Below are 72089 nucleotides of genomic sequence, written 5' to 3'. Positions count from 1 at the left end.
CCATGAACAGTCCACACATAATAATTTTTCATAAACCCCTTTTTATACAGATGAACAGTAACAATATCAGGACCCAAATACTTAACACAGTTACATTTTACACAAGGGCACCTAATCGCCCCTTCAATAAGAAAATCATCAAGTGTCTTTGCCTTAGCAATAAAGCTATCAACCCCTTCTATAAATTCATCCCGCAACCCCATACGATTCGAATGATTCCTATTATACATCCATCTACGATGACCAAATTCTATCTACACATAGAAGAGATTTAGAAGTTGAAATATTTATGTTATTTACACTAACTAATAAATTTTATTATATTCTTCAAAGGTTACTTATCTAAATAGTTTACTTATATATTTTAGTGTAATCTTATATTTATCCATCTTATTTAGTTATCTAAAAAGAGTTTTTGCATTTATCCAAATTCATTAGTAAACTAAAAGGCAACAACAAACGTTAAACATTATATTCAAGAAACTTTAAACTTAATTCAATTTCAAACTAATGAATTTATTATATTTAATAAACTTTAATCTTACAATCATTTCATATGTTTACTTCGCTATTGTTAAAATCATACTGGCTACATCACATTTTATAATTTTACCCACGAGCTTCATTTTTATCAAACAAAAGAAATACTCATAATTAACAAATATTTAAATTATTTCAACGTATAAAAATTAAGGCCTTTAATTTAAATAACATAATTATTTAATATAACAAGTAAAAGGAATTTAAATATTTGGGATCTATAATAACAATTATATAAAAAATTGACTAATCTCTAAGAATAATTTACCAACTAATTTCTAATAATTCAACTAATTTTCATAGCAATCAAGCTATAGAAATATTCCCAAAATATTACAACTAACCTTGCTATAGAGAAATCTACAGCAGGACGAGGTGAATTGATGGTGGACGCTACAACCCAAAGTTTGTAGAGATGTTGGCTGCTACAAAAAAATTAGTTAGGATTCCGCCATAGGTCCGCCGCAAGCAGGAGAGAGAAGAAGAGGTGAGGATGAGAGAAAGAGTTATACCGTTGAGAGAGGAGATGGTGGAAGTGTGGAGATGATAAAATTTTCCGATGGGCCGGAGGTGGGAGGCGGAGGAAAAATGAAAAAGAAGAAAGAGAGGAAGAGAATGGGGGGGGGGGGGTAGGTAAAATTGATTTTCGACCGATTCAGTCAGAAAAATAATATATAATTTTAAATAAGGTTTCGATCGATTTGGTCGGTAAAAGTACTGACAGGTCAGGCTTTGAAATCCACAATAATTTTCGACTAAATCGGTCAGAATATTAAAATTTTTTTTTTTTATTTTTTCCGATTGTGTCAGTCGAAAAAAGTAAAGCTAGTCAAACTCTGGAATTTTGACTTTTACTGAACGACTGAATCAGTTAAAAATTTAATTCCCACAATTTTGCGCCAAAATTAGCGACCAATATCATCGGAATGAGGTCGAAATATTTTAAGCAAAAAATAAATTAATTTTTTTCGTATTTCCGACTGAAACGATCGTAAATTTCCGACCTCTTTTATTAGTTGGAATTGAGACATTTTCTAGTAGTGAGTCTATTTATATGGCTTATATGACTTATATCACTTAACTTATATGACAATCCTTGAGGTATTTAAATCACTTAAAACATATACAATTCTTGATCCTGAAGTACCACATCCTAAGTACAATTTGTACACGTATGTATATTGCTATAACTACAAGCATGATAATGTGCTAGCGAGAATCTTTAGCTCTATGGAGATATTGAAAGGGCTATTTCGCGATATTATATGAAGACATTACATATCTATCAAGAGTGATGATTTTAAGGTGTAACATATTCATTCATGTTAATATGGTTGATTTAGACAAGAGTGGGTTGCTCTAGTGGTGAGCACCCTCCACTTTCAACAAAGAGGTTGTGAGTTCGAGTCACCCCAAGAGCATGGTGGGGAGTTCTTAGAGGGAGGGAACCGAGGGTCTATCGGAAACAGCCTCTCTACCCCAGGGTAGAGGTAAGGTCTGCGTACACACTACCCTTCCCAAACCCAACTAGTGGAATTATACTGGGTTGTTGTTGTGTTGTTGTTAATATGGTTGATTTGCTTATCAAATCTCTACCAACGATCTTTTGAAGATGGTGCAGAAGATTGGAATGCGAAAGCTTAAAGATGTGAATTGATTGTCTCATCAGGGGTTAATACACGTTGTACTCTTTTTTTCTTACAAGGTTTTGTCCCACTACGTATTCCTTGCAAGGTTTTTAACAAGGAAACCAAAAGGCGTATTGTTAGATATGTGTACTCTTTTTACTTCACTATAACTTTTTTTCACTAGATTTTATTTTAGTTAAGATTTTAATGAGATACATTATCTGTTGAATAGACATTCAAGGAGAAGTGTTATAAATAGTATTGTATTTAAGGTGAATGTCTATCTTTTAGAGTATCCCAAACCAATAAGAATCTCTTTCTCTACTTTTCTCTGCAATACTCTTTTTTTTCTTTTATTATTTTATAACATAAATAAATTAATATAGGAATGTTTTACATAGTTTAAATAAGAAAATATTTAATAATCAAATTTTTAGTTAATTTTAAATTCTTAAATATTAGAAAAATAATTAACTTATAATTTTGTCCAATGTGAAATCTATTTTTAAAAGGGTAAAAAAATGCGAACATCATTTCGCTAAGGGGGTTCGTGCTTTTAATATAGTATAGATAAATATAAATATAGATATAGATATAAATATTGATAGCTAGATGAGCATTAAAAGGGTATAATTCTGTTTTAAGTGTTTTTTAAATTATTATTATTTTCTGGTCGTGTAGGCATTGATTTTGATGGAAATTGATTGGACTAGAGCACCTACATTGTGAAAATATGTGGCAACCTCCTGCTAAATTGACTGCTGAACTTTCAAAAAGATCACACGCCACCCTTCCTCCTCCGTCTTAAATCTTAATTCTTTCTAGTTGGGATGTCAGTTTTTAGTGGCACAAGTGCATTGCATTTCTTTCAATTTTTATATCTTTCTTTCTTTTTAGATTAAAGGTTAAAAATAGAAAAGAAAAGAAAACTAAAGATTACCTACCTCCTTTTTAATTATTTCAGTGCTACCACAAGAAGTTCACAATCAAAATTACACAGCCAAAGTTCCCTTCAAGTGTTTATAAGTTCTCTGCTCTGAACCTCTGCGATATGATCTAAATTTTGATAATTCAATACCATGGGTTCAGGTTTTTGTTTGAAAACACTTATAGGACGAAAGAGGAACAAAGGACGTAAAACCAAACAGCTCAAGGTACATTTCTCTCTATTACGCCTCGATACTAAACAATTGCATTTATAAAACCGAAAAATAAAAAAGAATATATATTTGAATTGAGCAAATGTGGCAACAGAATATCCTGAATCAAACTATTTCTCTTTGTCCCATTTGGTTGAATCATAGATATGAAAATAAGCCTTTTGTCTCATTGACATATTATTAATAATCTTTAAGCCCTTTTATTATAATTTGATTTTAGGCCATCAATTTTATTGAGTCACGTTTTGAACAAATATGAGGATAAGTTTGCATAATAAGAGTTAAGAGCTATCTAACAATTGCAGGGTAGCAATGCATCAGATGAGCCAAAGGGAGAAAATTCTAATGGTAAAGACACCAATGCTCATTATTCCAATGGAAATTCTTCAAAAACGATTGCTCGCAAGACTTATAAGTTCACTGAGTGTACTGCCGCCACCAAAATTCAGACCGCGTTCAGAGCTCATTTGGTAACTACTACTATCTCAAGTGATAAATGTATACTATATAAAAGACGTATACGCATCTTGTATTTATTGATTTGATATAAATACTTTAATCTTCTATTAGGTCCCAATTTCCTAGTCCTAACTATATGTTATAATGCAATGTGTAGGCAAGAAAAGCTCTACGTCGGGTAAGAGGCGCTGTGAGATTTCAAGGTGTAATTGAGGGTCTAAGTGTAAATAACCAAATAGTAGGGACTTTGAAACAAATACACTGTTGGAGCAAAATACAATCAGAGATCAGAGCTCGGCGACTCAGTATGGTAACTCAAGGCCGCGATAAGCAGAAGAAAATTCAAAATCAGCAAAAACTTGACGCTAAGCTTCATGAGCTTGAGGTATCTACCTTGCCATTCATCATTTCTTTCTCACTTTGTCTTGGCACAATGATAGTAAGTCTCCGGCACGGAGCCAAAATGATGAGTTTATGAGTTCTGAATTCTAAAAAAGATACCTTATTGGGTTATAAATAAATTATTTATGCATCTTAAGTGAATTTTTTTTTGCTACAAATACATGATCTAGATCATAGCTACTTGATTATGTTAAACTCATACGTGGAACACTAGCTCCACCCCGATAAGACTTGTCATTGTGTAACTACGTCAGTCACAATTTTAAGTTATGGAAATAATTTTTCCTAAAAATGTGAGGTGAGACCATATACAATAGACCTAATATGGTCCGTAAATTTAGTAAACGGAGCTACCTTTTCTCACTCGTGCCTCTACTCATTAATGTGATAGTATTGTAGCCATTGAAATTATTTTTTGGAATCAATAAGTTTCATTGATGTGTTTGTATAGTACTAGCTTTCTTGAAGATTGGTAAATTGTGAGTGTTTTTCGAGTGTTTTTTTTTTCTTAAAGAGTTTTTGCGTGAAGAACAGCTTCTACTTAACGATTTCTTCAGCGTCAATTTTTTTGGTTCCCCAAACTTTTTGCAAAAAAAATGTTTCAAATATTAAACTTAAAACATTTCCAAAAATTAATTTCACTTTTGGGGAAAAAATTGCACAAACAAACGCTAATTATTCTATTGTCCCATTTAAAGCCCGAAAAGACATAGTAGTAGTACAACCACGAACAAAATAAAAACATCCCTACAATAATTGACGTGGTTGCACAATGCCTATGAGCTATATCAATCACTGACCTTAAATTATGTTGGCTGCTTCTTATAAAGCTTACATGGTCTCCCTTGGATTTTTCTGGGGTAGTTCTTTTCCTTTTGTTTTTTTATTTAAAATTTTATAATATGATTATTGTTAACTATGGAGATACTTTTAAACGTATTTAGCTTTTGAAAAGGCACTATATCCCCAAGGATCTTTCTATTTATTTATTTTTTGAATAGACTGATACATGTGAAGATATTGTAATAAAGGGTGAAGTAAGATACAAATTAAAATCTTCATAAGTTTCAATATCATGTTAAATTATGTTGCGCTTAGTGAGATGGTACCACCTTATAAAGTGAAACATTTACTATAACAAAAGCATAAAGAGTTTTTTTTTCCTCTTTTGAATATTGATATAAAACAGGATAAACATAATTATTGCAGTATAAATATGAGTTAAAACTGTCGTGATTATGCTTTTCTTAAGCCGATGATCTATAAAAAATAATTTATCTACCTGCACAAGGTATGGATATGTTGTTGTTATAGTATGAGTTAAAAGATTTCTCTCACATCAGAAAAATAAAATCTCATGAAAACTAAGGCGAAGAGGTGGAGGGGTTATGGACGTGTATCTACGGTAAAAGAATTTGTTATGGAAGTTGGAACATGTCGGGATTTTTTTTCCAATTTAACAACTCATTATCTGAAATTCATTAGTCTGACTAATTCGAATTCCCGCCGAATAGGTCCAGTAAGAGAGTAATGTTCTACATACCAAAAGGTTCTTTATTTGAAAAGCTTAAATCCAAGATCTTTGGTTAACGAGTGAGATAGTCACTTAACTTTTGCTTTGATTAACAGGTGGAATGGAGCAGTGGTGCTGAAACAATGGAAGAAATAATCCAGAAGTTACAACAAAGAGAAGAAGCTGCCATTAAAAGGGAGAGGGCAATGGCTTATGCTTTTTCTCATCAGGCAAGTTAGCTATGACAATTGATTGCTCGTCTCTGTATGTAGATATAGGTTAATTTGTCTGAATCACATTATATTTTGTGTGCGCATAGTATATTTTTCTTTTATCGTCAGTCAGGATCCACTTTTTAAACTCCCGCATTATATCTGGTTAATTCGATCCTAACACTATGCATGTTTCAGTGGAGAGCCAATTCAAATCGATATTTTGGACAAGCATATTATGATCTCGGCAAGGATAGTTGGGGTTGGAGTTGGATGGAGCGTTGGATCGCAATTCGACCATGGGAAACCAGAGTTCAAATTTCCGAAAATTCAAAAATCTCTCACACTCACCAAATTGCCAAGATAACTAAAACTACAAATTTGGGACCTATGAAACTAGTTGTCTCAGTTAAAAATCCATCCATTTCAAATGGAAGAAAGTTGTCCATCTCTGTTCCTGAGAATCAAGCTTCCCAAGAAGCTGACATTTGATTGGCCAACTCAACTTATACTTAAAAATATTCTTTTTGGTAGTATTATGTACCAAATCAACCTATGATATCCCTATCAGTATGTTGTCAAATTGACATTTTTATTTCTTTGGCTTTGTTTATTTTTGTGTTATTGTGGAGTTGTGGTTTGAAGTTTTTTTGTTTAAAATATAAGAAACAAGTGGTGTCAATGATGCACTTGGTGATGGAAACTTTTTGTTTTATGTTTTTCATATTTGATTTAATGTATTATAATCTTTTTTTTATGTAATGCACGAACGGTAACCGCAGAATGTCAAGGCAACTATGAAAATATAGCTTTCTTTGTATTATTTTAGTTCTTAGGATTTCTTCATTAAAGAAACATAACCACAGTAAGCTCCAATTGATGACTCCATTATACTGTTTCTCAATTGTCAATTTTGATACCAACAAATAAATGACATCCCATGCATTTCCACCACAATAACAATCATTATTCTCGTAACAACCGAAGAGGTGTGAATTGTGATCGGGTAGTCAGAATCTCTCTACCCTTAATCAAAAGTTACAAATTCGAGCGTTAGAAAGAATCTTTTGATAATGAGCACTTTACTCTCCTTAGTGGGCTTATCGGATGGAAATTTAAATTAGTCAGGCCAGTAAATTTTTACTAAGTCTAAGCATAATATGTATATGTCCGAATTTGAAAATCGAATCAACAAAGTTTTCAATTATTAAAAAAAATAAAATCTAAGCATCATTGTTGCCTTTTGAATAGTAACTTATCAATCATAAAGAAGCGATAGCAACTATTATGCAATGGTCGCTTTCTTGATGGAGGCCATGAGTTTTAAGTGATTTAATTTTTGTTGTAAAAATGAGTAAACAGACAAACAAACAAAAAGAAGAGGCATGATATCCAGCTAGACAGATTTTTATGACAGTAATGAGCTGTGCAGGGTAAGGGGGCCCCTAATTCATTGCCCAAGTACCATACTTTGGTGGTATCTGCCTCTGTATTTTTTCTATTATTTAGCTTATGTTTCATCTTTTGTAGAAATTGATGATTTGGGTCCCTTCACTGTTGAACTCTAGCTAACCCCACTTAGTTTTACCTTCCACGGTGGTATTTCTTGCCAACATATGTAGAATAACTTTGTCCCACAAAGTCTTAAGCAAATAGGAAGAAACTATTAAGTATTATTTTCATCTCTGTTTATATTTTGTGACCTATCAGTTAGGGGTTCGAGTCATGGAACCGGCCACTAATACTTACATTATGATAGATTGTCTACATCTCACCCTTTGGGATGCGGCCATTCCTGCGTGAACGCAAGATGCCTTTGTGCACCGAGCTGCCCTTTTTGTCCACCAAGACTTAAGCAGATAGGGAAAAAACTATCAAGTATTTGTTTCATCTTCTCTATTGAGATTTTTTGTCTCTGCAGAGATATGGACTTGATCTCTTGGATTTTTTGTCCACTACACTGACGACTAGGCCACACCTTTAGTTCTACTTTCCTATATTGATTTACTACAAGTCTACAACTTTGTTTCCACGTGTAGTGGTTGACCCCTCAGTCTGGTAACTACTATTGGAGAATTGGAAGAACATGCTGCTTCAGTATGGTAACTACTATTGGAGAATTGGAAGAACATGTTGCTTCAGTATGGTAACTACTATTGGAGAATTGGAAGAACATGTTGCTATGACTAAAAAAAGGCAGCCTGATGCACGAAACATCTCGCGTTTACGTAGTGTCCGGGAAATGGCCACACATGTTGCTATGACTAGTGATTCTAAATAAGCCCCTCTATTTCCATGAGAAATGAGTTGACCCTCTAAATATCAGTTAGTAAAACCTTTCAAAGACTTGAGGTTCTGGTTAAGTTGGCTGTCTAAGAAAAAGATATACCCTTTCAAGTGTTCTCTTGCAACATAGATCTTTATCAAGAATGCTAAAATGGCTTAAAATAAGTTATTTGAAGAAGCAATCTAAAACACAAGCTAGCTATTAGATGCCCCTCTTAAACCACCCTTAATTACTTTAACTGTTCACAGAAAATGACTTCACTTTTGATGCTCCCAAAACTCCATGCAGTGATAGGGATGTTAAAACATCAAGTACTTTTCAATTCCTTCTACAGACTTAAGAAAGTCATTGAAACATGAACTGTTGTAGTAGAATGTAGTAGAACAATAATCAATCAAAAGAAATCTCTCTCCTTCATCCACTTGAAAAATTGACCTTTTTCCTCTACATATCCGAAAGCATCTAATTCGCATTTCAAAAACTTGAAAGGGCACAATCAACTCAAGACCAAAGCGATCAAGTTTTCAAGAAAATGCAAAGGCCACCATCACATTTAGGAATGCCTTAATCCTAACAGAAAATTACTAGTTCTAGCTTGACAATCTCTAATTCATCAACTGAAGTTAATAAGCCAACAAACAACAACTTGATAAGTCTGGAAAACAGAAATAGAGCAATCCTAAACTAGCAGTTGAGCTGAAAAACACACTTATACATGAACAAGTCTAGAACACAAACCAACTAAGATCGAACATTACACCGAGATTAAAAACCTGAAACTTGCTCAGGATTCTTCTTCCGCGGGTGCATTGCCACTGAATCAGACTCGACGATGAACCATTGCCCTTCCATTGCCATTTCCATTTGAAGTATAGTACCTGCCTGTTCCTGCAAATTAATTAAGCTCAATGTAACAGTATTTCTAGAAATTTTGTAGAATACATATGGAATTTGAAATGAGACTTAAAGAGTTGAATGTTGAGGTGATTCACCTGTCAGGCAATCAGAGGGAGAGCATTTGTCGAGCTAACTCAATGGCGAGAATCAGAGGAAGCAGAGGATGGCTTGTCGGAAATGCCATCGTGCTCCTCAATTTCACCTTGGATTCGTGCAGGAATGCGAAAGCCAGAGAATCCGCCTAATTCTGAGGCAAATCCAATACCAGATATTGATGCTGAATACATAGGTAGCATAGCTTGATGGTGATGAATTGGATCAGCCGTGGCAATAGCAATCGCTGATGGATCTATCCATGCACGAATCGAAGGTGAGTAACTGGACTGAAGGGGTCCCCTCTGAGAAAAAAACTGATTTTGGCCGAACAACTGTTGTAGCAGTGGAGGGGCAGGAGGCGAGTTAAACAAGTACCCGCCTGCAGCTCCTGCAACTGCCCCGCCACAAAGAGCGATGCCGGTGGAGTCCCCACCGGCACGTGCAGCAGCCGGTCTCTGTTCTACTGGCTGCTGCTGATGCTCAGACACAGACCAACCTGAAGCATCAAACCCAAATGGGGTACTTCCGGTAAAGAAATTTGATGCTTGAAAATGAGTTTGTTCTTCTTCTGTGTGATTTCTGGGGTTATTATGGTGCTGAGCTTGCTGCTGAAGCAAAATAGGATCTTGAAAAGATTGTAATGAGAGCCTCAAATCTTGACTGTGGCTACTGGTTCTTGACAGTAAATTGTGTTCTTGAAAGCTTTGGAACTGCATAGCTGAAGAAGAAGTGCTTTCATTTGAACAACCCACAGGGAAAAAAGACTTAATAGTGTCAGCAATGGTATCGGAATCCAAAGATTGAGGCAAAAAGCTTGCATTTGCATTGTCACCACTTGAGTTACCACTATTGGTTTGGTGTAAAACTCTAGCCTCACTTTCATTCCCCAGCATTATCATTGCCCTTTTACTTGAAGACCCACCAATACTAACATTAACATCATTTTGTTGGGTGTCAAAGTTCTCTTTTTGCTTCTTCTTTTCTTGATCAAAATTAGTACTATTTGCTATAGGACCAGTGGTTGGTTTCCAGGGTGGCAATTCTTCTAACTCATCAATGGCAGCTTGAGCCTTTTTAATGAGCCAATCAACAGCTTTACTAGGACGGTCATAGCCAAGTCGATCTTGAACATCATAGAACTGAATAGCAGTATGAGCAGAGAGGCGTACACGGCGGTCCCTTGGGCCTTTAGCTGTGCAGACTTTGCTGTGTCTGTCTTTTCTCCCTATAGACCTTATTATATGCCCACCTTGAACTTCAACAATCTCTCCACCTGAATTCCTTAAGCCAAATTTTGATGATGTTCCCATTTTTTCTCCCACTTTTGCATGTTCAAGATTTTGCTTTTGGGTTGAGGAAGAAGAAGAAATATAAGACCTTTTCTTGGGTTGCTTTGGATTTTGTGTTTGTTGGGGTTGTTGTTGAGTATTGTCTAAGTTTTGATAGAGAAAATGATTATGGTGTAACGAAAATAGTTCATGGGGTTGTTGAAAATGGTTGTGCAAGTGATGATTTGCATGAAGAACTTGTTCTTGATATTGGTGTTTTTCTTCTTCTTCCTCTTCTTGTTCTTGTTCTTCTACATTTTGGTTGTGAAAATGGTGATACTGATTCTTCCTCTGAGGATCCAGACTCAGAACCTTGTTGTTGTGCTTTTGATGTTCCAGCTTTTGATGTTGAAATCTTTTTTGTGTTACTATTTCTGATTCTTCTTCTGTAGTAAAATCTGATACTGTTGTTGTTGTTGCCTCTCCCAAAAGGCACTGCAGCCATCCAACTTTGCAAATTCCATTACCAGAAAAACAAAACTAGCTATAACAGCTTTTGACATACAGCTTCTTTAGTTTTCTTTTTTAGCCTAACCCATTCTCTTTTTTACAGCTTCTTTAGTTTTCTTTCTTTAACACACAGCTTTTGATGTCAAAGACTGCAGCTTTCTATGAAATTTTTGTAAGACTGTAATATGTACTTAGCTATAACAGCACAACTATAATGAGAACCCAAAGGTTTTGCTACTCACTTAAAACAAAAACAAACCCGACAGTAATCAATCAAGAGGGGCTAAGAGACAGAGATAGAGACAGAGTGAGTGAATAAAGAGGGGGGCCTATATGCTGTAAGGGATCTTGAGACCTTGATATTTTTTTTTCTTCCTTATACACATCATATTTCTCGATAATTATTAGCCCGATTAATTTAATTTTACATTGTATAATTATAAGGGATCGTTTGATAGAGTGTATAAGAATAATGTTGAATAAGGTGTATTAGTAATGGAGAGATTATTAATGCATGATTTAGTAATCAGGGGGGAGCTAAGATTTAAAGCTTATGAGTTTGGGATTCTAGTTCATTTAAGTTACTGAGTTTTTAGTTAATAATTTGTACATATCCAATAAATTTCTTAAGATAAATACAAAGTTTGGACTTTGGACCAAAGCTACTGGGTTCGGCCGAACCCGTATCCCGCGTTCTAGCTCCGCCCATGTTAGTAATGTAAGCATTAGTTATGCGGAGATTATTTCTTATCCACCATTTGGTATAATGTATTAAATTTAAGATGCATTGCATAATTTTTAAGAAAATGAGTTATTTACAAAAATGCTCTCAATATTCTTTAGCTTTAAGGGACTTGAAGGACAATTTTATCTTTAGTCATGTTAATGCATGCAATAATAGCCTTGGTATTGCTAATACCATGGTTTGTTATATACTCTATCCGTTTCAATTTAGATGAGCTAGTTTGACTCGGTACAAAATTTAAGAGAAAATAGGGAGACTTTTTGAAACTTATGATCTTAAATGCTTTGTGGAGCTATGGCATTTGTGGGATTATAAAAGTTACTCATTAAAGGTAAAATGAAAAGTTTAAAGTCGAATTATTTCCAATTATAAAAATGTGTCATTCTTTTTGGAACGAACTAATAAGGAAAGTGTGTCATCTAAATTGAAACAAATGGAGTATTAGCTATACATAGGATAATACTAAATAAATCGTTTAAGTAATACCTGCATTAGTAATACTTAAGTTGAAAAAATATACCAAATATGAAATTAATAATATAAAAAATTAATACACGTATTATTTTCTCTAATGCATCGTACCAAATAACCCCTAGAGTTTCGATAAAAAAGAAAATATTTCATATTAATAAGAATTTCTTCTTTCTCAAATATCGACCATTTCACCGCTTGGGAAGTAAGAGCCTATGATGCCACTGCTGAGAGAGTGGCAGTGTTTGGTCAGAAACAAAGATTAAAGGCCTTTGTGACCTCATCATCACTGTCATATCTCTGTCTATCTTTATGCTGCAGCTGCTGTTTTTTTACTTTTGTACAGCCCACAAAGCACAATTCACAAATCCAAAGACTCTTTCACCTTTTTCCGTTCAACCACAACTAACCTAGTTCAATTTTCACTATTAATTTTCTCCTTTTTTGTTTAAGCATTCGTTATTAACAACTAACTTACTGGTTGGATTAATTTGGATTAACGCCAAATAGGTCTACTGAAGGATAAAACACTTCCTATCAAGAAATTTTACGTTCCCTACCTCAAACTCGAAACATTTGATTAAAAGGTACATGACTGTATACGGTAAAAACTGAGTTTGCCCTTCGTGTGACTAATCAAGATTGGAGCATGATGGACCGAGGTTCATCATTATAATATCGAGCTATGATGTGAAGTTGGAAGGTCGAGCTCGAGACCCAAAGACCGATCATTACCGAGATCGAGTCAAGATCGAGCTCGAGACCTAGAGACCGATCAATATCGAGACCGAGCCAAAGAATAAAAAAGCCGTTATAACCGCATTTGGGGAGAGAATTTTGACAGAAATCACGGCTTGAATAAAGAAAAAACTTATTAATTAATCTATCATGAGATTTTCACTGTGTATTTTTAATTATATCCAAAGTAGGATTCCCTCACTATATTAAGAGTGATTATCATCTGTAAAGGAGGAGATTAATTCATTCACATTCAGATTCACTGAGATTTACATAACATCTAGCAAATATTATCCTTTTTCGGCTTTGATATTGATTCATCTTGTTTACTTATCAATCACTCTCTATTCAATTTGGGTTTGTATTCATTTCCATCTATAACTAATTTAAATATCCATTTATATATTTTTCCAGATTTGAATCAATTTATATCACGTATCCTTAGAACTACGTACAAATTCAACTCTATCCGTTTTTCGATTAAACAGTCTGGCACCCACCGCGGGGATAAGGATAATAGTGGTTATTTGGTACGAATCTCTGCAAAACACATTATTTTACACTTGCTCTTGGGAGTGTCTTTGATTTCAGGTTTAAAACGACGAACTCTCAATTAATGGCCCTGCCTATCGACAACGAAACTGGCCTTCAAGATGAGAATAATAAACTGACGCCTGGGAATGAAAGACCACTCATTGATCCCGTTGGAACTCGGACCGTAGATCCAATTGACGTTAATTCGCATGTGGCCATTGAGGCGAACCAACGTTCCGACCCCAAAAATAACATTCATGGTGGAACTCGTTCTGCATTTCGAAACACCCAAAATGTTGGAGAAGACGGGATCAGTTTGCATATGATTTTCGAAATATTGCAAACTCAACAGATAGCGATAGCTCAGTTGCAGAGTCAAACCCAGACACCGAGCATGCCCGAGCTCGGTCCACCCCGAGAAGTCACCCACAAAACGGGGCAAGTTGTAGTAAGATCAAATGAACAAGAATCGGGGACTAATCCCAAAATTATTAGGATGCTCGAGGAACTGACAAAACGAATTGAGTCAGGAGAAAAGAGGATTGAAGCAAACGACAAAAAAGTAGAAATTTATAACTCTAGGGTTGATCAAATCCCGGGGGCACCATCAATATTGAAGGGCTTGAATTCCAAAAAATTCGTACAAAAACCCTTCCCCCCTCCCCCGATTGTTAGAGAGAAGCAATTTCGAACTCAGGATTACATACCTAAAGGAACCTTGTCTTTTAGTGACGAAGACGCGGAAGGAATCATGCAACCCCATAACGATGCGCTGGTAATATCTGTACTTATGAATAAAAATCAACTTAAGCGTGTGTTAATTGATCCAGGTAGTTCGACCAATATCATTCGATCAAGGGTCGTAGAGCAACTCGGTCTATAGGACTAGGTCGTGCCCGCAACCCTGGCGCTAAACGGATTCAATATGGCATGTGAAACTACTAAGGTCGAAATAATTTTTCCAATAAACGTGGCCGGGATCATCCAAGAAACGAAGTTTTACATGATCTAGGGCGACATGAAGTATAACGCCCTGTTCGGGAGGCCATGGATCCACAACATGAGAGTCGTACCCTCGACCCTTCACCAGGTTCTAAAATTCCCAACACCATAGGGAATCAAAACGGTCTACGGGGAATAACCGGCCGCAAAGGAAATATTTGTTGTCGATGAAGTAATTCCGATATCATCACTATCATCGACAAAGGGATCAATTTCGAAGGAGAAATGGGATACCAAATAGCAATCACAAACGTCAGCCTCGACCCAACTAGAGAAGCAGAAGACTGACGAAGATGATGATTATGGGATCCCTCGATCCTTCATGGTCCCCGATCAATGATCGAAAAGCTAGAGCAAATCACACTAATCGAACATCTACCCGAGCGAAAGGTATACCTGGGCACGGGGTTAAATCCCGAGCTCAGAAAAAAGTTTATTCAATTTCTTACAGCGAATATGGTCTGTTTCGCTTGGTCCCATCTTGACATGACAGGGATCCTACCGGAAATAACCACTCATAGACTAAGCTTGGATCCGAAATTCCATACGGTAAAGCAAAAAAGAAGGCCCCAGTCCGAGTTCAAATATGCCTTCATCAAAGACGAGGTAACCAAACTTCTTAAAATAAGATCCATTCGAGAAGTAAAATATCCCGAATGGCTAGCAAACATGGTGGTAGTCCCTAAGAAGGGAAACAAACTTAGAATGTGTATAGATTATAAAGACCTGAATAAAGCATGTCCTAAGGATTCTTTTCCTTTGCCTAATATCGATCGTATGATCGATGCCACGGCCGACCACGAGACTCTCAGTTTTCTCGATGCCTACTCAGGGTATAACCAGATACAGATGAACCCGGAGGACCAGGAAAAGACCTCGTTTATCACTAAGTACGGTACCTACTGTTATAATATAATGCCATTCGGTCTAAAAAATGCTGGTGCAACTTATCAACGCCTAGTAAACCAAATATTTGAAAAACAAATAGGAAAATCAATGGAAGTTTATATTGATGACATGTTAGTTAAGTCCCTGCGAGTAGAGGACCATTTATAGCATTTGCAGGAAACTTTTGATATACTGAGGAAGTACAATATGAAGCTCAACCCCGAAAAATGTGCATTCGAGGTTGGCTCGGGCAAGTTTCTTGGTTTCATGGTGTACAATCGGGGAATTGAGATCAACCCCGATAAAATCAAAGCTATCGAGGATATTACGAGAGTGGGTAATGTGAAGGCCGTGTAGAGGCTAACAGGACGGATAGCTGCCCTATGAGGATTCATTTCGAGATCCTCAAATAGAAGCCATCGATTTTTCTCGCTACTTAAGAAGAAAAGCAACTTTGCATGGACTCCGGAATGCCAGCAGGTTTTGGAGGAACTAAAACGGTATTTATCGAGCTCACCATTGCTTCATACCCCGAAAGTGGACGAACAACTTTACTTGTACTTAGCTGTCTCGCAGATAGCGGTAAGTGGAGTCCTAGTTCAAGAAGAACGAGGTACGCAATTCTCTATGTATTATGTCAGTCGGACCTTAGGCGAGGCCGAAACTAGATATCCACACTTAGAAAAATTAGCGCTTGCTTTAATAAGCGCCTTTAGGAAACTAAACCCATATTTCCAGTGTCATCTGATATATATTGTAATAACTCATCCTCTTCGAAATATTCTGCACAAACCCGAGCTTTCATATCGACTGGCCAAATTGGCCATAGAAATCAGTGGGTACGATATTGAGTATTGACCCCGAACCTCCATCAAATCTCAAATCTTGGCGGACTTCGTGGCTGACTTTACACTAGCCTTCGTACCCGAGATTGAAAAAGAACTACTGATAAAATCGGGTACCTCTTCGGGTGTCTGGACCCTCTTTACAGAAGGTGCCTCAAATGCGAAGGGGTCCGGACTAGGCATCGTACTAAAATCACCCACAGGTAATGTAGTTAGACAGTCTATCAGAAATACAAAATTGTCTAACAATGAGGCCGAGTATGAGGCTATAATTACAGGCCTTGAACTATCTAGAAGCTTGGGAGTAGAAGTCGTAGAGGCTAAGTGTGATTCCCTCCTCGTGGTAAACCAAGTTAACAGGACTTTTAAAGTTCGAGAAGATTGAATGGAGAGGTACTTAGATAAACTACAGGTAACTCTACATCGATTTAAGGAATGGACCTTATAACATATACCCTGAGAACAGAACAACGAGGCCGATGCTCTTGCAAACTTAGGTTCATCGGTCGAAGATGGCGAACTCAACTCGGGGACTGTCGTACAACTCATGAGATCGGTAATCGAAAAAGGCTCATGCCGAGATAAACTCCACAAGTTTAACCTGGGATTGGAGAAATAAATACATAGAATACTTTAAGAACGGGAAGCTTCCATCAGATCCAAAGGAATCGAGAGCTCTGCGCACAAAGGCAGCACGGTTCACCTTGTCCGAAGACGGAACACTGTTTAGAAGGACGTTCGATGGACCATTGACAATATGTTTGGGACCGGAAGATACCGATTACATACTACGGGAAATTCACGAGGGCACTTGTGGAAATCATTCCGGTGCCGATTCGCTGGTCCACAAAGTAATCAGAGCAAGGTACTATTGGACCGATATGGGTAAGGATGTAAGGGAGTTCGTTCGAAAATTCGACAAATGCCAAAGGCATGCACCCATGATTCATCAACCCGAGGAACTACTCCACTCAGTCCTATCTCCATGGCCTTTTATGAATTGAGGAATGGACATCGTTGGCCCCCTCCATCAGCCCCAGGAAAGGCTTAGTTTATTTTGTTTATGACTGATTATTTCTCTAAATGGGTTGAAACACAAGCTTTCGAGAAAGTCAGAGAAAAGGAAGTGATAGACTTCATTTGGGACCACATCATATGTCGATTCGGGATGCCATCCGAGATTGTATGTGATAATGGAAAACAATTCATCGACAGCAAAGTAACTAAATTTCTCGAGGATCACGAGATCAAAAGGATCCTATCAATACCTTATCATCCGAGTGGGAACGGACAAGCTGAATCAATCAACAAAACCATCATCCAAAATCTTAACAAGAGATTGACCGACGCCAAAGGAAAATGGAGAGAAATACTACCCGAGGTCCTATGGGCATACCGCACAACATCAAAATCCAGTACCGGAGCGACACCATTCTCGTTGGTTTATGGCGCCGAAGCTCTTATCCTGGTCGAGGTCAGAGAACTTAGCATCAAGATTTGATATGCAACAGAGGAGTCGAATAACGAGATCATGAATACGAGACTAGAATTGTTGGACGAAAGACGTGAAGCCGCTCTCGTCCGATTGGCCGCCCAAAAACAGCGGATCGAAAGGTACTACAATCAAAGAACCAATCTTCGATATTTTAACTTCGGGGACTTGGTGCTAAGGAAAGTCACCCTCATCACTTGAAATACGAATGAAGGGAAATTGGGTCCGAACTGGGAAGGACCGTATCAAGTTCTCGAAATCGCCAGAAGAGGATCCTATAAGATCGGTATGATAAACAGAAAACAACTACCGAGCAATTGGAACATATCACACCTAAAACGATACTATTGCTAAGGTACGACCTTCCCATGTTCATTTGTACTTTGAAACTAACCCTTGCAGGTGTTCGAGCAGAAAAAGGGATGGACTCTTCAACACGAAGCCTTTAGGTCTAAAAGTACACGTTGCACTATTTTTCCCTTAGACCGGTTTTGTCCCAAATGGGTTTTCTGGCGAGGTTTTTAATGAGAAAACTATTGATCGTGCTAACTTAGAACAATTCAACAATATCCGAGGCCTCTTTACAATCAACCTCGAATACTAGGGGGCATTGGCCTCTGATATCAAGTTCGGGCAAGATCGTTACTTCATGGCAACAAGATCCAGATAGGAAAAATTTATAAGGACCAAATGGTCAAACGAACAATGCCCGCATAGTTTGCTCGAGCCCTGACACAAACCATGTACTCATGTATAATGACCTATAAAGAGAAATTTCCTCTTTACCGATATCTTATACCTCAAAAAGGTTCTCCTACTTCATATTCCCGATCTATTGTGCGAACAAGCTTAAGAGCCGACCATGACCGGAGTTTGAATGATTACCCCCATAAATCGGGGACTGCCGTCTGAAAATCAACGAGATCGAATTATATAAAGCCTGAGGGCTACCTAAATTCAAGTTTGAGAAATCATTCTCACTCGACTACAAAGCCCAAGGGCTAGCTTGATTCAAGTTCGAACTATTACCCCGAATCGGGGACTACGTATAAAGCCTAAGGGCCAAGCTGCTTCGAGTTCGAGCAAATTCTCACTCGACTACAAAGCCCAAGGGCTACCTTGAGTCAAGTTCGAACTATTACCCCCAATCGGGGACTACATATAAAGTCTAAGGGCTACGTTGCTTCGAGTTCGAGAAAATTCTCACTCGACTACAAAGCCCAAGGGCTACCCTAATTCAAGTTCTAACTATTACCCTGAATCGGGGACTACATATAAAGCCTAAGGGCTATGCTGCTTCGAATTCGAGAAAATTCTCACTCGACTACAAAGCCCAAGGGCTACCCTGATTCAAGTTTGAACTATTACCCCGAATCGGGGACTACGTATAAAACCTAAGGGCTATGTTGCTTTGAGTTCGAGCAAATTCTCACTCGACTACAAAGCCCAAGGGCTACCCTAATTCAAGTTCTAACTATTACCCTGAATCGGGGACTACGTATAAAGCCTAAGGGCTACGCTGCTTCGAATTCGAGCAAATTCTCACTCGACTACAAAGCCCAAGGGATACCCTGATTCAAGTTCGAACTATTACCCCGAATCGGGGACTACGTATAAAGCCTAAGGGCTACGTTGCTTCGAGTTCGAGCAAATTCTCACTCGATTACAAAGCCCAAAGGCTACCTTGAGTCAAGTTCGAACTATTACCTCGAATCGGGGACTACGTATAAAGCCTAAGGGCTACCTAATTCGAGTGTGAGAAATCATTCTCACTCGACTGTAAAGCCTAATGGCTACCTTAATTCGAGTGCGAGAAATCATTCTCACTCGATTATAAAGCCTAAAGGCTACCTTAATTCGAGTTCGAGAAACCATTCTCACTCGGCTGTAAAGCCTAAGGGCTACCTTAATTCGAGTTTGAGAAATCATTCTCACTCGACTATAAAAGCCTAAGGGCTACCTTAACTCGAGTTCGAGCAAATCATTCTCACTCGAGGACTACGTATCAAGCCTAAGGGCTACTTTGCTTCAAGTTTGAGCAAATCATTTCACTTGACATCTATTTATCAAGCCTAAGAGCTACCTCAGTTCGAGTTCGAACATTCACTCGGGGACTACCTATAAGAAACAGTCGAGTGCAGTACTTACTATCGGTCGTGACTATCTCAATCTTGGACCTTCAAATAATTATTCCATGCTAAGGCACTTTTGAACTTTGTATAAATTAACAAAAAAGGCGAAATATTCAGAAGCCATAGAAGGAAGAAAGTTTTATATATATGTATCAAAAATCATTTACAAGGGCACCATGGCCCGATCAAGTTTCTCTACAAAAGACCAAAACGGTCTTAAAAGAAAACACGAAAAATACTAAAGGACTTAGTCCTCTATAGGAGCATCATCTTCGCCCTCGAGGCCTACTTCGCTTTTAGATCCGCTCATACTCCCGGTATCATCATCATCGGGAAAGGCCAACACTCTGGCTTTGGCTTCAAGCTCCTTAGAATTCTCGATCTCGTCTGTAAGATCGAAGCCACGAGCATGGATTTCCTCTAGAGTCTCCCTCTAAGACTGGCATTTAGCATGCTCGGCAACCCAGTTTGCTCGAGCCTGAGCAGCCTTGGCAACCTCCTTTGCTCGAACCTGAGCAGCTTCAGCATCAGACCGGTAGACGGCCACCATTGCATCAGCATTAGCAGTGGATATCTCGACCTCCGATTTGGCCGCTGCAAGTTCTATGGCCAATCTCTCTCGATCATAAGTTGTTGAGCCCAACCGAGACTGAAACTTCTCGATTTTCTTGGCTTGCACCAAGGCCTTCTCTTTCAAACTTCGGAGTTGGGTCTCAGCCGAGGCCAGTTAAGCTCGGGCGGCCTCCTTCTCTGAGGCAAGGCGATCCATGTTCTTTTTCTATTCCTCGGCCTCTGCTCTCACTGCGTCCACTTCAACACAAAGCTGCCTGATCACATTAAGCTTTTGCTGGACCTGTGAGACCGAATTGTTAGACATCACGCCCGAGTCACTCTCATTAACTTCAAAGATTCTTTTTACATGCTCGGACAAATCAGCTTGTTCTCTCCGCTCACTGAGAATCTTGAAGGCATCTCTCTCCTCAGTAAGCCCTCGGATTTCAGCTTCGTACCGGCTCAGCTCCCCTCGGGATCGTAGAAACACCTCGTAATAAATCTTAGAGGCCTACAAAAATAAAAAGAAGGGATTATTCAAGAAAAGAAAACACAAGTATTAACAAAGAGAAAATAAACTTACCCGATTCAGGGCCTGTTGAGATTCGTTGAAAATACAAAAAACTCCCACCTTGACCGAGCTCTTCTTCGGAGCCTCCGTGTCACCAAGACCGGTGACATCTTCTACCCCGATAAAATAACCACGGAAAGGGTCTTCCTCTTCATGGGCTCTTTCCCCGTGATAGGCCTCCACGGCCTGAGCGTCGCATATCATTGACTGGGAAAATGAAGGAAACGAGGAATCCCCGATCTCTATTGCCCTGAGTAGATCTTTTGGGGAGCCGCCTCCGTCTTAGGGTGCCTCAAGCCTGGTTTCTGCACCGGCTTTCACCACCTCTTCGACAATCTCTTCACCCCGAGGTAAAGCATCTTCAGTTCTCTTCGGCTCAAGAACTTGGATCGGAGTCCCCTCCTTGACCTCATCGAGCCTAGACGGAGCAATATCAACTCCCACTAATTCCAAAGCTTTCTGAATATCGGTGCCAACTCGTACACGGGCCACCAGCCCAGAACCACCTTCTTCTTCTTCTTCTTCTTCTTCTGCATCCTTTAGTCTTTGGCCTGACTCCATAGTCAGTGGGATTATGTTTCCCTTGGATTTACGGGCCACTCTCTTCTTGGGTTTTTGACCCTCGGGGTTCAAGGACCTTTTTCTCTTAATCTCCATCGCCGGTCTTGAGAGAGGCGGTAAAACCTCTTCATCTCCGGACGAGGGTCTCATAACCGCATCCTTTTTGAGACCTACAAAAGGAGAAAGTAAATAAACTCATACTTGAGAAAAAATTCTTGAACGATAGGCAAATCGGAAAGCCAAGAAAAAGGCTTATCACGAGTATGAGCCTCCCACCTACCCTTTGACAAATTGCGCCACGCGCGCTCAGCGTATGACGATGTCAAAACCAGGCTCCTGACCCAGTTCTCGAGGTGGGGAATCGCACCCGACATCCAAGCAACGACTACGTTAAGAAAAAAACTAATAAGAAAAATGAAGAAGTAAAAATAACAAAAACTAAAAACGGGGTCATACTTACGTTTCATATTCCATTTCTCGGAAAAAAGGCATACTCTCAGCCGGGATTAGGTCCGAGGTCTTCACCCGAACAAACCGACCCATCCAACCTCGATCTTTATCTTCATCTATACTCGAAGCAAACGCCTTGGTGTCTCGACGTTGAAGCTTTATCAGCCTACCTCGATAAAGTCGAGGGCTATATAATCTTACGAGGTGGTCGAGGGTGAAGGGAAGCCCGTCGATTTTGCTCACAAAAAATGAAGCAGTATCAAAATCCTCCAGAATGAAGGATGAATTTGACCGAGGGTCACCTGGTATTTCTTGCAAAAATCGACGATGACTGAATCGAGGGGACCCAGCGTGAAAGGATAAGTGTAAACACTCAGGTACCCTTCCACGTGGGTAGTGATCGCCTCCTCCGGTGTCGGTATCACAACCTCTTTATTTTCCCAATTGCAGTCCTTTTTCACCAGATCAAGAAGACTTTTTGGTATCGAGCATATATATCTCGATACCGGCTCGCATCGACCAGCAACCGATGAGTATTTCTTAACCTTAAAGTCGGAATTAATAACGCACCCCCCGAGAAGCAGCCTCTTTCTGCGGAACGGTTCCATCACTGTTTTCTCGCCGGCCGACCGAGATGAGAAAGCAGTCTCTTTCTGCGGAACGATTTTGGATATTTTGGCCATTTAGTTTTTGTGAATGAAGAAGAATGGAGATGGAAGTATTTGGTGTTTTATGAAGAACATGCAAAGAAATTTGGAAACCTGGAAATAGGGAGCTTTGGAGAAGGCAAAAAACTATGAAGATAGGAATGAAAAGATTTGAAAGTAAAAGTTTGGAATGATGAAGAAAGGAGCTATTTATAGATTTTATAGTGACGGTTCAAAATTGGCAGTGGCCGACCATCGACTGACGCATATTTAATACCTTGGTAACTTGACCGACGGGACGTTTGTCACATACGTCACAATCAGGCTCGTCGCAGACGTCAATGTTAATCTAGTCGAAGGTTGAAAAATCATATCGTTTCTCGCCACCTTCTTTCCAAGAAACGAGGGGACTATCTGTATACGGTCAAAACCCAGTTTTTCCTTCATGTGACTAATCAAGATTGGAGCATGATGGACTGAGGTTCGTCATTATAATATCGAGCTATGATGTGAAATTGGAAAGTCGAGCTTGAGACCCAGAGACCGATCATTACCGAGATCGAGTCAAGATCGATCTCGAGACCCAGAGACCGATTAATACCGAGACCGGCCAAGATTGAGACCGAGCCAAAGAACAAAAAAGCCGTTATAACCGCATTTGGGGAGAGAATCTCGGCAGAAATCATGGTTTGAATCAAGAAAAAACTTATTAATTAATCTATCATGGGATCCCCACTATGTATTTTTAATTATATCCAAAGTAGGATTCACTCACTATATTAAGAGTGGTTATCATCTGTAAAGGAGGAGATTGATTCATTCACATTCAGATTCACTGAGATTTACATAACATCTAGCAAATATTATCTTTTTTGGGATTTGATATTGATTCATCTTGTTTTTCTTATCAATCACCTTCTATTCAATTTGGGTTTGTATTCATTACCATCTATAACTAATTTAAATATCCATTTATATATATTTTCAAATTTGAATCATTTATATCACGTATCCTTAGAACTACGTACAAATTTAACTATATCCGTTTTTCGATTAAACAATGACATTTCACGACACTAGTCGGATCGAGGTTCTTTCGTTCTTTCTTTCTCCTACTAATATCACTCTTGTCCCACTTGATGTTGGCTGTCCAAAGAATTGTCTGGTTTAGTATGTGTTTGATTACGAGCTGAAGATGGTATGCTTTAAAATCTTTCTTTGTTGAAAATGACCCCTTAAAAATTTGTGATTTTTTTTCTATATTACATTCTTTTCTTTTCCCTCCTTTATTGCTTCAGTTAAAAGAAACAAATAACATCCTTCAAATTTCCGCATCCAATTGTTGTCATGACATCTCTTCATCCCGTCTTTTTCTTTATGCCATTCTTTCTATCGTCAAAGATCCGCTATAAAGCCTCTAGAAAAAGGGAAAAAAAAAAAAAAAAAACCTACCTCAGAAAATTGTTAAAAATGAGAAAAGTTAACCATTAGTCCGAGTTGATTATGTGCCAGCTCAAGTCACTTGTTGAGCTTTTGCCTTCCACAATTGAGACGGAGAATTCAAATCCATCAGTAGTATAGCATTTCGTATACTCCGAGTCGAGGGAGTTTGGTTGTACCTTACGATATAGGGTAAATACGGTCTCAAGAATTAGGTAATTTAAGAAGCGACATGTGTCAAGGATGTGCGGTCAGCAGTAACTCAACTATGGTGACACCCAATATAAACCTATGGCCGAATAAAAAATAATTCAAGATATGACCGTTATAGAAACTAATTACAAAGACCCCAAGATTCCTTCGGCCTTTATTAGGTTTTATTACCTTTTAATTACCTTTTCTTATAGCATTAATATTGATAATTAAGAGGGCATAATTTGTAATCATGCACCCCATAACTTTAGTATAAATAGAGGCTTTTATTCTATTGTAAGACATGAGTAAATAGCAAAAGCAAAAGACTAATATTCTTTCTCTCATGCTTTTAAGCTTTATTCAAGTATGCTCGAGATTGTCCAATTATTATTGATCCCCATGGGAATATTATGAAGCTCAGACTTGTCTCTTCTTTAATTGTCTTTATTTTATTTTCATTATCCTTAATTATCTTATTAATCAGATCAACTTAATCCACGTGTATATAAAGCACGTTACAAATTTAACTGTATCATTTTACGTGGGTAAACAGTTTGGCGCCCCACTGTGGGGCTTAGAAAATTATGATATTATTTTGATATGTTCATCTTTTACTAATATGCTTTGAAGCTTTTCTGTTGCAAGCATAAAATAGTTATGGCATCTGATGTTAGGCCAAAATGCTATACTTTTAGCACATTACTCGCCCTATATTTTGTTGGTTTAGTGAGTTATTGTGCGACAATTGCATTAAATTGTGTTATTTATGTGTAGGAGCATCAGAATGAATCATCAAATGAAAGTTGCACAAAACGTGGACAAAAAATGCAAGAAAAGAGCCAAAAACATCAAGTACCCAGACCGTGCTACAGACCAGGCTTTGCGAGGTCTATAACTAGGTTGACCGTGCGATAGACTAAGCTTCGCGAGGTCTATAGTTAGGTCGACCGCGCTATAGACCAGGCTTCGCGAGGTCTATAGCCAGGTCGACCGCGCTACAGACCAGGCTTTGCGAGGTCTAAGCCTTGTCGACCGCGCTATAGACCAGGCTTCGCGAGGTCTATAGCACGGTAATTAAAAGTCACGGGTTAAAAGACCCAAACCCGAATTTGAACTGGGGGATTGACATAAATACTCCCCAAACAAATTATTCTAGGGTTGGGCATAATTTTGGAGAAGAAAAAGGCTGTCGAGCACATGAGGAGCCAATTTTAGGGTAGATTCAACCAAATGGGGCGTTTTTGGAGATGAGATTTTGACCTAACGAGGCTAGAACACACCAGGAGCAAGGCAGAGATTTCTTCTATGAGTTTTTCACTTCCTTCTTCCTATTTTCATGATTGGTTATGAATTCTAGTATTGTAGTTTTGCATACTATTATGAATAGCTAATTTGTTATCTAGAGTTTTGATAGAACCTTTTGTAGGATAAAATCATATTATGTTTTTATTTAATTGAGCTTTTGATTTTTTTCTACTTGTTCAACTATATTTTTATTGTTGTTAATTGAAGAGCTCTCAATTAACTAGGCCTATTTAGTATGTATATTGCTCGAGAGAGAGTATACATTTAGGTAGTTGTTGAACAACACCACTACTAACGTAGTTGAGAGATCGATACAGAGGGTTTAAAGGTGGATTAGAGATAACGAAACATTGGTGAGATTGTAGAAAGCGGTGAATTAGTGCCAACTAATGTAGTTTGAGAGAATATGTCTAGTAAATTATGGTAGTTGCTCGAGAGAGAGATACGACACCCAAAGTACTCACGATCGGTAGAGAATACTTAGGCAAAATTATAGAAGGCGCAGCGAAAAGGATTCCGACAATTGAGAAAATTATAACTGTAGACCTCCTTAGTCTTGTCTCAAATTTTATCCTTGTTAGTTGATAATTTTATTTCTTTATAATAGTTATTTGTTAATAAGTTAGAAATAAACATTATAATATTTATAACTAAAAAATTGTTTGGACTTGTGTTTCTTAGAAATATTGAACAACTATAGCTAAGCCTTAGTTCTCTGTAGGATTCGACTCCGTACTTGTAAACCGAATTATATTTGCAATGACCGTTTAGTCCTTTCTATAAGGCATAGTTGGGTGTGATCAATATCCAATGATGTTAACAACTCGCTCAATGTTGGAACAAACAACAAAGACGAGCCCATGGATAATATCCATGATGGAAATCAATAGGATGGTTCAACCAGTGAAACCCGTTTTTGTGGGAATGAGTCAACTCCTAATTGGGTAGAAAGAAATACTCAGCGAGCAAGGAGTCCTACTCCTAATGATATGGATAATGAACTCGTTGCCGATGCTATTAAAGTTTTGAGAGCGCAACAAAGGGAGATCATGAATCATCTCTCAAGACAGAATCAGTTATTGACTGAACTTCAACAAACAATATCGGGGGCTTCAAATAATCTAAATGGTAGAGTTCGAGTTCCTCCTGGTTTGCCAATAAGTCAGACGGTCCCGAGAACCGGAAATGTTGCTTCAAGAGGAGAGTTTAGATCAAACTACAACCAAGCGGGTAGAGCACACAATGGATTTGGAAATAAGAACAACATAGATTGCCTTTTCAAAGCCGAACTCGTGAGGTGTATGAGAGAAATAAATTCTCAAGTGGATCAAAATGCTGAAGAATTCCATGCCCGGATGGATCAGATCCAGGGGATACCTCCGGTCCTAAAGGGTCCGGATTCGAAAAAAGAATTTCTAGTTATTGTTCAAATCGAGTGCAGCTCCAGAGTTGATTCTAAAAGGATTAAAAATGCCGGATATTCCAAAATATGATGGAACATCGGAATAAACTGGAACACATCACAACCTATACCACATTTGTGAAGGGAAATGATTTGATTCCATAGGAGATCAGATCAGTTTTGCTAAAGAAATTTGGTGAAATCCTAACGAAAGGGGATTTAAAATGGTATTCACTTTTACATGAACATTCAATTGATTCTTTTGAAATGCTTGAAAATTATTTCATTAAAGCTCATGCTAGAGCGAGGAAAGTTCAAGCTAGGAAAACAGTTATTTTCAGTATCACTCAAGAGGCTCAGAGTTGCTACGAGAGTTCGTGATCCGATTCCAAAAGAAGAGAGTATTGTTACCGGCAGTACCAGATGAATGGGTAGCAGAAGCATTTACCAAGGGTCTTAATCCCTTAAGATCCAACGCCTCAAGGAAGTTGAAGCAGAGTGTTGGAATTTCAAGCAACAACTTGGGCAGATGTTCATAAGAACTACGAGTCAAAGATTCATGTAGAAGATGACCAGGTAATTACATCGACATCTTCTACAACCTGGAATTAAGCTCAATTGAACTTTGATCGAAAGCATTATAGACACCGGTTTGAACCATACTGGTTAGAGTCACGAACTGACAGGAGGCAGGAACATTCCCGTAGCAAGTTGCCAAAAGTAACTAGTAATGTCTACAAATGCTAGGGACTGTTGCATCAGAGCAGCAGAAATCGCAACAATAAGTAGCGGAAGCACTTGAAGATGGCGTCGGAACTGTCTGTACAGGATACCAGAGATAACCCGAACTAGTTCCGAAATAAATAAAAGGACTGGGGACTGCCAGATAAAGGATTGAGGACTACCAGATCAGCCCTGAAAAAAAAAATAGAAGGAATCAAAATCAAAAACCGTCTAGATCCAATAAATGTCAACCCGACTGCAATTATTCTGCAAGGTATTTTTGTTCATTTCCTGTAAACTGTCGTATATGCAAACTTGTAAACATTTGTGTATGTCCAAGCAATGGAATGAAGTAAAACTTGCACCTTCTAAAATATTCTCATATATGTCTGAATAACAAAATCATTCTTAAATTTGCTCACACTTAAAAGCAAATAAAGATAACAAATTCGAACAATTGTGCCAAGATGAACATGAGACGTCCTCTTCATAAGCACCGTAAACATTAGGGCCCTCTTTTATGAAGCCATCCAATCAAATGACTAAAGGTCAGATGTCTTGTTTCCTGATCGTAAAGTTAACCGGAAGCATTAAATTCTCGAATTTTATCAAAATCAGAAGTACAAAGATCCTGATCATTCATATCCCCAGTCTCTAAAGCTGTGAGGTTATAAATGTTTTGGGTGCAACTAAAAACCCAAGAGTCAAAACTCCAAAAAAACAATCCGGGTACAACTAAAAATTTAAGAGTCGACATTCAAAGATTAAAAGTTTTGAATGAACACTAAAAATTCGAGATCAAGCTTTTTGTGATGATAGTACTTCTTCAGCACCAATCGATCAATGACGAAAGAAAAAAAAAGTAGCAAAGTTATCATCTGAATCCCTAAGTTCTGCATTCTTTTTCTCTTCGCCCGTTTTTTGTCCCAAATGATTTTTTGCAGCAAGGTTTTTGATGAGACTGTGGCGGGGGTGAAAAGGATAAACTCTTTCACTTCCCGGTCACATCACAGTGAGTAACTGAAAAGCGGGGGGACTATCTGTATACGGTAAAAATCGATCTCAAGAGTTGAGTGAACTAAGAAGCGACACATGTCAAGGATGACTAGCAAGCAATGACTCAACCATGGTGACCCTGTGGCCGGATAAGAGACAATTCAAGATATGACCATTATAGAAATATTATAGAGATCCCAAAATTCCTCTAGCCTTTATTAGCCTTTATTACCTTTTAGTTACCTTTTATTATAGCATTAATATCTATAATTAAGGGAGCATAATTTGTAATCATGCACCCTATAGCTCTAGTATAAGTAGAGGCTTTCATTCTATTGTAAGACATGAGAAAATACTAAGAACAAAAAAGTAATATTCTTTCTCTCATTCTTTTAAGCTTTATACAAGTGTGCTCGAGATTTTTCAATTATTAATAATCCCGGTGGGAACATTCCGAAGCTCAGGCTTGTCTATTCTTTAATTGTCATTATTTTATTTTTTTTATCTTTAATTATCTTATTAATAAGATCAACTTAATCCATGTGTTTATAAACCATATTACAAATTTAATTGTACCGTTTTACGGGTAAACACTTACTATTATTGCAGTATATTCTCCCCACAAGGCTACCAGTAATTTATTTGATTATTCTCGTGAAAGGTAAGTGAAGATTATAATTTCTTTTGATCACAATTTGAATAGAAGAAAATGATTTCACAAAGATTTCATATGTTTTTAACCGAATTTTTGTGGAAAAAAAGAATATATGTATTCCTCTAAATGAGTTATGATTGTAGTAATAGTAACAAGAGAACCGTAAATGATTTAGGTTTGTGCTGACATGCGCTCTCACTTCATTCAGAAATGTCCTTGCGTATCAGCACTGAATTGTGACATTCAAAATCATTATAATCTAAAATAGTTTGGTATGCTCTTTGACCGACTTAAGAAGATAGATTCTCTATATGACGACTGACGAGGATGGTTAAAGAAAATAATACACCCTCATTTTCGTTTTAATAGAATAATACACTTCTAAGTTTAGAAATAATTAACTTAACATTTTTATTTTACCACATAAATATTATATCATATTTAATATCACAAGTTTTAAGAGTTTCATAGGTACAGAAATATTATAACATATTTGAGAATATAAATTTTACATATTTTTATTTTTTTCTTAAATGCCGTGTTGACTCGGACTATGTCACATATTATAGCGAAGGGATATCCCATATTGGAGCGAAGTGAAGATTTTTATACTTGCACAATTAACTTTTTTTAAAAATAAAGTAAAAAGATGGTTTAATTCGTTAAATGATAGCATCATTCTTTTTTTGGAATGGAGTAATTCGTATATATATATATATATATATATATCAACATTATCTCATGTATAATGTCACAAATTTAAAAAATTTATAGTTACATAAATGTTATAACATGTTCAAGATTACAATTTTTTAATTTCTAAAAGTCCTTCAAAATAAAATATCATCGCAATCATTGGAGTTTGGAAATATCTCTCTCTTTCTATGCCTGAGAGACGAGGAAACAACCCAAAGAAAATGATAGCAATAATGTTAATTTTTTGTGCCTGAATTTTTATCAATTTAGGGGCTCATGAAATAAAAATAATAACTTAGATCCAGAAAGGGCATTCTTTCCTTCTACTGATTAGGTTTTTCTTTCCTCGTCTCCTTGTGGAGCTGAACTTGTAACTATTTAACATATAACTTCAATCTCTTGACATTTGCTATGCTTGTGTTTACCCCAAAAATGAGTAACAATTAAATTTGTACGCGATTTAAAGGATACGTGGTTTAATTCAATACGAATAATTAAGAATAACAGATAGATGAATTAAAGACAAAATAAACGATCAAACCAATTGTAATATGATGACCAAGCCTGATCTTAGATTGAATAGTGAAATTCATCCTCGATCGGACTCTCGGTAGAAGCTCGGTCGTGATTAAAGAATAGAACAAACTAGTAATGCCTTGAACGGTAGCTAGAAGAGAAAAATAAACTTTTATTCCTTTGATTTGCGTGTTATCATGTCTGAGACTAAAAGAAAAACTTTTCCCTTATATAGTAGGAGAATTTCAGCCCTATTATAAGTCTAAAAAAGGTAAAAAATCTTCTCTTTCCGGTAATTGTTGATCCATAACTGATAATGAACGGGGTTCGCGCTGTAATATCCGGTTGACGGCGAATATTACGGCCCATGTCCGTCATGCATACATGTTCACCACGTCTCCCGAGGTCCTGAAATTATACTCGATCGGGGGCGCGTTGCTTTATTGTGTCTGATCTTAGATACATCGTTAATTCCTCCCAGGTCTCGATATGAGGGGTTTCTGGCCTCGATTACAATCTTGTCGATCCGTGCTTTCCCTTCGTTCTCTCATCGGGGAATCGGGTGTCACGTCCCGACCTCGGGGAGTGCGACCGGTGCTCAACCGAGATACCCCAGTTAAGCAAGCCTGCTAGATGCCTTCTACCCAACCTTGCCCATTAACAATATAAGAACCAGTACAAGTGATAGACATGAGAAGAGTCAAGTGTTCTACAATCTTTTCCATTACTAAAGGGTATTCATTTATGATTTCCAAAATATTATAAGTTTATAGATAGAATGAAAAACATGTTTGCCCAAATACCAACACTTACTAGTTTAATTCTTAACACCATACACCACCCACAACCTGTCTAGTTTAATTCGGATATGTGTCAGCCACCGGTTGACCGTCCTCGAATGTGAAACGTCACACACTAATTACTCATTTCCTCTATAAAACTCTGACCCCTTTTTCACTTTTCGATTTCAGAGCTGTTTGGTTTACCCTCGAATTCTCCACTTAACTCTATACCCTTCAAATCTTCATACATTGCTTTCCAGATCTTCATATCTTCATCTTCAAACCTTCAAATCAGATTTCCATATCTTCATCCCCTATCTTCAAATATTCATCCCTAACTTTAAACCTTCATAATTTCACATAAGATAAAAGCTCTTTTTATCATCAGAAACAACCTGATTTTTGACCTCTTGCATTGCATTACCATAACAAAAAGAAAAAAGAATTTTTCTTCAAATGTTCATATTTTGGTGATAGAGGATATATACCTCCACCACTTCGTAAACAACACTGAAGTACCTCGGTTCACCCTCGACCATCTGCTTCATCTATACAGTCCCTGAATCTTCCGAGGGGGGATTATCAAGCTTGTTTGTCGAGCAAGTAAAGCTCTATTCTCGAGCATAGATAAAGATCGAGATCGAGGTTGGCAGGGGAGGTTCGTTTGGGTGAAAACCGAAGACCACATCCCCCCCGAATTTCTACCGTTCCCTGAAAAGTGGAACTCATCCCATAAGTCTTCCCCTTCTTGAGTGCTTGCTATTTCATTTTGTTATTTTTTTAATTGCATGCGTCTACCATTGTGCAGCGGTCGCCCAAGTTCCCAATCCAATCCCCCATTTCAAGAAGTGGATCGAGGCAATTTGCAAACAAATGTCTTACTTCGAGCGCGAATGGCGCAAGCTCTTAAGGGGCAAGTGGGAGGCCCGTTCCCATGATGAGTCTTCTGCCCGAATAATTACATTTATAAACCTAACTTTTATATTTGCTAAGTCTTTTCCCTTTCATAGGTTTGCCCAAGATCATCGAGCTTTGGCCATTGGATGAGGATGGGGCCCTATCCTCGTTTGCTAAACCGTCCGCTTCGGGACAACCCGGAGCTACCACAAAGGATAAGAAAAAGAAAAATAGGAAATCCTCTGGCTCTCTAGACGCCGAGGTGAAGAAGAAGAAGGTTGTTGTTCAGGTCGGGAAAAGCAACAAAAAGAACAATGGAGCCAGGGTACGTGACCCCAATTCCCTCTTTCGGCTCAGGGATTACGTGAGGATGACGATCTTGAGTTCATCGCTCATGGGTCGACCATCAACGAGGGAGATCAGGAGATGACCGGGAAAGGTGGCTGAGAGGTCGATCCCCCACTAGCTCGGGTACCAGAAGGAGAATCAGAGGCCATAGCCTCCTGAGAAGCCGCTCCTGCCCCAAAGGAGGTAGCCGGTGTCATCGACATTATGGATATGCCATCCCACATAGAGTCCATGTTCGAAGAGGCTTGAGTCGATAAAGAGAAATCAAACGAGACGGTACCGGGCCCAGATGATTCCCTCAACATGTTCTTCGATGGCATGGGCATGAGCGCATTGGAGGACTACTCCGGGCTTGGTCATCTGGAGGTCCCAAAAAAGGACGTACCATCGGGAGCAGGCGAGCCGATCTCGAGCCCGAAGCTAGTGAGGAAGTTCCCTAACCCGAGTGTGGATCCCAACCGCAAGGGAACATTGATTCTTACTATCCCAGCGGATGCCCAGGTGATGTCCGCTCCAGTGGGTGTGGCCTGGGCGCCGTCTGCTTCGTTGCCTGGTAACAGAGGAGAACGAAGCGAAGATGAACGAAATTGGCACATCGAGCCTCTTCAACGAGGCGCAACAGGCATTGAACTGGGTAAGACTTATATTATTTTTATCCTTTGCGAATTTTGCTTAGTTTTAGCATGTTCTAATGAACTCATTGTTTTTCAGGCTTCGGTGCTTCATCATGAAAACTTCCTTGAGTCTCACTTGGAGATCAACTAGCTCAAGTTTGAGCTCAAAGAGCAAGTACGGAAGAAGGACATGTATATGGCTATCAGTGAACAATAACACGAGGCCCTCAAGGACCTCCCAATTCTCCAAGCCGAGTCAGAAAATGCACAAAAGGAGGCCTCGTCCATGAAAAAGGAGCATGACGAATTTGTCGAGAAGGTAAAGATCTTTGAGGCTAAAAACGAGAAGCTACTTGTGATGACTAACGATGCAACTTCGCAGGTTCAAGAGAAGATAGACTTGATTGACCAGCTTTGGGCCGAGATGGATGAGGTCAAGGCCACGACCGAGGCGATGAAGGGAATGATGGATTTTCTGGCTTTGAAAAAAGAGGCTACTAAAGAGGAGCTGGCATCGGTCAAGGACCAACTCCGGGTAGAAAAAGATAAGGCCGACAAGTGGTCACGGCTAAATGATGACCTCCGGGCACATCTGGGTTTAGCCGCCTTGGAACGGGATGCCATTAGACAGGAATATACTATGCTGCAGTCCAAATTGGAGGCAACTTTGATGATTCCTCCAAAGTCGAGGAAATGCTGTCCCAGTATAAGGCTCATGTGGAGATAGTCGAGGTCCTCTTAAAGACGAAGATTGAGTACTTAAAGCGACTATCCCGGAGTGAGACCCTCGAGGAGATTCACACCCGTGGTTTTGACTTTTCGGCTGACATCGAAGAAGCCAAGAAACTTAAAGCCAAGGCAAGGGAACTTTATGAGCCCGAAGGTCCCAAAGGCTCCGAAGGTTCCGATTATTCCGAAGGCTCCGGTGAAGATTAGACGCAGATGCCTTAGTTCGTTTTTGGGTTTTCCTTTGTATATTTTCTTTCTTGTTTATTTTGAGGCTGTTTTATCGTGCCTTTGTAAATATTTTTTGAAATATATAAAATTTTCTTTTTTGCAATACCATGTTTTTACTTTTCAGCATCTATTTGCAATCTTTTATTTGTGTATCATTCTTAATGCCTTAGCATAGAATCAAACGTAATCCGGGTCATCCATTCTTAGAAGGCCCAAATGGAGACTGATTTCGATGGCAACTCTGGATTACTCGTGGCTTCGAGATTTCAATAAAATTGAAGGCCTTTAAGATGCTTAAGTATTGTAGCCATATACAACGATGTTGTTGCAAAAGGTAACCTTTTAATAGGTTTTAATTATACGTAAGGGCCTTACTTTCTGAGTACGAACTTGGGACGTCTCCGAGCCGTTTTAGGGTGGCCGTAGCCTTTTGTATTCGGGTGCTGCCTAATAGGCTAGGTGCCTCCGAGATTCGCTGGCCCGGGCTATCCGATTTTTTATCGGACGATAGTCCTCGAGTTGGGGTAGCCCGTGGGCTTTAGGATCTAGGATCCATTGTGAAGCATCGACGAAGAAAAATGCAAAATGCATAATAATAGAGTATGAGGGAAGCAAAGTTTTCTTTCATTATTTTATATGTATGGTACTGTCACGACCTAAAATCCTAACCTGTCGTGATGGCGCCTATCTCGATACTAGGCAAGCCGAAAATCTGAATAAACCATAATTTCTTTTTAAGTCTAAAAATATAATACATAATCCCACAAATACTGATATGAACACTCCCCAAAATCTGGTGTCACTGAGTACATGAACATCTAATATGGATACAAATCAAAAGAAAAAGGTCTATTATAGTCTAAGACCAAATACAGTAAACAAGGAGATAAGGAAGGAGAGACAAGGTCTGCGAAACACGATAGCTACCTCTGAATCTCCAGAAAATCAGCTGTGCGGAAGAATCAACACCCGCTATGTCTAGGAACACCTGGGTCTACACACGAAGTGCAGGGTGTAGTATGAGTACAACCAACTCAGCAAGTAACAATAATAAATAAGGAACTGAAGATAGTAACAAGCTACACAGTTATGGTTCATTTCCAGTAATTCCAACAAAGAATAGACATGCTATCAAATCTGGCAGTTTAATGTCAAATCAATTTTTATACAGTGCTTGTTCATGTAATCCATATATCAAAATCTTTCAGAGATTTCACAACAATGACAGATAGTAACTAAGTGCAACAACAAATGAAAATCAAGTATAACCTTTTAGGACAACAATCACGCACTGGGCTCCCAGCCCTCATCACTCACTCTCAATGGGTACCCGCGCTCACTGGGGGTGTACAGACTCTGGAGGGGCTCCTACAGCCCAAGCGCTATAATCTGCACAGACAACTCACGTGCCATATTACAAAAATCTGGATGCACACGGCCAACTCACGTGCTGCACGGCCAACTCACGTGCTGCACGGCCAACTCTCGTGCTATAGTATAAATATCTGTATCCGAACTCACGTGTTGCACGGCCAACTCACGTGCTATAGTGTAATATAAGGAACTGCACGGCCAACTCATGTGCTGCACGGACAACTCACGTGCTATGATATCAATATCTCACAATCAGGCCCTCGGCGTCTCTCAGTCATAAATCTCTCCAGTCTCTTATGATAAATCTCATCATGCTCCTCCTGGCTACGTGAGTACATCAGAATATCATCAATGAATACCACGACAAATAAATCAAGATATGGCTGAAATACACTATTCATCAAATGCATAAATGCTGCTGGGGCATTGGTTAGCCCAAAAGACATCACAAGAAATTCATAGTGGCCATAACGAGTCCTGAATGACGTCTTTAGAATATCCGAATCCCGAATTTTTAATTGGTGATACCTAGACCTCAAATCAATTTTGGAGAAAACCCTCGCTCCTTGAAACTAGTCAAATAATTCATCAATACGCGGCAATGGATATTTATTCTTGATTGTAACTTTGTTCAACTGCCTATAATCAATGCACATCCGCATAGTACCATCTTTCTTTTTCACAAACAGAACCGGGGCACCCCAAGGCGACACATTAGGCCTAATAAAACCTTTTTCAAGGAGTTCCTGAAGTTGCTCTTTCAATTCTTTTAACTCAACTGGTGCCATACGATACGGAGGAATAGAAATGGGTTGAGTGCCCTGTACCAAGTCAATACCGAAATCAATATCCCTGTCGAGTGGCATACCCGGCAGGTCTACAGGAAATACATCCGGAAAGTCTCGCACGACCGGTACTGAATCAATAATAGGAGTATCTGCATCAACATCTCTCACAAAGGCCAAATATGACAAGCATCCCTTTCCAACCATACGTTGGGCCTTCAAATAAGAAATTACCCTGCTAGGAACAAGATCTAGAGAACCCTTCCATTCAACCTTTGGCAACCCCGGCATCGACAACATCACAATTTTTGCGTGACAGTCCAGAATATCATGACATGGAGACAACCAAATCCATACCCAGGATTACATCGAAATCAACCATACTGAGTAATAAGAGATTAACTCTGGTCTCCAATTTCCCAATAGTTACCACACACGACCGATACATACGGTCCACAGTAATAATATCGCCCACCGGTGTAGATACACAAACAGGTGAAACTAAGGACTCACAGGGCATATCCAGATAATAAGCAAAATACGATGATACATATGAATAAGTGGAACCAGGCACAAATAATATAGAAGCCTCCCTGTGGCACACTGAAACAATACTTGTGATCACTGCATCGGAGGCAACAACATCTGGCCTGGCAGGAAAAGCATAGAATCGAGCCTGCACGCCACCTGATTGGCCTCCCCCTCTTGGGCGACCCCTAGCTTCCTGACCCCCACCCCGAGATGGCAGGGCGGGTGGTGTAACTACTGGTGCTGGTGCCGTTGGTCGAGAACTCTGCTGTGAAGCCCCACTCAACAGCCTAGGACACTCTCTCTTGAAATGACCAAATTCTCCGCACTCGAAACAACCCTTTCTCTGACGGAACTACTACTCCTGATAACCCGAGGAATGACCTGCAGAAGCCTGTGCGGACGAGGCATGATGAGAACTCTGCGCTGGTAGTGCACTGAATGAAGACTGGCCTGAGTGAGCACTGTAAGAACTATGGCTAGCTGATGCACCACGATGAGCTGGATGACCCGTCTGAGCGTGTCTGTAAGAACGACCCCTACCTCGGTGAAACTGATCCCCTGAAGGAACACCGTTGTAATCACCCGGACCACGAGGCCTCTTAGCCTCTCTCTCTCCACGTTCCTGGCTATGAACCATCTCTATCTGCCGAGCAATGTCCACCACCTCATCAAAAGTAGCACCAAATACTCTCTCCCTAGTCATAAGTAACCGTAGTTGATATGTGAGGCCATCAATGAATCTCCTAATCCTCTCCCTATCAGTGGGAACTAACCAGACTGAGTAACGAGACAACTCACGTGCTATAGTATAAATATCTGGATCCGCACGGCCAACTCATGTGCTGCACGGACAACTCACGTGCTATGATATCAATATCTCACAATCATACCCTCGGCCTCTCTCAGTCATAAATCTCTCCAGTCTTTTGGGCTCTCATTAATCATTAAATCAGCCCAAACAACAATGATATGATGTATCAATAATAATAACAGAGACTGAGATAAAATGTGCAAGTAAAAACTAAGACTGAGTACATATAGCATTTAGGAGGAAATTCAACAAGTACACGACCTCTGTGGGTCCCAACAGTAATATCACATAGCCTAAGCATGATTTCTAACATGGTTTACATTCAAATTTTATCAACACATAGAGAGCATATAGCTAGCAACAAATTATTCAACTTTACAGTTTCCCGGGACGGACCAAGTTACAATCCCCTCAGTGCACGCCAACACGCCCGTCACCTAGCATGTGCGTCACCTCCAAGATAATCACATGATACAAAAATCCGGGGTTTAATACCCTTAGGACCAGATTTAAAACTGTTACTTACCTCAAAGTATGAAATTCTTTACTCTGCTATGCCTTTGCCTCGCAAATCAGCCTCTGAATGCCTCAAATCTAGTCACAAATAATTCGTTTCAGTCAATAAAATTTATTGGAATTAATTCCATAAGAAAATGCTAATTTTCCATAAAAATCCTAATTTTAGCTCAAAAATCATTTGTGGGGCCCATATCTCGGAACTCGACAGAAGTTATAACATATGAAAGCCCATTCAACCACGAGTCTACCCATACCAATTTTACCAAATTCTGACCTCAACTCGACCCTCAAATCTACAAATCTTATTTCCAAATTTCTAAGTTCCAATCTCCGATTTACACCTCAAAATCATATAATCTAGTCAGATTATTCGATGATAATTCAATATTATGGAGTAGAAATGATCACAAGGGACTTATCTCAAGTTTTCCTTGAAAATATATCAAAAATCGCCTCTTCTCAAGCTCCAATTTGTCAAAAATGGTGAATGGGACGAAGTCCCTATTTTTATAATTCTACTTAGACAACCTCAGTTCTGCCTCGATCTTGGCCTTTGATCGAGGTCCTTGATCCTGGGTCTCGATCTTGGGCCTCGATCCTGGCTTCGATCTTGATCCTCGATCATGGCCCTTGACCCTGACCTTCGATCATGTCTTCGACCCTGCCTTCGACCGTGGCCCTCGACCCTGGGCTCGATCATGGCTTCGATCATGGCCCTCGACCCTGGGCTCGATCTGGGCTTGATTCTGAGAGATTTCTGGGCTTGAATCTGGCAGAAGAAATTTCCAACAGAAGGAAATTGCAGCAGGTGTTGTAGTTCAATTTTTGATCTGTTAACCATCCAAAACTCACCTGAGGCTCTTGGAACCTCAACCAAATATACCAACAAGTCCTAAAACATCATACGAACTTAGTCAAATCCTCAAATCACCTCAAACAATGCTAAAACCATGAATACGCCCCAATTCAAGCCTATTGAACTTTGAAATTTCTAATTTCTACAAACAACACCGAAACCTATCAAATCACGTCCGATTGACCTCAAATTTTGCACACAAGTCATAAATGACATAACAGACCTATTAAGAGTTTCAGAATCGGATTTCAACCACGATATCAAAAAGTCACCACCCCTGGTCAAACTTCCCAAAAATTCAACTTTCGGCATTTCAAGCCTAATTCCTCTACGAACCTCCAAAAAGTTTTCCGGACACACTCCTAAGTCCAAAATCACCATACGGAACTATTGGAATCATCAAAATTCAAATTCGAGGTCGTTTAAACATAAGTTCATATCCGGTCCAATTTTTTAACTTAAATTTTCAATTATGAGACTGAGTTCATTTCATTCCGAATTCCTTTCGGACCCGAACCAACTAACTCGATAAGTCATAAATTAATTACAAGACATATATTGAGAAGTAAATGGGGGAACGGGGTTATAATATTCAAAACTATCGGCCGGGTCATTACAGGTACATAATCGGAGGCGCATAAGCCTTGTGCCGTGGCTAGAGTGGGCTACATGCGTACGGTTCGTATGACCTTTTGACCCTTACAATGAATCCTAATCACCAAGCCTTGGCTTTTGAATGGCCCCCAGTATTTGAGGCCAAACTTGTGAGGGCTCGAATACTGTTGGCTCGGTACAAGCGATCAGCGATTCCAGTTTAAGGCCGGTATTCAAAACTGAGGTAGCACGCTTTACTGTTGGCTCGTTAAAAATATTGCCGAAAAACCCACTTCGGGACAAAATCGGTTCAAGGAAAAAAGAGTATAACACGTTTTTTCAGAACAAGTGAGTCACGTTCTAATTGTTCGGTAGTTGTACACCGTTTCCCGAGACGAGTTTATACGAGCCTTTGCCGGTTATTTCAGCAACTCTATACGGTCCTTCCTAATTTGGGCCCAATTTTTCTTCGTTTGGGTTCCTGATGTGTGGTGTTATCTTTCTCAATACTAAGTCCCCGACTTGAAAATGTCGAAGGTTGACTCTTTGATTGTAGTACCTTCCTACTCATTATTTTTGGGCGGCCAACCGGACCAGGGAGTCTTCCCGCCTTTCGGCCAATAATTCTAGGCTCATGGTCATGGCCTCGCTGTTTGACACTTAGGTAGCATACTGGAACCTAAGGCTCGATTCTCCTACTTAGACTGGTATTAAGGCTTCCGCTTCGTAGACTAGAGAGAACGAGAAGGGGGGGGGGGGGGTACTCAACTTCGAAGTCATACGGTACGCCCACAGGACTTCAGGCAGGATTGCTTTCCACTTTCCTTATAAATTGGTCAATCTCTTTTTTAGGTTTTCGAGTATAGTTTTGTTCATCGATTTCGCTTGCTCGTTCCCGTTAGAGTGGTAGGGTGTTGATAATATCTTCTTGATCTTTTTGTCTTTAAAAAACTTACTTACCTTGCTGCTGACAAACTATTTTCCGTTGTCACAAACGATCTCAACCGGTATCCCAAATAAACATATTATGTGATTCCAGATAAAGTCGATGACTTCTTTCTCCTGGACTTTCTTGAACGCTTGAGCCTCAACCTATTTGAAAAAATAATCGATCATGAATAGTATGTATTGGACCTTATCGAGTGCCCATGGCAGGGGACCGACGATGTCCATTCCCACTTTATAAATGGCTACGGTGACAGGACTTGGTGGAGCATCTCTCCCAGTTGATGAATCATCGGGTCGTATCTTTAGAACTCATTGCATTTCCATACGAAGTCTTTCGCATCTTTCTCCATTTCATTCCAGTATTAACAAGCTATGATCAGTTTCTGAACCAAGGATTCTGCCCCCGAATGGTTCTCGTAGGTGCCCTCGTGAACTTCTCTCATGGCGTATTCGGTCTCTCCCGGACCTAAGCATCCAGCCACTGGGCCGAAGAAAGATCTTCTGAACAATGCTCCTTCGACTAAGCTAAATCTGGCAGCTTTGGCGCGCAGGGCTCTCGATTCCTTGGGATCCGGTGGTAATTTTCCTGTCTTTAGGTAGTCTATGTATTTGTTTCTCCAATCCTAAGTCAAACTTGTCGAGTTTACTTCGGCATGACCTTCTTCTACCACCGAGTTCATCAGCTACACCACTGTCCCTGAGCAGAATTCATCGGAGTCGACAGACGACCCTAAGTTGGCCAGTGCATCGACCTCACTGTTTTGATCTCAAGGTACGTGCTGTAGCATCCATTCCTTGAATTGGTGTAGGGTTACCTGCAATTTGTCCAAGTACCTCCGCATCCGTTCCTCTTTTATTTCGAATGTTCTGTTGACTTGATTTACGACGATGAGGGAGTCATATTTGTCTTCGATCACTTCGTCCCCGAGGCTCCTAGCCAGTTCCAAACCTACAATCATAACTTCATACTCAGCTTCATTGTTAGTTAATTTTACAGTTCTAATACACTGTCTAATTATGCTACCCGCATGCGGTTTTAGTACGTTACCGAGCCCAGACACCCCTTTGCATTTGACGCACCATCTGTGAATAGGGTCCATATCCTCGAGTTAGCCCTCAAAGTGAACAGTGATTCCTTTTCAACTTTGGGTATCAAGGCCGGCATAAAGTCGGCCACCAAGTCTGCCAATATCTGAGATTTTATGGAAGTATGGGGTCGGTACTCGATATCGTACCCATTAATCTCTACGGCCCATTTGGCCAGCCAGCTCGAGAGCTCGAGCTTATGCATGATATTCCTCAGTGGGTAAGAGGTTACAACACATATGGGGTGGCATTGAAAGTACGGTTTTAGTTTCCTAGAAAGCACTTAGGAAGGCAAGTGCTAACTTTTCTAGGTGAGGATACCTTGTTTTGGCATCGCCCAGGGTTCTACTAACATAATAAATAGGGAATTGCATACATTCTTCCTCCCGGACTAGGACACCACTTACCACCACCTCGGAAACTGCTAAGTAGAGGTATAACTGTTCATCTGCCTTAGGAGTGTGCAACAAAGGGGGGCTCGAAAGGTATCACTTAAGTTCTTCCAAAGCTCGCTGGCATTCCGGAGTCCACGAAAAATCGTTCTTCTTTTTCTATAGTGAGAAGAACCGATGACTCTTATCTGACGACCTTGAGATGATTCATCCGCCCGGTCAATCTTTGAACCACCTTGATGTTGTTGACTATGGTGATGTCTTTTATGGCGTTTATTTTGTTGGGGTTGATCTCTATCCCCCGATTAGATACCATGAACCCGAGAAACTTGCCCGAACCGACTCCAAACGCACACTTCTCCGGGTTTAGCTTCATGTTGTACTTCCTTAGTATGTCGAAGGTTTCCTGCAAATATTTCAAATAATCCTCTGCTCGCAGGGAATTGACTAACATATCATCAATATAAACTTTCATTGATTTTCCTATTCGTTCTTCGAACATCCGGTTTACTAGGCGTTGGTATGTGGCACCGATTTCTTTAGTCCGAATGACATTACGTTATAGTAGTAGGTGCCAAACTTTGTTATGAAAGAAGTCTTATCTTGATCGTCCGGGTCCATCCGAATTTGGTTGTACCTAGAGTAGGCGTCGAGAAAACTGAGTATCTCGTGCCCGGCCGTCGCGTCGATCATCCGATCGATGTTAGATAAAGGGAAAAAATCCTTCAGACACGCCTTGTTTAGATCCTTATAATCTACACACATTCTAAGTTTGTTCCCCTTTTTTGGCACTACCACTACGTTAGCTAACCAATCCGGGCATTTAACTTCTCAGATGGAACTTATTCTTAGAAGTTCAGATACCTCATCCTTGATGAACGCGTGTTTGATCTCAGACTGTGGTCTTCTCTTCTGCTTGATAAGATGAAACTTCGGATCCAAGCTTAGCTTGTGAGTGGTTACCTCCGGTGGGATCCGTGTCATGTCAAGATGGGACCAAGCAAAATAGTCGGCATTAGCTTTAAGAAAATTAATAAGTTTTCTCCTAAGCTCGGGGGTTGACCCCGTGCCCAGGTTTACCTTTCGATCCGGTAGATGCTTGATTACTATAACTTGCTCCAAATCCTTGACCGTTGATTTGGTGGCGTCAGTGTCATCGGGAGCTATGAATGATTTCGGGACGCTGTAATCGTCCTCATCGTCCGCTCCTTGTTCTTCCTATTTCTCCGGTTCGGTTGAGGCTCGTATCATTGATTGCTATTTAATCTCTTCTTTTTCGGTCGGTTCCGCGCTCTTTGATGTTTAAACCTTGGGCACTGGGATCACTTCATCGATTGCAAATATTTCCCTTGCGGCCTGCTGTTCTCCGTAGACCGTTTTGACTCCCCCCCTAATGTGGGAAATTTCAGTGCCTGGTGTTAATACCCAATTTTGTCCTCATATTTTATAAATATTATATATACTTTAAAAATATCATTTTGCACTATTATCCTATTTATTGGGGTTATATAAATATTTCCTGCAATTTGCTATTAATTTTAAGACTTTAAAATTAATTTTCTTGCATTTAAATTGTTCAAATGTTTATTAATTACCCTTTCAAAATATTTTGTGATTTTTAATCATCCAAATTTATTATTTACACCAAATATATGTTTTATAACATTTTTTCTTCATTTCATATAATTACATTTATATCTTAGCTATTTATACAATTCTTTCAATAATAGCCTGTATTCTATACACAATTGCATTATTTACATTATTATACTTAAATGGCATTATTTATATTTTTACAATATTAAGCTACTACTTTAATTATTTTACTACATAAATAATTTTTGTTATTTATTAATCACTTTTTATAAATTACTTTAAATAATTTTCGTATATTTAATTTCATAGCCCAATTCTAAGCCAATTTTCGGACTCAAGTACCATCCCAGACCTAAAAAAAGCCTTGGCCTAAAACCAAACGACCCCTTTAATTATAACCCGGTTGGGACCTGTTCTACGACTCGCCCCACTTCTCCTCTAATCCTGGCCGTTGATCTCAAATGATCAATGGCCAATAGCCATTCCCCCATTTTAATTACCCTCGCCCCAAACCCTAATGTCTATTCTTCTTAAACAGCCGCCCCCAAAACCTCTCATCCTCTCTTATTATGTGAGAAACCCTAGCCGTCGTTGCTTAGTTCCTCTCCGATTCTAACCCAGAGATAGAATCTACCTATGATATACTTACCTTATTAATTTTCTCTCATCATTGGTCGTCCGTTTATGGTGTTACTTAGGTACTTGCCTATGTTTTCCAATTATCACTTCCGAGATCGAACTGGAATGACTCGAATCTTTGATTTTGGGTGTTATTCAGTCTATATACGCTTCCTCTTGGTTCGAATTTCAGATGGTTGAACCCAATTAGGGTTTGAAACTCTCCATCTCCTTTATTGATTTGATTTGCATGTGATATTCTCTTTCCTTATTTGTGCTTAATTGATTGTTTTCCATGTTTGTTCTTTCAATTTCTACCACTATATAAACCCCCATTCCCCACTTCCCCTCTTGGTCTTAACAACTACTACAAGAACTACCACTTGACTACTATGATTATCACTATCACTCTCTCACTCAATCGCTCACATTATTATGAAAATTTTGGTTCATGGCCGGCTGAAAGCCAAGGCAATCAGAGTTCGTTCTATCGACCTTCCTAGTGCGAGCATTGCTCGGGGCTTATCTGAAGTCCTTGTGAACTTTGACATACTGGGTTGGGGGTTCTATTGCTCTCTTCTACTACTGATTATTGAAGTGCTGCTAAAATTCTTCTTCTTGTTTACTTGTTCGTTAATATGAAACTGGTAGGTACCTTTGGCCCTTGCAATTTCATTCTCTTTTCGTTTGAGTTCTTGCTTTGTATATCTATGTCCCTGAAACTTTTGTGAATCATCATGCTATTATTTGCATCCCTATATGCTCTGAAGTTATTCTTGAGGCTTTATACTTCTCTAGTATCTGAACTTGCCTAATTTTTAACCTTGATTCTGGCTTTCTTAAGCATGTTTACTCTAGTGTGTGTATTCGAATGCTTATTGTTGCTGCTTATTCTGGGTTTATCTCTTAGCCTTGTTCTGGATTATTGTGATAAAACAGCTCATGCACAGAATGTGTTCTAATTTTTGTTGAATCGTGCAAATATAACTTAATACTTTCTTAGAGTTAATTTCTGATCATGTTATTAGCCAAACATGTTCTTCCACTACTTGCAAATTCTAATGTGTGTCCCCTACCCTGTTTCATCTTGTGTTCTTCAAATACTGCCTAAGAATTCTAGGATGAATTCAATACCTGGCCTCTCCTTCCATATGTAGTCAAGCCCTAGTGCATGCCAGTACTATTAACTTGGCCTAAATATATCCTTGTCTATTATGAGTGTTGTTTAAACCTTGGTGTTATGATTGATAATGTAAAACTTTCTCATTAAGAGAATTGTTGCATGTTTACCAGCATGAAAATTATGATAAGCATATATTGAAGAACTAGAAGATTCTTCAAAAATTCTCTTGTGTTGCATGTTCTCATAATAAATTAATTATACCAGCTAAAGTTGGGACTTAGATCCTTGAATTCTGGAATGTATATAAAAGGTGAATATGTGCCCATTCACCTATCATGTGAACCACTTATAGATGCATATATAAGATGGTTACATATGTGTTTATTGTCAACCTGCAGTTTGACATTTGAAATTGCTTTTATCAATTAAGAGCATAATTTTCAGATTATGAAATAAAGACAGTTCATCTTGATAATGCTGGTTTATATCCAAGCTAGTTTAGCATTGAATACCTCTTATTAATGGCTAAACTATTGCTTATAAGAACAAAGCTTCATGTGTTGGTCTAAGATTTTCTAAATTGCATACAGCAGCACTTGTATGCATCAGACCAACAAGATATGATAAGTTCTCCCCTAATAATTGATTTAGGATCAGAAACCAAATATTTTACTATCTAATAACTTTTGATGTGTGGTATATGATTAATTTCTCTACCACAATGTACAAAGATATGTTCCCCAAAGAATATTGTGGATATATGTTAGTTTTTCTAACATTATGGGATGGAATAAGCAGATAGAAAATATGCTATATGAATCGAATTATCATTAATATGATCCTTACTCAGAAGATGATTTAAGTCAAATGCCAGAAGCATTTGCTGATCCAAACTTAAATATCATATTTCAGTTGTGAATGCTTTTAATACCATTAAAGTCTCTAAAGGATAAAGTTTATTGCACGCATGAAACGTAGTAAAACCTATCGGTTCCAAAGGTAACAATCCTTGAAAAATGATAGGAGAAAATGTTCAAAAAGATGATAATGAGAAGAAAATTAGGTCTAAAAGAGCCCACGACATAACATTTCTTGAAACTCCAGAAGAAGTTCAGGTACATGAAAATAATAAAGTGATGAGATATCAACAAGTTATGTCGCTTAGGAACCGATACAAAATGATCTGTTTGTTGTGCTATTTGTGATCATCCTTACTCTAGATTCTCATGCTAGGAACTTCCACACTATTTTACTTGCTCCTGTCTGAGATTCTATAAAGTTCTTTTGTTAAATCTAATGCCAAAGTTATTTAAGCTGATCCTGGATCATATTTTACTTTGAAACCCTCCCTACTTGGGATTGTTTGTTAGCTTGTGATGTTCCACCCTGTCATTTTGAACTTATTCCTGAAATATAGCATGAGGCCATATTTTGTATATAACTTCATGTGATCTTGTCTATATGCTTTAGTTTAAACTACTGTCAGTTGTAGTCCTAAGAACTAAGTGTGTGGATCTTAAAGGCTTTTTAATTAATTCAATGTGTAGTTTGTTTCTTGTATGGTTACGTTTGACATCTAGTTGGAGAGGTGAGTCATTTATTTGGGCCTGGTGTTGGGCCATATATGTTGTTGGACTTGGGCGTTGGATTCAAGCACGCTCTATTATTCTTATAAGCTCGAGATTTGGGGTCTACGGGTCGTGTGGAAATAAAGACTATTGAAGGCCCAAAAACATACACTGGTTATTTTGTGTTGGGCCTGTCACAGTTTTGTTGGGCCTATAGTTGTTTCATTATGTAACTATTCATATTTGAGTTTGTAGTATTGCATTTGGGCCTGTAATAACTTGTAATGACGAATAATGGGGAGATTAATGATAAGGGGTCTGGGATATTCTAATGCTCGCATGAACGGGTATAAAACATGCTTATAGGGTTTAACTGCCTTGTTTGATATTTACGTGCTTTGATTCTGCACACTAATAGAGATCATGTCTATAGGAATAGCACACACTTCACTTAATTTGCCTGATACTGGTACCTTATTCAAAGAATGTTAGCTTAAGTAATTTCTACACTTGTTTCCATACCTACTACCGAACACTTTAGACAACATGTTTATAGGGATCAAATGCTTTGCTTAACTATTCGACAACATGCCTATAGGATACAATAATACACACCTTTGATATACTCATTTAGATACCATGACATTAGGGTTAATTAATTAATCAACTGCTTATGTTATTTTCATTATACTGCCTCACTTAGATGATATGCCTATAGGGATAAGGTGTTATAAAATCAAGTCTAATTCTCAATTGTTAGAAATTCTACTTATAGGATATTGTCACTCGTATAAGAAACTATGTATGAAATCAACACTGCTAATCCTAGGCTTTCAAGCTATTCACTGCCTTATTGCTCGACATTTAGATATCATGCCTATAGGGTCTGTAACGTTTATAAGCTAAAAATTCGTTAATCTAAGGTTGTAGCACTGCTTGTACGATACTGGAAATCAGAATCATATAGAAACCATGCCTATAGGATTTAACGACTCTAACACGTCATAACTGTCTACTGTCTAAATCTGCCCGCGTACATTTCTTGCTTATGTGTGGAGACGAACTTGGGCCATTTGTTGCCTTTATGTGAAGTCCTATATGTTTTTGAATGCGCACCTAATTTTATCATTTTAAGCATCCTAAGTAAAGTCCAGAAGCACCCAATAGTAGGTCCAAAGCTTCCTGGATCATAGGCATGGGACGGGTAGTGCACGCATAGGATGTGACCTAGAATTGAATTAGAGCGCCTTTAAGTAACAAACTTTAACATAGTAATTGGGTAGCAGGAGATGATAGTCTGTGTCCGCTGAATAATATGAGAAACCCCTACCCTAAGGGAGTTGCGAAATATTATTTATGTTACACGGAGTGATCCTTTAGGCTAAAAAACTTAGGACCCTCCCTTTCCTTTATATGCTTGCTGTTCGCACTTAGTCATCGAATATAGACCAATGCAGTTGTATCCTTGTAACCTTTGAGATTCATATTTATATAGTTTTTTTTACACTTGCTTATATTACAATAGAGCCTTTAAATTCCGCGTCTTTCTTCACTTATATGATCACCTAGCTTAATTATAATTCAATAATCCACATAGCGTAAACTTCGACAGGGACCCACAGTTGTGAACCTCGAAGAGTTCCTAATACCTTCTCTTTGAGGTAATTTGAGCCCTTACCCGATCTTTGGTGATGTAGACTAATAGAACAGAGTTATTTGCCAATAGGTGCCCTAACGCTCCTTAAAATCGTTAGGTAGCGACTCTTCTCTTTTAATACCCTCATTTAAAAGAGTTGTCACTCATCGAAACCCACTTTCACGAGAAAACGGGGTGCGACAACATGGCGACTCTGCTGGGGATTTACACTTAGGCTCTTACCATAACGAAGTTGACTTGTGTGGATTATTTGATGACATCCCTTTATTTTCCCTTATTTGTTTAGATTGCCATTACATCCCTTCCCTTATTTTTCCTTATCTGTTTAGATTGCTATGACATGTACACCCCCTCGCCTTATTTCCTTTATATGCTATGACATGCATATCCTCTCTCCATTGCTTTCATCTTGTCTAAAGACTACTATATCATTTCTCTCCCGTCCCTATATCCCTATTTGCTTTAATTATGTTCTCGCATATTTTCATGAGTTAAACTGACTCCTCTCTTTTGTCTTTCCTTTTTTTCTTCTCCTGTTCATCTTTACCATATTACTTACTATTTTTTTATGTACTTTCATCATGTAAATATTTGGCAACATTTTAATATATTTTGCATAAAGCATGTTCCACATCATACTCCACTCGTGCTTATTATCAACATAGAGGCGCTTGATGAGTGTCCGCGCTTTCCTGAAAATACCCTTTTAAACCGGAAAGGCTTATTTGCGGTAGACTAGTTGATAAACGGTGCAGTCGACGGTCGCGTTCCTTTCCCTCTCAAGTTGTCCATTTGAGAGTACTAGTCTAGACCTTTCTAGAAAACCATACTACGGTTTGAAATGTACATGCATCATGCTAAACTTAGTACGGGTTGAGACGTCATTGACATAGCAACCTGTTTAGATGAACCTTGTCCAAAGTCCAACGGGATTTCCATAATACCAAAGGACACCATCATATTATGTGCATTACATGGAGAAAACGTGTCAACATGCTGATCATTATTGCATAAATAGTCGAATCTGGAGGGGGAAAGGGCTAACTTTTATTTATTTGCAGAAAATGAAGCACGAAATCCCCAGGTTCGGTATGGTCCAGCCCCAACGCAAACCCCTCAACAACACCACCATCACCCGGCCCAATATCCACAAACCATCACTTATCACACTCCTCAAAATGCACCACAACTTACCCCTGATCCCCCTCAAACCTCAATCAATGATCACCCATATACCCAAGTTCCAGGAACTCATCAAGGCAACCCGATAAACGCAGAAACCTTACCCCATACCACTCAACAAACCCTATACATACTTGAGCCAACCGAGAAGGACCTGATCATTCGAAACATGGCAGAAGAACTCAAGAAATTGACAGGGAGAGTCCAAAGTGTTGAAGGTGGGAAGGGTGATGAAAGTTTAAATTATGAAGACTTGTGTATCCAGCCAGATGTAGAACAGCTAGAGGGTTACAAACCTCCCAAGTTTGAGATGTTTAATGGCACTGGTGATCCAAAGGTGCATCTAAGAACCTACTGTAACAAGCTTGCAGGAGTGGGTAAGAATGAACAAATTCGCATGAAACTGTTCATACGAAGTCTTATAGGGGACGCATTATCTTGGTATATCAGTCAGAATCCTAAGAAGTGGGTGAATTGGGTGAGCATGGCATCGTATTTCATGGACAGATTCAGGTTCAATACAGAGAACGCGCTAGACATTTTCTATATTTAGAACCTCAAGAAGAAACAGACAGAAACCTTCTGCGAGTATGCTACTCATTGGAGATCAGAGGCCGCAAAGGTGAGGCCGCCACTTGAAGAAGAACAAATGAACAAGTTCTTTGTTAGAGATCAATATCCATATTATTATGAATAATTGATGGTTATTTAGAATCACAAGTTCTCAGACATTATCAAGTTAGGAGAAAGGATAGAAGAAGGAATCAAGAGTGGGATGGTGACCAATTTCGAGGCACTGCATGCCACAAACAAAGCCTTGCAATCAGGAGGTATCTCAAAGAAGAAAAAAGTGGGTGCTGTGATGGTAGCCCAGGGCCCTAAGTCTCCCCTTACATACCAAATGCCTCCACCCACATATCAACCCTCACCTCCAAAATACCAATACCCTGCCACCACCTACCATAAATATAACACCCAACCTGCATATTACCATTCACCTCCACCCACCCGTCAAAACTACCCAAAGCCATGACCAAACTTTGACCGCAGAGCTCCACTAAATACACCCCAATCGATGAAACCATAGCCCAACTGTATGAGAGAGTAAAGGTTGTTGGTTATATCACCCCCTGTTGCTGTTGAGAACCCTTCCCAGTGGGTTAACCCCAAAAAAACCTGTGCCTATCATTCAAGCATGAATGGTCACACCATTGAGGAATGTCGCATGTTGAAGGATAAGATTCAAACACTAATCGACACCAAGGTTATACCGGCAAAGGAAGCCACACTAAATGTCCGTAATAACCCTCTCCCGGATCATAGGGGCAAGGGAGTGAATATGATAGAAACTGATGAGGAATGGAATCATGAGGGATCCATCAGACATATTCGAGAAGGGGATACTCCTAAAACCTCTCATGTCATCCTCTCGTCGATTGTGGTACAAACCCAAGCACCGTTTGAGGTTGAGGTAGTTATGCCTTTCACTGTGATGATAGCTCCCACACCTTATTATAAGTCTGATATTGTCCCATGGGTTTATGTTGCGGAGGGAAAAAGAAAGGGAAAAGCCAAGATGGAAGAGATAGGTACTGCGCAAGGTATGACTAGAACTGACAGAGTTTACACACCTGATAATCTTGGAGGAACAAGCAAAGAAACTGCATCTAAGCCACCTGTTGTTGAGACATGCACTGACAATCTTTGGAGGAAGGTTCAAGTAATGGAATACCCTGTTGTTGATCACCTAAACAAGACTCCTGCCCAGATATCCATTTTGTCACTATTGCAAAATTCAGACGCACACGAGAATGCCTTGATGAATGTGTTAAGTGAAGCTTATGTACCCGCCGGTGTCACTAGTGGGGAGATGGCTAACATGTTTGGGTAGGTACTGGAGAGTCACAAAATTACTTTCCGCGAAAATGAGTTACTGCGGAAGGGTTGAGTCACAACAAAGCATTGCACATCACTATGCAATTTGAAGATAAGTTCATTGCCAGGGTCCTGATAGATGGAGGTTCGAGCTTGAACATATGGCCGCTGACTATTCTGAAAAGATTAGGTAAAGTCCTACATGAGATACAGATGGGAAGCATGAATGTGAAAGCGTTCGATGGATCTCAGAGAGCCACTATCGGAGAAATAAACCTTGATATACAGATGGGCCCAACCTGGTTTGATGACGAATTCCATGTGCTAGACATATCCACCACCTACAACCTGTTGTTGGGACGACCATGGATATACGCAGTTGGGGCAGTCGCTTCTACTCTGCATCAGGTTGTGAAGTTTGAGTGGAATCATCAAGAGGTGATCATTCATGGAGACGGAAGCAACCCTATCTACACTAACCAGACTATTTCAGTCATCGAAAACAAGAGGAAATTGGGAGGAGAAACATACCACCGCATTGAGCGGGTAAACACAATTGAGAAGGATCGATGGTGGAGCAATAAAATAGAAAGCATATTGATGTGGTTGGGATATGAACCAAGTAAGAGTCTTAGCCGAAAGCTTCAGGGGATCACAAAACCTATACATCCACAGTATCATGGCATGACCTTTGGGCTCGGGTATGAATATACCGTGCAAGAGAACCAGGATTGGACATTACCATGGCACACCGATTACTATCCGCTGGAATAACCCATACCACCGATGCACCAGACATTCTGCCAGACTGACGTTATTTGGGGATCCGAGAAAGATGAGATTTTGGATGGTATGAAGTAATTTCTGGACGCAGAGAATATGGACTGTAGTAAAATTTTAGAGAAGCAAGATGAGGAAGACCTTACTATTCAGACAGTGGGAGAATGAGTTGTTCTCAAGAAATGCACCGCTGAACCATCCCAGGCTCACCGAGTACCTAGGTAGCCTTGGCAGAATTAGCATAATTTATTTTAAAATTGTTTTTGAGCATTTAAGACATTTTCAGTATTTTGTTTTGAAATAATTACTCGGGCCATAAAGTCGTACTTGTTGAAAATTTTAAGCTTTATTAATGCATTATTGCTTTTCGTATATTTATTATTATCTTTCTATATTTTTTCAGTGTAATTATTACATATCCTGATGAGCCTATGACTGTGACATGTAATGAGACAACGCAATATAAGGAAAGTGATTCAGAGGATTTGGAAGATGATATAATACCTGAGGAAATTGTCAAAGAAGTAGAGAATTTTTAAAACAACTCGAAGTCCAACTTGGAGGAAACTGAGGCAGTTAACTCAGGGGATTCTGAAACAGTCAAAGAAACTCGCATTAGCATTCATCTGTCGCCGTCAGAGAAGGAGGAGTATGTCAGGTTTCTAAGGGAATACGAGGATATTTTTGCATGGTCTTACGACGACATGACTGGGTTAAGCACATCCATAGTAGCTCACAAGCTACCTACCAACCCCATGTGTCAGCCGGTAAAGCAGAAGCTTAGTAAATTCAAGCCATACATGAGTTTGAAGATAAAGGAGGAGGTTATTAAGAAAATCAAAGACAAGGTTCTCCGAGTGGTCGAGTACCTGACCTGGTTAGCCAATATTGTGCCGGTTTCGAAGAAGGATGGGAAAGTTAGGGCGTGCGTTGGCTATCGAGATTTGAACAGACCAAGTCCTAAGGATGACTTCCCATTGCCCAAAATACACATATTGATCGACAACTACACCAAGCATGAACTCCAATCCTTTGTGGATTGCTTCGCAGGATACCACCAGATTTGGATGGATGAAGAGGGCACCAACACAACAGCCTTTATCATGCCTTAGGGAATATATTGTTACAAAATGATGCCATTTGGTTTGAAGAATGCTGGGGCCACCTACATGAGGGCTATGATGATTACTTTCCATGATATGATACACAAAGAGATAGATGTGTACGTAGATGATGTTATCATCAAATCTAAGAGAAGTCCAGATCACATTGTAGACCTGAGGAAATTTTACTATCGACTTTGAAAATATATTTTGAAGTTGAACCATGCAAAATGTGCCTTCGAAGTCCCTGCTGGGAAGATGCTGGGTTTCATTGTCAGCCGCCGTGGTATGGAGCTAGACCCATCAAAAATCAAAGCTGTTCAGGACTTGCCACTGCCAAAGAACAAGAAGGGTGTGATGAGTTTCTTGGGACACCTCAATTATATTAGCCGTTTTATAGCACAATCAACGGTGATATGTGAGCCGATCTTCAAGATGCTGAGGAAAGACGCCGCGAAAAACTGGACTGAAGAATGTGAGAAAGCTTTCAGCAAAATCAAGGAGTACTTGTCTCAACTGCCCGTGTTGGTCCCACCGGAGCCAGGAAGACCTCTGTTGCTGTATTTTTCCATGTTGGATGGAGCCTTTGGTTGCGTTCTAGGCAATATGATGAAACCGGGAGGAAGGAGCAGGCAATATACTATATGAGTAAGAAGTTCACACCTTACGAGGCCTGGTACTCTTTGCTAGAGCACACATGTTGTGCTTGACATAGATAGCCCAGAAGTTAATACATTATTTCTGCGCGTACACTATATATCATATCAAGGATGGATCCACTAAATACATTTTTCAGAAACCCATGCCTACAGGTATGTTAGAAAAGTGGTAGATATTGTTAAGTGAGTTCGACATCATCTATGTGACTCAGAAGGTGGTCAAAGGGCAAGCATTGGCCGACCACTTGGCGGAGAACCCCGTAGATGGAGAATACAAACCATTGAAGACGTATTTCCCCGACGAGGAAGTGTCATTAGTAGGTAAGGATTTTGCGGAAACATACGACTGTTGGAGAATGTTTTTCGACGGAGCAGCAAACTTCAAGGGAGTAGCCATTGGGGTTATCTTGGTATCAGAAAATGGTCAACATTATCTGGTATCCGCAAAGCTCAGGTTCCCGTGCACCAACAATATGGCGGAATATGAGGCCTGCATCTTGGTACTCAGATTGGTCGTCGACATGAATGTTCAGGAGTTGTTGGTAATCGGAGATTCAGATTTATTGGTACACCAGGTAATAGGAGAATGGGCTACCTAGAACACTAAAATATTGCCATACTTGCATTGTGTACGATAGTTGATCAAGAGGTTCAGAAAGATAGAATTTTAACATGTTCCAAGGATCCAGAATGAGTTCATAGATGCATCAGCCACCTTGTCTTCCATGATATAACATACAAATAAGAATTTCATCGATCCTATCCCAATTGAGATTCATAAGAAGCCAGCTTATTGTGCTCATGTTGAAGAAGAGTTTGACGGAAATCCATGGTTCCATGATATCAAGGAATACTTGGAGAAAGGAGAATACCTAGAAAACTCAGAAGCGCACGCTTTGAAGATTGGCCAACCATTTCTTTCAGAGTGGAGGAATTCTGTACAGAAGGACTCCTGATTTGGTATTGTTGCGATGTGTCGAAGCCAAGGATGCATCTACATGTCGGAACTTGCGGACCTCACATGAACAGTTTTGTTTTGGCCAAGAAGATATTAAGGGAAGGGTATTTCTGGATGACCATGGAAACAAACTGCAAAAAATATGTTCAAAAGTGTCACTAATGCCAACTACATATTGATATGATACGGGTGCTGCCCAACAAACTCAATGCAACGAGTTCGCCCTAGCTTTCTCTGCTTAGGGCATTGATGTCATCGGGCTAATTAAACCCGCTGATTCAAATGGACACAAGTTCATTTTGGTGGCTATAGATTACTTCACAAAATTGGTTGAAGTCGCTTCCAATAAGGCCGTGACTAAGAAGGTTGTAGCGGATTTCGTCCGAGATCGTATTGTATGTCGATTTGGAGTACCTGATTCAATCATTACTGACAATGCCGCCAATCTCAACAATGATCTAAAGAAAGCTCTGTGTGAAACATTCAAGATCAAGCATCAGAATTTTACAACATACAGGCAGCAGATGAATGGAGTCTTAGAAGCCGCCAACAAGAACATCAAGAAGATATTGAGGAAGATGGGCGACAACTACAAACAATGGCATGAGAAGCTACCATTTTCTTTGCTCGGGTACCACACCACAGTTCGTACGTCAACTGGGGCAACCCCCTATCTACTGGTCTATGGTACTGAAGTCGTTATTTCCGCCGAAGTGGATATTCCTTCCTTAAGAATCATACAAGAAGCCGAGCTCAGCGACGCAGAATGAATACGGAGTCAGTATGAACATCTGGCTCTCATTGATGGTAAGAGCACGGACGCAGTATGTCATGGCCAACTCTACCATAATAGAATGGCAAGATCTTTCAACAAAAAGGTTAGATCGAGGCAATTCACACCGGTGCAATTGGTGCTGAAACGGATCTTCCCACATCAGGACGAAGCAAAAGGGAAATTCTCACCTAACTGGCAAGGCCCTTATATGGCTCACCGAGTACTAAGATGAGGAGCGCTTATACTTGTAGAAATGGATGGAGAAATATGGCAAAAACCTATCAATTCAGACGCAATCAAGAGATATTACATTTAAGATTATGTTTGCATTTTCTCTTTGATGTAACTTGAACTATGCTTGATCTGATTCCCGTTTAAGAGAGGATACGTAGGCAGACCTGTGGGTTTGGTCACATCATAATAAAATATTTATCCCCCTCTATGGTCAGAAACTGGGGCAAGATTTCTAGTTTGTCAATTCCATTACGTCAAGGATCGCCAAGAAGTGTATTGCCAGAAGTATGCATTTAAACTGGGGCAGAATTTTGAGGAGGGTCCTCAAAATTCCAAGTTGAGGAGGTTATAATGTATCAAAGCGTGTCACAGTCTCCGATTCGAAAATTATTTGTTTTATGCATCATCACATATTTTGAACAAACTGTATTTTTTATCTAAACAATTTATTACAAATGCATATTTTTCGAAAATTTCATTTTCTATAGTAGCCAGACGTTACCCAGGGTGACTCAAACAAGGCCTCAAGATAAAGTGCAAAGATGAAACAAAGAATCGAAGGCACGAACCAACCTTCCCCCCAAAACTCACAATTTTTCTTTGGATGCAGGCACGAGGGACATAACAAACACGTCCGCAAATATATACATACAACAAGATCACTATCTTCACACCAACAGAAGTCGCTAAACACAAATGCGTCAAGCTAAGAATCACTTTTCCCTCTCACATTTAATCGTTTCTTTTCTTGCATAGGGCTAAACACTGCCCTCATCACTGCATGAGACTAAGCACTGTCTCCATTCTTTGCATGAGGATAAGCACTGCCTCCATCATTTAATAAGGCTAAACAATGCCCTCATCATTGCATGAGAATAAAGCACTGTCTCCATTCATTGCATGAGGCTAAGCACTGCCTCCATCATTGCATAAGGCTAAGCACTGCCTTTCCTTGCATGAGACTAAGCACTGTCTCCATTCTTTGCATGAGGCTAAGCACTGCCTCCATCATTGCATAAGGCTAAGCACTGCCTTCCCTTGCATGAGACTAAGCATTGTCTCCATTCTTTGCATAGGGATAAACATTGTCCTTATCATTGCATAAGGCTAAGAACTACCTTTCCTTGCATGAGATTTACCACTGTCTCCATTCTTTGCATGAGGCTAAACACTGCCCTCATCATTGCATGAGACTAAAGCAGTGTCTCCATTTTTTGCATGAGGCTAAGCACTACCTCTATTTTTGCATAAGGCTAAGCACCGACTTCCCTTGCATGAGACTAATCACTGTCTGCTTTACATTGCATGATGCTAAGCATTGCCTCCATCACTACATAAGGCTAAATGATGCCTTCCTTTGCATTGGGCTAAACATTGCCCTCATCACATACAAGGCTAAGCACTGCCTTGTCTCATTCTCGCATACAACTAAGCATCAGTTGTTCCCGCTGTCAAACGATCGATATCACCACATCTTTGCATTTCATGGGCTGAAACATCGCCACATTGTCCGAAGGCATCATAGTCTAAAGGCAGCATCCTCATAGCCCAAAGACATCATGCCATGGACGGAGGATCTCTCTAAATTGCATATCATTATTCAAAGGCATCATAGTCTAGAGGCACCATCTTCATGGCTCGAGGACACCATTTCATGGCCTGCGAATCCCTTATCATATTCTTCATGGCCTAGGACGTCATGGTCTCAGGACATCATTCTCATCGTCCAAAGACAACTCTCATGGTCCGAAGGGAATTCACATCATGTTTAAATTTTTGCAATAACCCTACATATATTCGCAGGTATCGTGTTTTAAGTTTTGCAGGTAACTCGGGAGGTAACTGCCCTACAAGTAGGAGAAATTCTCACTCCGGTTTCCGTTCACAACGTTCACATCCTTCGGTTATCTCAAATGTAACCGATGATCAGCAATTGATTACCCTTTATCCCGTAACCGCTCAAATATTTGCCTTATACATCTGTAATGTTCAAATTCGCATTCATAGATCCACCTGAAATTATCCGTTACTCAAGACACTACCATATCCAAAATATCCTTTTTCGAAACACACGACCACCCTTATAATAACTCCATCGATTTCGTTCGCCGTTGGATCCAGAACTACTCAAGTCCTAATTCCTGTAACACCAGGGATATGTAGGCAACTCAAGAACCAGAGTTCAGCCCCCACTTTTCGAAAAAAAAAAACCTCACTTCTGTTCATTTAGACAAAATTGATCATCATTTTCTTTACCCGACAACTCTTTCATGTTTCCCGGGTAAAGAGGGGAAGTTGTTGATACCTATTTTTGCCCTCATATTTTATAAATATTCTATATACTTTTAAAATATCATTTTTCACTATTATCAAATTTATTGGGGTTATATAAGTATTTCCCGCAAGTTTTCCATTATTTTTAAGACTTTAAAATTGATTTTCTTGCATTTAAATTGTTCAAATATTTATTAATTACCCTTTAAAATTATTTTGTGATGACATAATTATCCTAATTTATTATTTACACCCACATATATGTTTTATAACATTTTTTTCATTTCATATAATTACCTTTATATTTTAGCTATTTATACAATTTTTGCAATAATAGCATATATTCTATACACAGTTGCTTTATTTACATTATTATACTAAAATGGAATTATTTATATTTTAACAATATTAAGCTATTATTATTAGTCATTTTACCAATTCTAAGCCAATTTTCGAACCCAAGTACCAGCCCAGACCTTAAAAAATCTTGGCCCAATCCCCTGGCCCAAATCCAAACGACCCCTTTAATTATAACCCTATCGGGACCCTTTCTACGACCCGTCTAACTTCTCCTCTAATTCTGGACGTTGATCTCAAATGATCAACGACCCACAACCATTCTCCCATTTTAATTACCCTCGCCCCAAACCCGAATGTCCATTCTTCCGAGACAGCCGCCCCCAAATCCTCTCATCCTCTGTGAGAAACCCTAGCCGCCATTGCTTAGTTCCTCTATGATTCCAAACCAAAGATGGAATCTACCTATGATATACTTATCTTATTAATCTTCTTTAATCATTGGTCGTCCGTTTATGGTTTTACTTAGGTAGTTGCCTAAGTTTGGCAAGTATTACTTCCTAGATCAGACTGGAACGACTCGAATCTTTGATTTTGGACGTTATTCCGTCTATATACGCTCAACAAAGAGCGATTTGCCTTCTTGGTTCGATTTTCAAATGGTTGAACCCAATTAAGGTTTGAGACTCTCCATCTCCTTTATTGATTTTAATTTGCATGTGATATTCTCTTGCCTTATTTGTTCTTAATTGATTGTTTTTCATGTTTGTTCTTTCAATTTATACCACTATATAAACCCCCCTTCCCCGCTTTCCCTCTAGGTCTTAACGACTACTGCAAGAGATACCACTTGACTACTGTTATTGTCACTATCACTCTCTCACTCAATTACTCACTTTATTCTGAAAATTTTGGTTCTTGGCCGGCTGAAAGTCAAGGCCACCGGAGTTCGTTCTATCGGCCTTCCCGGTGCGAGCATTCGTCGAGGCTCATTTGAGTCCTTGTGAACTTTGACGCACTAGGTTTAGAGTTCTGCTACTCTCTTCTACTACTGATTATTGGAGTGCTTCTAAAATTATTCTTCTTGTTTACTTGTTCGTTAATCTGTAACTGGTAAGTACCTTTGGCCCTTGCAATTTCATTCTCTTTTTGTTTGAGTTCTTGCTTTGTATATCTATGTCCCTGAAACTTTTGTGAATTAGCATGCTATTATTTGCATCCCTATCTACTCTAAAGTTATTCTTGAGGCTTTATACTTCTCTAGTATCTGAACTTGCCTAATTTTTAACCTTGATTATGGCTTTCTTAAGCATGTTTACCCTAGTGTGTGTATTCGAATGCTTATTTCTACTACTTATTCTGGGTTTATCTCTTAGCCTTGTTCAGGATTCTTGTGATAAACCAGCTCATGCCCAGAATGTGTTCTAATTTCTGTTGAATCGTGCAAATATAATTTAATGCTTTCTTAGAGTTAATTTCTTATCATGTTATTAGCCAACCATGTTCTTCCGCTACTTGCAAATTCTAATGTGTGTCCCCTGCCCTGTTTCATCTTGTGTTCTTCAAATACTGCTTAAGAATTCTAGGATGAATTCAATACCTCGCCTCTTCTTCCATATGTAATCAAGCCAAAGTGCATGCCTGTCCTGTTATCCTGGCCTTGATATATCCTTGTCCATTATGAGTGTTGTTTAAACCTTGGTGTTATGATTGATAATGTAAAAATTTCTCATTAAGAGAATTGTCACATGTTTACCAGCCTGTTTGTTGTGCTATTTGTGATCATCCTTACACTAAATTCTCATGGTAGGAACTTCCACACTATTTCACTTGCTCCTGTCTGAGATTCTATAAAGTTCTTTTGTTAAATCTAATGCCAAAGTTATTTAAGCTGATCCTGGATCATATTTTACTTTGAAACCCTCCCTACTTGGGATTGTTTGTTAGCTTGTGATGTTCCACCCTGTCATTTTGAACTTATTCCTGAAATATAGCATGAGGCCATATTTTGTATATAACTTCATGTGATCTTGTCTATATGCTTTAGTTTAAACTACTGTCAGTTGTAGTCCTAAGAACTAAGTGTGTGGATCTTAAAGGCTTTTTAATTAATTCAATGTGTAGTTTGTTTCTTGTATGGTTACGTTTGACATCTAGTTGGAGAGGTGAGTCATTTATTTGGGCCTGGTGTTGGGCCATATATGTTGTTGGACTTGGGCGTTGGATTCAAGCACGCTCTATTATTCTTATAAGCTCGAGATTTGGGGTCTACGGGTCGTGTGGAAAAAGACTATTGAAGGCCCAGAAACATACACTGGTTATTTTGTGTTGGGCCTGTCACAGTTTTGTTGGGCCTATAGTTGTTTCATTATGTAACTATTCATATTTGAGTTTGTAGTATTGCATTTGGGCCTGTAATAACTTGTAATGACGAATAATGGGGAGATTAATGATAAGGGGTCTGGGATATTCTAATGCTCGCATGAACGGGTATAAAACATGCTTATAGGGTTTAACTGCCTTGTTTGATATTTACGTGCTTTGATTCTGCACACTAATAGAGATCATGTCTATAGGAATAGCACACACTTCACTTAATTTGCCTGATACTGGTACCTTATTCAAAGAATGTTAGCTTAAGTAATTTCTACACTTGTTTCCATACCTACTACCGAACACTTTAGACAACATGTTTATAGGGATCAAATGCTTTGCTTAACTATTCGACAACATGCCTATAGGATACAATAATACACACCTTTGATATACTCATTTAGATACCATGACATTAGGGTTAATTAATTAATCAACTGCTTATGTTATTTTCATTATACTGCCTCACTTAGATGATATGCCTATAGGGATAAGGTGTTATAAAATCAAGTCTAATTCTCAATTGTTAGAAATTCTACTTATAGGATATTGTCACTCGTATAAGAAACTATTTATGAAATCAACACTGCTAATCCTAGGCTTTCAAGCTATTCACTGCCTTATTGCTCGACATTTAGATATCATGCCTATAGGGTCTGTAACGTTTATAAGCTAAAAATTCGTTAATCTAAGGTTGTAGCACTGCTTGTACGATACTGGAAATCAGAATCATATAGAAACCATGCCTATAGGATTTAACGACTCTAACACGTCATAACTGTCTACTGTCTAAATCTGCCCGCGTACATTTCTTGCTTATGTGTGGAGACGAACTTGGGCCATTTGTTGCCTTTATGTGAAGTCCTATATGTTTTTGAATGCGCACCTAATTTTATCATTTTAAGCATCCTAAGTAAAGTCCAGAAGCACCCAATAGTAGGTCCAAAGCTTCCTGGATCATAGGCATGGGACGGGTAGTGCACGCATAGGATGTGACCTAGAATTGAATTAGAGCGCCTTTAAGTAACAAACTTTAACATAGTAATTGGGTAGCAGGAGATGATAGTCTGTGTCCGCTGAATAATATGAGAAACCCCTACCCTAAGGGAGTTGCGAAATATTATTTATGTTACACGGAGTGATCCTTTAGGCTAAAAAACTTAGGACCCTCCCTTTCCTTTATATGCTTGCTGTTCGCACTTAGTCATCGAATATAGACCAATGCAGTTGTATCCTTGTAACCTTTGAGATTCATATTTATATAGTTTTTTTTACACTTGCTTATATTACAATAGAGCCTTTAAATTCCGCGTCTTTCTTCACTTATATGATCACCTAGCTTAATTATAATTCAATTATTCACATAGCATAAACTTCGGCTGGGACCCAAAATTGTGGACCTCGAAGAGTGCCTAACACCTTCTTTTTGAGGTAATTTGAGCCCTTACCCGATCTTTGGTGACGTAGACTAATCGAACAGAGTTATTTTCTAATAGGTGCCCTAACACTCCTTAAAATTATTAGGTGGCGACTCTTATCTTTTAATACCCTCATTTAAAAGAGTTGTCACACGTCGAAACCCGCTTTCGCGAGAAAATGGGGCGCGACACCTGGTGTTAGGTTGAAGGTACTGGCCTCATGTTGTGGATCCATGGCCTTCCGAATAAAGGGTTGTACCTCATATCCCTTTTGATTACGTTGAACTTTGTTTCTTGGATTGTTCCAGCAGTGTTTACTGGAAAAGTTATCTCTCTTTTCTTGGTCTCACGCTCCATGCTGAATCCATTCAATACCCGGACCGCCGGTACAATTTTATCCTGTAACCCTAGTTGCTCTATGACCCTTGACTTGATGATGTTGGCCGAGCTACCTGGATCAATCAACACACGTATAACCTGATATTTGTTGATAAGTACAGATATTACCAGTGCATTGTTGTGAGGCTGTATGATTCCCTTAGCATCTTCGTCACTGAACAAAATAGCTCCCTCTGGAACGTAATCCTGAGTGCGTTTTTCTCTCGTAATGGACAATTTAGTGAGTTTTATCATTGACCCTTGGGGGACTTCGACTCTCCTAATGATCATGTGGATCACATGTTGAGGCACCTCTTGTTCGACCTATTTGTTGGCGTCCTATTTTCTGAAGTGGTTTTTGGCTCGCTCGCTGAGGAATTCTCGGAGGTGCCCATTGTTGAATAATCTAGCAACTTCTTCTCTTAGCTGTCAGCAATCTTTGATCCTATGAGCGTGAGTTCCGTGATACTTACACATCAAGTTAGAATCTCTCTAGGCTAGGTCGGACTACAATGGTCGGGTCCCTTTGGTCTCCTTGATGTGCCCTATGGACGACACGATGCTTGCAACATCTATGTTGAAGTTATACTCTGATAATCTTGGTGTTCCCCTACTCTTGAGCGACTTGTTGAATCCATTCTTGCTCATCAAGCCCCGACCGCTCGGCCCTCGATTGCTTCTCTTCTCGTTCCTCACTGGCTGATGCCCAGATCTTTTCCCCCTTCGATCTGCACTGTATAGTTGATATCAATCTCGGACCGGTCTTGGATCTTGATCAATGGCTCTCTTAGATCTATCATTGGTCTCAATGGGGTAAATAGATCCAGAAGGGGCCCCGAGTTGGCCGTCCTTGACCCTGATCTTCGACTGGTACCTGTTGTGCACATCGGCCCAGGTTACCGCCGGGTACTCCACCAATTTTCTTTTTACTGTTGAGAGGCCACGAAACTTTGGGGGTTAAGCCCTTCAGTGAATGCCTGAACGGCCCAATCATCCACAACTGGCGGCAGATCCATCCGCTCCATCTGGAATCTTGACACGAACTCCCTGAGCATCTCGTTATCCCTTTATTTGACTTTGAAAAGATCTGACTTTCTGGTCTCGACCTTGATGGCTCCGGCATGGGCTTTTACGAAAGCATCTGTAAGCATAGCAAATGAGTCAATGGAATTTGGAGGCAAGTTGTGATATAATATCATCGCTCCCTTGGACAAAGTCTCCCCAAACATTTTGTCACGACCCTAATTTCCCTCTGTAGGATGTCGTGATGGCACCTAGTCTCTAAGACTTGGTAAGCCTAACACTTACTGAATTAATAGAAGAATTCAACCATCAACTGATAAATATGAAATAAAATTCTTTATACACAACTTACAATCCCAAAACTGGTGGTACAAGTCATAAGCTCTACTGAGTTTGCTAGAAAAATCCCTAAATGCACCGGTTCGGGATAGAATTAAACAGTACAACGAAAATATCTGAAGGTGACTCAGAGGCCTGCGAACGCGACGACAGGTTTACCTTGAGTCTCCACAGCTCGACCAACCAGCTAATAATCAATAACAACTGCAGCATCTGGATCTACACAAAAATGTGCAGAAGCATAGTATGAGTACACCATAGTGGTACCCAGTAAGTATCAAGATTAACCTCGGTGGAGTAGTGACGATGGATAGTCAAGGCACCTACCAGACTAAACAAGCTGAACAAGTATGAAGGTGAACTAACAGAGAAACAATATTAATATAAAGCTAAGCAGGATAAGGAATACAAAATAATGCTTGCAATGATACAGTAGTAACAACAATATTTAACAGGAAGCAGTCAGGTAATAGTGTTGTAGAGTAAGCTGAACACAGTCTAACGGTGATACCAAATAAAGGAAAACCATCAACAACTCAATAAGAACAACCACTTTCACACCAGATCTGTCAAGCATTTCCACGAGGTACCAAACCTCATAATCACAGCTCGCGGGTCCCAATTCATGAACCTTAATCACTTGGCATCTTGTTCCCACATTGCAACTCATAACCGCACGGACAACTCACGTGCTAATAGATAATCCTCACACAGAAGGTAAGTAGACAAGAGTATGTATGATGGTCAACGACGTCAGGATTCATCTTCTAAAACCGATATGGGTGATTTAACTACGTGTATGCTTGTGCAAGTATTCTACCATAATTCAAGTCAACAAATAAGAGCAAAGACAATGAATGGAACATAAGAACGATCACCACGAAATGTACAATGTAATAAAGGCAGCAATGAAGTTGAAGCAACGACTACCACAACAAGATTAGCTGCATAGAACTAAGCAAATAGTGCAACATGGAGGAAGACAATTAATAGTATGCTAAGAAGACATCAATCAAAGACAAGCACAAAAGAATGGGGAAATAACAATAAGAGCCCTACCGAGGTGTCGCCTCGTAGTCTCAAATCATAAAATGAATTACAAAATTTCCTTATATCACCGCGGGAGCCTTTACATTTAGTTTTCAAAATTATTTTTCCGAAATAGCATCCCGCGTTTTAGCCCACCTTATCACACCGCATGTCTTCTAGTTGTTCCCTTACTAGCCACACATTTCAAGCCCACCTTATCTCACTGCATATGTTTCAACACCAAAACCTTATACCACCGCATGCGTATCAATAATAACAATAGCACGGCAGAAACCTCATGCAACACAATAACAACTGTATGGCATAAAACTCGTGCAACACAATAACAACCGCACGGCAGAAACCTCGTGCAACACAATAACAACCGCACGGAAGAAACCTCGTGCAACACAATAACAACCGCATGGTAGAAACCTCGTGCAAACAACATAATAATGTTCTCAACAAAACACGTATTCCCAAAATATAACAACTCAAATAAATGACTTTCACAATATGTGACCACATGCCACAACATTTCCTAAAAACAGTTTCAGTATCACAACCACACATAGCCCTCAGCTCAACAACACTAAATATAACAGCAACAGTGACAATAACATGAGAATACGACAAGTAAATCAAGTAGTAACTTCAGAATACAAAGAAAATGGAAGAATGAACTCATAAAGAAAGACACAACAGGAAATAATGGTACAAGATAGCAATATCTCAACAAGGAAGAGATAATGTGTAGTAATGATTCCACAAAAGTACAATTCAATGGTAAGAGGGATGACATGAATCAATGATTCTAGTTAAGAATAAATTAACAATGATAAGGGATAACAAAACTTCATTTAGGGTTGAGCAATTACGGAAGAGATACCACAAATTCAATTAAGGATAAGCAAGTTATGGGAAAGATAATGATAACTTCAATCAAAGATAAACAATTACGGAAAGGATAACACGGCAATAAAAGAGGCACAACTTCAGTTAAGGCACGTAAGAGTTTAATCGGCAATAAAGGTAGAACATGAAGCAATTAATTCCAATTAAGACACGTAAGGGTGAATTTAGTAAATGGGGAGTTTAACATGACAAAACAACTTCATATTCAATGGACATAAGAACCTAAGGGCCCTAAACGTTCAAATTTTCATAAATAAGCTCGAGCACGTACTCGTCACCTCGCGTACACGACCTTCATATGACACAATTTGCACAAATGACTCAAATCCTACGGGGTAGTTCCCCCCCACAAAGTTAGGAAAGATACTTACCTCAAAGAAGCTAGACTGTTGCTCTAAAATGACTTCCTCGAGTGAAACAATCTCCGGACGACTGAAATCTAGCCAAAATAACTTGAAATCATAAATAAAACTCATAGAAGACAATTTCGGTTAATAAAGCTTCGATATTTAATTAAAACTAAAAAGTCAACCCCTGGGCACGCACCTCGGAACCCAATAAAATTCATAAAATCCAATCACCCATTTCGATACGAGTTCAACCATACCAAAGTTATCAAATTCCGACATAAATTCGTCCTTCAAATCATCATTTTACATTTTTGAAAGATTTTACAAATTTTCCCCAAATTCTAACTTAATTCACTAATTAAATGATGAAAATAGCAATGGATTCATGAAATATAACAAGATTCGGGTAGAGAACACTTACCCCAATTAGTTGCTTGAAACACCCACGAAACATTTCCCAAAATCGAGGTCTACAACTCAAAATATGTTAAAAATATCAAACCCTCGACATATATGTGTTCTACCTAGCGCCCTTTGCATTTGCAAACGGAAAAGCCTCACCTGCGGCCTCGCATTTGCGAGCAAAAGTTTGCATCATCAAACTCAACTTACCAGGCTAGGATCCACATCTGCAGAACTACAGTCGCACCAGCGACATTGTAGAAGCGCCAAAAGAACCGCAAAAGCGAATAACTTCGCATATGCGATCACTGGGCAGCAAACGCGGCCATCGCACCTGCGTGCCAATCTCCGCAGAAGCGAGCTTCCTCCCAGGACACTATGATCGCATAAGCGACCAGGCTCATGCATAAGCGAAGCCACCCCTGCGCTCTAAAATGTCGCAGGTGTGAAGCACCAGAACCAGACATGTCCCAAAATATGAAAATGATCCGAACTCGTTTGAAACACACCCGGGGCCCCGTCCAAGCATACCAAAAAGTTCCATAACATAACGCGGACCTACTCGAGGTATCAAATCACATCAAACAATGTCAAAACCAGAAATCGCACCACGAATCGAACTTATAAACTTTCAAATCTTCCAACTTCTAAAGCTCGTTCCGAAACATACCAAATCAATCCAGAATGACGACCATTTTGCATGCAAGTCACAAATGACATAACGGAGATAATCCAACTCTCGAAATCTTATTCTGACCCCTATATCACCAAAGTCAATTCTCGGTCAAACCTCTCACCCTTCTAAAACTTCAACTTTCCAATTTTCGCCGAAATGCTTCAATTAACCTACGGGCCTCCAAATCCAAATTCGGACGCACGCCTAAGTACCAAATCACCGTACAAAGCTATTGGAATCATCAAAATACTATTTCAGAGTCGTCTACATAAAAGTCAAATTCCGGTCAACTCTACCGCTTAAGCTTCTAAAACAAGAATCCTTTTTCCAAATAGACCCCGAACCATCCGAAAAATAAACTCAGCCACACCCGCAATTCATAACACATAATATGAAGTTGCTCAAGACCATAAGCTGCCAAACGGGATGCAAATTCTCAAAACGACCAGCCGTTATACTTTTTCAGCAACACCGACTCAATTTCGTCATCTTCCAATTTGTTCCCTTTGATCGCGCATGTATAAGATATTACATGCTCATTTGGATTCGTGGTACCATTATATTTGGGAATGTCGGGCATTCAAAACCTCTTCAAGATCAGCTTTGGTACCGTGCTCGGAGGAAAGGGCTTCTAAATGAATATTTTGGAGTCTTGTCCCTTCAATATTGGAGGTGCTCCTGGGATCTGGTCGACCCTGGAGTTGTATGTTTCCACCTTCTTGTTGTTGGCCTCAATATTTTTCTCGCCTGATTCCAATCGTTTGGTTAACGCTTTGAGCATCTTCATTACCTCTGATGTTTCCTTGGGCTCGACTTCACACGGTCTATCGGTACTTTGTTCGTGTCTCCCAGTGCTTTCCCAAGATTGTTCGGGCTCGATCCTGTTAGGGGCATGGCTTTGATTCTGCTATTATGCTATCGCCGCTTGTTGAGCCTGCAATATTTCGAAAATCAGTCCTAGGCTCAACCTTTCACCTTCACCATCGGGCGCTTCTCGTGTCGTTGGTTGGGGTCCTCCGCGTACACTGTTTTTGGGATCATGTAGCAACTTGATGTTGATGGCCACCTGCGAGTTAGTGTCGATCGGTCAGCGACTGAGACACCATTGGGATCGGCTGGAAGCACATCATTACTAGTTACCACATTATTGTTTTTGCCATGATGGCCTGACTCAGCGTCAACATTCAAGTGAGCAGACTCAGGGTTTGACATTTTTAGGCTGACCTGGAATTAAGATTTCAAAGAACATATGTAAAATAGGGTGTGTTATGGAGATTCATACCAAATCACCACTATTATCCTTAGCCCCATGGTATGCGCCAAACTGTTTACCCTAAAAATGAGTAACAATTAAATTTGTATGCGGTTTAAAGGATACGTGATTTAATTCAATACTAATAATTAAAAATAACATATAGATGAATTAAAGACAAAATAAACGATCAAACCAATTGCAATATGATGACCAAGCCTGATCTTAGATTGAACAGTGGAATTCGTCCTCGATCAGATCCTTGGTAGAAGCTCGGTCGTGAGTAAAGAATTTAACAAACAAGTAATGCCATGAACGGTAGCTAGAAGAGAAAAATAAACTTTTATTCCTTTGAATTGCACGTTACTATGTCTCAGACTAAAATAAAAACTTCCTCCTTATATAGTAGGAGAATTTCAGTCATAGTATAAGTCTAAAAGGTAAAAATCTTCTCTTTCCGGTAATTATTGATCCATAACTGATACTGAATGGGATTCGCGCCGCAATATCCGGTTGAGGGCGAATATTACAACCCCCTATCCGTCATGCACACCCGTTCACCGTGTTTTCCGAGGTCCTAAAATTATACTCGATCTAGGCGTGTCGCTTTACGGTGTCTGGTCTTAGATATATCGTTCATTCCTCCCGGGTCTTGATATGAGGGGTTTCTAGCCTCATTTACAATCTCGTCGATCCGTGCTTCCCCTTCGTTTTCCTCATGAACTCATTTTTCTCCAATTGTTTTCCCTATCAAGAGAAGAGAAAATATTTTCCAAAACTGTTTTCCAATCTTGCTCCCATTCCCCATCCCCACCAACCCCCACCAACCCACCCCACACCGTCACCCCACCCAAACTCCACCAACCCGAACCCCAACCCCACCCTCGCCCCACCTCCACCCCCACCCCTCGCCCCCACCCTGAATAGAAATATTATTAATAGTACTTTCCTTTCATGTTATAGATAGAGTATTTTTTTTTCATTTCAACAAATGAGTATTTTCTTTTCATGATGTAGAAAAAGTATTTTATTTTATTTTAACAAAATGAGTATTTTCTTTTCATGATGTAGAAAAATTATTTTCTTTTATTTTAATAAAATGAGTACTTTATTTTCATGTTGTAGAAATAGTACTTTCTTTTTCAATAAAAAATGTATTTTCTTTAGTTATGGAGCACAAATTTCAACATTATTTTTGAGTAAAAAAGTAAAGCAACACATTAGTTCCTTTGGATTTGTGTGAATTTTTAGAAGAATAATTAAATTATTGAAGAAAATAGAGTCCTGAAAATATTGGGTTTTGGGATAGGGAGGGCGGAGAACACAGAAAACATGGGGGTGCTGTTAGGGGACAACACAGGAACATATGGACTTGGAGGAATGGGAGTGAGAAGAGTAGCACATAAAATTATTTTCCTAAAAAATATTTTTTATTCTTTAACCAAAAACTAGAAAATATTTTTCGGAAAAAAGGTTTTCACTCACCAAGCATGGAAAATAAGTAATAAAATCACTTATTTTAAATGAAAATTTTCCTTCATACCAAACACACCCCTAATCGTTTTAACATACAACTTTAATCTCTTTCTAGTCAAATTTAAATGACTAGAAGGAGGAGACATCTTGTCTAATATGCTTCTTATTATCAAAGGTGAAGTAACTCTTCAGATGATGTTAGTTTGAGTGCCTGTATGAATGACTAAAGAACTTGGTTCTTTACTGTGTTTCTTAAACAAGAAGTAAAATAAGCAGTAAAGTAAACAAAATAATTTTTACGTGGAAAATCACCCGACTCAAAAGGTGCCAAAAGCACGACCTATTGCGTAGGAATTTCAACTTCAACTCCACTAGAACAATGAGCCAAAATATAACAATTACAAGACTATAATTCAATACTCTCCAGTACTCCTACTACGACTATTTGATTCACAAGTTACTCTATCTTGTTAAGCAAACACTCACTCCAACTTACTAATTGTTTGTGACACTTTGTTACAACTCAATTTCCTAAAACATATTCACTAGGCTGACTCAAGAAGAGCATAACCCTGGTACTCGACTAGAGAGTACAAAATGTATTTATTTAGTTGATGTGTAGAAGGATAATTTTAGAAGTCCAAAATAGATAGAATTTAAATGCCTGGACTTCAAGATCATCTAGGAGGCCTATGCATATTCAGCTTCTCGTTTGATATGACTAATACTGTTCCTAGGACTCCACAAGCTTTGAGACTCTTGTCTCTTACTGATTTATCCGTATCTTCTTATGCAACAACACTTATCACATGTAGCAGTCTTCTTCCACCAAACTCGAATTTAGGTAACTTTGAGATAAAGTTACTGACTTGCATATACGTTCAATCATCAACCTGAGGAGATGGTCCTTTACCCTGAGGAGCTGGTTCTTCGAACATTGCATCTAAACAAACTTTGTTAATCATCAAAATCTCAATACTCAACAAATCTCCTTTTTGATGATGACAAACTTTGTACACACTAGAACTAGGTAATCACAACAAGTCGCAATCAATCAACATGCACATTACACCATAGACATACATATTCATAACAACACCCTAACCTTATCTTCCCCCTTTTGGCATCATCGGAAAACAAACAAAAAGATGTTAGACATATGAAGCATAGTTAATGTAAGATTCAAGTCCATACATGCTACAACACACGCTCAAGATTTATCAAAGCAAATAATCTATGTTGATGATCCAATACTGTACGAAGCATTAAAACAGTATAAGAGAAGTCATTTAGTAGTGCCAAAATAAGCCCAGGGCCTTATCTTAAGCCATTAGAACAAAATAAACTAAACATACTGCAACCTACTCAGACTAGAACAAAGAGAGAAAAAAGAATAAAGCATCACTGGGATAGCAAAAGAGACTGAGGACACTAGGAAGGAATATGTTCTTGGGTGAGAGGTAGAGGAGGTCAATGCTTTCACAAGAGTGGCAATCTGTTGGGTATGAGCTTCCCTATCTCTTCTGAGCTCTTCCCTAAGTTGCCTGGTTACTTTTCTTAGCTCATCATTGTCTTCACGAAGCTTGGCATTCTCCTCAACAACCAACTCCAACCTCTTACTGAGCTCTGCTGCCCTGCTGCTTCCAGGTAGAATAGCAGATCATGTTGGTCCTCTAGCCTTGATCTTCTCATAGCCACACTGCTTGAGGGTAACAGCATCCAAAACATCATTGTGAT

The 72089-nt window shown here is 39.3% G+C and overlaps 3 protein-coding genes across 4 annotated transcripts; 2 read left to right on the top strand and 1 right to left on the bottom strand.

Moving 5' to 3' along the window:
• Window positions 1-3137: 3137 nt before the first annotated feature.
• Window positions 3138-6601, top strand: LOC107786782 (protein IQ-DOMAIN 10-like). Its single transcript, XM_016608289.2, has 5 exons — window positions 3138-3322; window positions 3634-3798; window positions 3945-4172; window positions 5819-5932; window positions 6113-6601. Exons 1-5 carry the CDS (start codon window positions 3248-3250, stop codon window positions 6404-6406), a joined length of 876 nt encoding a protein of 291 aa, XP_016463775.1. The 5' UTR covers window positions 3138-3247; the 3' UTR covers window positions 6407-6601.
• A 2121-nt stretch (window positions 6602-8722) lies between these two features.
• LOC107786783 (transcription factor TCP4) lies at window positions 8723-11281 on the bottom strand. Of its 2 annotated transcripts, none has more exons than XM_016608290.2 (2): window positions 9194-11281; window positions 8723-9089 (listed from the first exon to the last, which is right to left on the bottom strand). In XM_016608290.2, the coding sequence occupies exon 1, from the start codon at window positions 10502-10504 to the stop codon at window positions 9233-9235; it is 1272 nt and encodes a 423-aa protein (XP_016463776.1). In that variant the 5' UTR covers window positions 10505-11281; the 3' UTR covers window positions 8723-9089; window positions 9194-9232. The 2 variants fall into 2 exon arrangements, with proteins under 2 accessions (XP_016463776.1, XP_016463777.1); XM_016608291.2 differs by having other exon boundaries at window positions 8723-9083; window positions 9194-11274.
• A 38654-nt stretch (window positions 11282-49935) lies between these two features.
• On the top strand, window positions 49936-55911 carry LOC142175304 (uncharacterized). Its single transcript, XM_075241890.1, has 7 exons — window positions 49936-50244; window positions 50923-51653; window positions 51770-52049; window positions 52973-53269; window positions 53741-54118; window positions 54399-54620; window positions 55384-55911. The coding sequence occupies exons 1-7, from the start codon at window positions 49936-49938 to the stop codon at window positions 55909-55911; spliced, it is 2745 nt and encodes a 914-aa protein (XP_075097991.1).
• Window positions 55912-72089: the final 16178 nt, after the last annotated feature.

This window comes from Nicotiana tabacum, chromosome 21 (assembly GCF_000715075.1).
Source record: "Nicotiana tabacum cultivar K326 chromosome 21, ASM71507v2, whole genome shotgun sequence".
Taxonomy (NCBI): domain Eukaryota; kingdom Viridiplantae; phylum Streptophyta; class Magnoliopsida; order Solanales; family Solanaceae; genus Nicotiana; species Nicotiana tabacum.
The sequence above is the reverse complement of the archived record's forward strand: the minus strand, read 5'-3'. Positions and strand labels throughout refer to the sequence as shown.

What these genes read in the sequence shown, in the direction of transcription:
- LOC107786782 (XM_016608289.2), top strand. Translation starts at nt 3,248, where the DNA reads ATGGGTTCAGGTTTTTGTTTGAAAACACTTATAGGACGAAAGAGGAAC. An exon ending in CCGCGTTCAGAGCTCATTTG is followed by an intron (nt 3,799 to 3,944) that starts GTAACTACTACT and finishes TGCAATGTGTAG; the next exon opens with GCAAGAAAAGCTCTACGTCG. An exon ending in CTAAGCTTCATGAGCTTGAG is followed by an intron (nt 4,173 to 5,818) that starts GTATCTACCTTG and finishes TTTGATTAACAG; the next exon opens with GTGGAATGGAGCAGTGGTGC.
- LOC107786783 (XM_016608290.2), bottom strand. Translation starts at nt 10,504, where the DNA reads ATGGGAACATCATCAAAATTTGGCTTAAGGAATTCAGGTGGAGAGATT.
- LOC142175304 (XM_075241890.1), top strand. Translation starts at nt 49,936, where the DNA reads ATGGCAGAAGAACTCAAGAAATTGACAGGGAGAGTCCAAAGTGTTGAA. An exon ending in TCGCTTCTACTCTGCATCAG is followed by an intron (nt 52,050 to 52,972) that starts GTTGTGAAGTTT and finishes AACAACTCGAAG; the next exon opens with TCCAACTTGGAGGAAACTGA. An exon ending in AAAATGGTCAACATTATCTG is followed by an intron (nt 54,621 to 55,383) that starts GTATCCGCAAAG and finishes TTCTCTGCTTAG; the next exon opens with GGCATTGATGTCATCGGGCT.